Source organism: Macrotis lagotis, chromosome 1, assembly GCF_037893015.1.
Source record: "Macrotis lagotis isolate mMagLag1 chromosome 1, bilby.v1.9.chrom.fasta, whole genome shotgun sequence".
Taxonomy (NCBI): domain Eukaryota; kingdom Metazoa; phylum Chordata; class Mammalia; order Peramelemorphia; family Peramelidae; genus Macrotis; species Macrotis lagotis.
In genome coordinates, this window is record NC_133658.1 from 785,210,766 (window position 1) to 785,282,854 (window position 72,089).

A 72,089-nucleotide genomic window follows, 5' to 3' on the forward strand; every position below is an offset into this window, starting at 1 on the left:
TGTGGTATTTTAAAGGTCCAAGAAATATAGTTTCTGGGTAATTTAGCCTTTTATTAATAAGTACAGCATGCTTACTTGACTATCATTCTCTTAGACCAAAGATCTTTCATAATGGTGGAATCACCTAATATGCCTTTGGAAGAGTAGTGATCCTGAGGGTGGCAATCAACAATTAATAAGAAAACAAATATTACAATGGGAGACTGGTTTATATTACAATGGGGAGTTTGGGGTATGTGAGATGGTTCATCCAAATCTTGATCAAAAAGACATCAATTTCTGTATCACCTGTCTGACAAAAGGAAAGATCTGTGTTTTCCCAGGCCTGTCTAAGCAAAAACAATAATCAAGAATGCACGCATTAGACCAAACTTAGAATTTCTTTTACTGTCTCAACCATCTTGGTTGAAGATTTTGGAAAGATTTTTCAAAGTGGTTGATTTCTGGATGATGAAGTTGAGAAAAGGGGGAACAACCTTTATTCTAATACAATAATTAGTTATTAACACAAGGAAAATAATCATTGCTCTCAGATGCTTGAGAACAACTCCTCTCTTCATTCCTAGCAGTGCCTGGCAAGTAGTAGACCTTTAAAAATGTCTTTTGATTTATTACTTGAAACTTCAAAGCTGTGGTTTTACAGAATAATAGAATCTGAGTTGAGAAAGTCTTAGAGATCATCTTGTCCAACTCATCTGAACAAACTTCCCCTCTTCATCATTTTTGACAAACTACTATCCAGCCTTCTTTGGAAGACCTTCACAGGAGGAAACTGCTAGCTACCAAGGCAATTTGTTCCATTTTAGAGGTACACATAATTTTAGAATGTTTTTCCTTCTGTGTCATGGAGCATCCTAGAAATTTCCCTGCCCTTCATTGGTAAGCAGTTTTTTCCTTTTTTTCTTTATTTTTGCAAGGCAATGGGGTTAAGTGGCTTGCCCAAGGCCACACAGCTAGGTAATTATTACGTGTCTGAGGTCAGATTTGAACTCAGGTACTCCTGACTCCAGGGCTGGTGCTCTATCCACTGCGCCACCCAGTAAGCAGTTTTCCATGAAAAATAAAATAAAATCATTTAGCTTAGGAAGAAGGAAAATTTCAGAATTACAATAACTGAAAGATAGTACCTGGAAAGACATGACAACTAGTGGATGAGAAAAAAAAAATTGATAAATGCGAGGGGACTTAGAGAGAAGTGGGAGTCACAGAGAGGCCAAAGAAAACTTGCACAGATGGGAAGGTGATAATGGGATCAGTACCAGCAAATCAGTACTGTGGTGCTGTGAACCCAGGTAATTTCAGGAACCCAAATCTTCCTCCAGTGTTCAGATGGCATGTCAGTTTGTCTTCATATCTTATGAAATTTCAGTGAAACTCTTTCAGAGTAAATGATCATTAATCTTAATTATGGTGAGGAGCCCAGGGTATTGAACATGATACACATCAATGCCAAATTAATGCAAATGGTTATTGTTATTGCAAAGAGTAGCACAGGAATGAATAATTCAATTAATTGTCATTCAGGACATTATTAGAATACTGAAGGCATTTGTACATTCTTTTTAATTGAGGTACTTATGATGAGGATAATGGTAAAAGGGAGTTTTTCCTTCTTTTATTTTAAATGCCAAAGTGAGAGAGACTTGAATTTTGAGGATAGTTATACCCAGATAAAATCAATACAAGGGGGAAAATATGCTTTAGTGGAAAGCATAGTAGATTTAGAATCTGAAGACTTAATTATTTAAACTCTCTAGCCCTCATTTTTCCCCTATTGCAAAGTAATAGTATATAATAAATGGCACATGGAAAATGTGCCATGCAATAGGAAAAAAGATTAAGTTTGGACACAGAGGAGCAAGGTTCAAATTTCAGTTCTGTCATTTACTGCTTGTGGGGTCTTGGGAAAGTCCTTCTCTATGAATCTCAGTGTCCTCATCTATAAAATGAGGTCAAGGAATTGGGCAAGATTGCCTCTTAGATCTTTTCTAGCTCTAGATATAAGATTCTATGCATCTAGAAAAGTACCTTTTAACCTTGAATCTATGAGCCCATGAAACAGTACTTTTGCCAAAGACACTTGTTATATGGTTTTCAGCAGTTTTCATATTTTCAAAGGGAAGTAGGAAGGAAGGAAGGAAAGAAGGAAGGAAGGAAGGAAGGAAGGAAGGAAGGAAGGAAGGAAGGAAGGAAGGAAGGAAGAAGAAAGGAAACAAAGAAAGAAAGCAGAGAGGAAACAAAGAAGGAAGAAAGGAAAGAATGAAAGAAGGAAGAAAGGAAACAAAGAAAGAGAAAGGAAGGAAGGAAGGGAGGAAGAAAGGTAGAAAGGGAGGGAGAGAGGGAGGGAAAATGAAGAAAAAATAAAGAGAAATAAAGTGTTGTACAAAAATATTAGTCTATTTTGTGCATGCTTTGTTGAAGTGAAAAGTACATCTGTTATAGAATGATGATTCACCATGCCCCGAAGGACGTTCTGGTACCCCCAGCTCTCCCCACAGGAAACATTCTATAACTATACATATTTATCTGTAGCTAAAAGGGAACAAGAAACTATGATATTATCTTTTAAAAGTTTAACATTATTATTATTATTATTTGACATATATTTAGATGCATTCAATGGTAAATATTATATATTATTTAGCAATACATTGAAAACCTAAAATTAGACTGATTCTACTTGGCTCAAAATATAAAAGGGTCTTGACAAGATGATGACAGGACAAATAATGAAACCTATATTGAAATAGAATTGATTGCCAGTCTATTCAGGGAATGCAAGGTAATGATAATATTACTGATTTCTGTAAGCACCATTTTTGTTAACAATGGGCTTCTCTATCAATTAGTTATCATCTCATTTTTCAAATGAGAAAAGTAAGGTATGAAGAGGTAAATGGCTTTGGAGTCAGAGAACAGAAGTTCAAATGACAGATCTGCCACATATTATCCATGTGATCTTCTCCAGGCCTCAGTTTGCCCATATTTCAAATGAGAGAGTTTAACTATCTCAAAAGGACCTTTCCAACTCTACTTTTATACTCCTTTGATCCTTTGACACAGAAACCTGATCCAGATCCACTGAGCATATGAGTGGAGCAGCTCCAGGGGTGGGGGGTGGGGGGTGCTCATCCCACAATACACCTATTTCATTCCATTTCTCAATCCACTTTTTACCCCTAGAAAAACAATTCCTCGGGAGAGTACCCTATGACCTTTTACATTTCAAATAAGAATTGTTTACTTTAAAGTAAAAGTACAAAGCATTCTCATACTCCCCTTGTTGCTCTTAAGCTGAAAAAAACTGCTCAGTGACTCAGGACAGGTAGACATATCCAAATAGAAATCAAAGCTGATGGGTGAGGTGCCATTAAGACCTGTGACCAGTTCATGGTGTGAGTGGAATGGCAGTAATCTTGCATTCTAGAAATGTTATGTTTTAAATACACTGCACTATTTCATCCATTTTGTCTCTCTAAGGGCTCTCCAATCCTGTGGCTATTATGCAGAGATTCTGGAACAAATACATTGCTTTATTACAGAGAGCTTACCTAACATGATTAAAATAGACAATAAAATCTCCTGTGTAAGCTGATCTACAGAAAAATGGAAGCAAGTGGGAGGAAGTTCATGAAATCATATTGTTAGACAAATTGGACTAGATGTTATTAATAAAGCCATGATTGGATGAAATGCATTTTATAGTCAACCACCAGCTGGGTTTTATGAGCTTAGTACCATTTGGTTTCAGATCAGTTAAAGAGTAGCTACAGACAACTAGGTGGACCCAGAAGAGAACTAAACTTTTCTTGAGAGGAAATTTTATTTGAATGGAGAAGTGCATGGATTATGTGTTATGGATTGACATCATGCCTCCTGTCCATCCTCCCCCCTCCCCAACCCCATCCCTGCCAGATGCCCCTGCACCTTAAATCCTTTCAATGGAGAATCATTTCCTTGGTTTACATATCCAAGATTGCCATGCTCTTTAAAAATATAAACACTTTGGATTATGCTACAAATGTGAGCAAAATGTCCTTCTTCTTTGACCTAGAAATCTTTAAGGAGGTCATAGCTAAAAAGGAAATGTTCTATCTCCATAGAAATAGTCAGAGAAGCAATTTATATTGTAATAAAAAACCTAAATAAAAGTAGACACCTCTCTATTAGGGAATAAGAATACGAACAGTAAGAACAATAATTGTTACTAGGTAAATAAATTGTGATACATGAATATAATAGGATATTATTGTGCCATAAAAAGTCAAACAATGCATAAAAGTACACATGACCTGATATAAAACACAGTAAATAAAAGCAGAAAAATAATACATAGAGTCATTAAAATATAAATGGAAATAACAACAATATACTTATCTCCAAAGAAGTCATAAAAGAATGAATTTACCTCCCTTCTTTATAAACTATAGGTGCGAAACACTAAGTATAATTTTGGATTTGCATGAAATGTTGATTAGTTTTGCAGTACTGTTTTGTCTTTTTTTAAAATTCTTTGTTATAAAGGATAGTTCTCTTTTTAGGTGAGGGGGAGAGCTACATAGAGAGAGAAGGGTAAAGTAAAAAAAATAAAATAAAATATTTTTTGAATGAAATAAAACTCAAATATTGTTGAGAAAGGTAACACATTAAATCACTAAAAGTATAATAAATTAATTTATTCATTAATTTTTCTTCATGACAAGAAGAACTTAACACAATATTGAAGCATAGAAAAAAGAGAGCATTGACAGGATGTGCATTAGGAAAGGAGACAGGACACAGAAGTAAAAAGTAAGTGGAGACCAAGACAATTTTGATTTGCTCTATGATTTGACTCTAGCCTTCCCAGTATGCTACAGTAATCACATGTCTTATCTCCTATGACAGATTAGTAGCTTGTATTTGATGTTATACACTGGCAATGGGTCGCAGAATCATCGAAGGCCAGAGCTAAAAGAGAACTTTAAAGTCATCTTCTCTGACCTTTTATATTATGTATGTGCTACAGTGGAAATAATATTGGACTTCAAGTTATTGACCCTGGGTCTACTATTTACCAATTGTAAGAACTTTGGCAGTCACATAACATCTCTTGAACTCAGTTTCCTCATTTATAAAATGAGGGGATTGATTAAGATGAATGCAAAGATTGCTTCTAGCACTCACTTTATAATCTATGTATATGATCTACCATCCAAAATATGTCTAACCAGTTACGACTTTTACAAAGAAAAAAAAGAATTGGCCTGAGGCTAGTTATAGGTCAGAATTGACCAGACCAGTCAGAAATCTCAGGTTTGAAAATTGAATTCTAGTCTATCTAATTATCAAATTGAGCTTTATTTAGCTATAGTGATGGAAAGTCATTTAGGATGAACATCTAAGATATATTCAGCTGACTGATGTTTTCCTGCACCAATGGTGGTCATGCTAAAGATCAGCAGCCTGAATCTGAGCAAGAATCTCTAGCCCATCCTATGCTGGCTATCTTACTCCAAAGAAAAATACATGAACAGCCCAAGACTTAGGGTCCTCAGACAACTAAATCTTGAGCATGGTTTCAAATTTTTTTAAGGAATAAGCTATGGAACCTTACAATATTAGTCGCAACCCAAGAACACCATCTAGCAAGTGGGCTTTGTTTAAGTGACTTCAAGTGCTTGTGTCTAAACGTTACCTTGAAGCAACAAAAATCATGACAAATACAATAAAAGAAGGACAAAAGCATGTGAAAGAAAAGGAACTTTCACAAACAAGTTTCACTTTAAACTGATCAGCTTAAAAATGAATTAACAGTGCCTCAAATTCAATAAATAATAATTATGGGTTAAAAACAAAACAAAATACCCAGAAGGAAGGAAGACTACTCGACAAACAGTAACTAGAGTTCCAGAAATTAGAAAGTTCCTTGAGAGTGAATTAGAAGCTTAATAAAATATTTCATAGCAATTAGGAGGGAACCTCCTAAAGAAGACCTGAAGTGGGATTTCCAGCAAAGATGGAGGAGAGAAGATAGGCACTGGGCTCAGGTCTCATATAAAATTTGAAACAAACCCCTCAAAACAAATTTGATTGACAAAACCCAGAAAAAGAAGCTACAAGAACATGTACAAACAAGGTCTGTCTCCAGGTTTCATGGATGAGCTGGGGACAGAAAGCAGAGAGCCAACAGGGGCAGGGTGACAGCTGGACTAACCTAGGATCAGCTGGTGAAGCTTTGATTGTGGGAGCCACAGTCCAAGAGTCAACTGGGGCTTGGAGGCGTTGACTGTGGGACTCACGGTTTAGGGTACTCTGGCAGAGCTGGAGAGCCAATTCCATCCCAGAGAGTTGCAGACATTGATCCCTTGGGCTCTTCTGGTCCAGAGGACCTAAGGCTCCACACATTCATTTCAACAAAGTTCTCTTCCCAGTACAAACACAGTAATAGGCCCACCCCCACCCCCACCTTAGGTGTGGGCAGCAGAGTTCCCTCAACTGTGAATAGGAAGAGAAATTACCTTGCTCAGGGCATAGCCCACATTGTTCAAGGATAAAGGTATTCAGCAGCACCACCCACCTCCTCCAGACCAAGGGAAAGGGCCTCAAATCAAGGTCACAGACACTCCAGAGAAAGTAGCCAGCACCCTGTCCTGGCTAGATCACTTGGAGTTATTAAACTCAGTGAGTAAAGCCTCTAGCACCCCCCTACTGGCTGGTCCACTTGGATTTCTTAAACTTAGTGAGTAAAACCTCTAGGGATTTCAACACTGAACCTTTTTGAAACAATCCCTCCACCACACAGGATCTCAGGAAAATGAAGAAAGGCCAGCCAAAGGGGGGCTCCATAGAAAACTACCTAGAAAGTAAAGACCCTAATTCAGAGAGATCTAGAAACTCTGAGGAGAAGATGATTTGTTCTCCAGCCCAGAGAGACTTCCTTGAAGAAATCACAAAGGAGTTTAAAAATGAATTAGAAAATTTGGGAGAGAAAATTAAGACCTTGCAACAAGAAAACAAATCCTTGGAAAATACATTTGGACAAGTAGAAAAAGAAAATAATACTCTCAAAACTTCAATTGGTCAAGTCGAAAACTCCTTCAAAAATAGAATTGACTAACTAGAAAAGGAGTTCCAAAAGGTATATGAAAAAAATTCTTCTCTAAAATAAAGAATGGAGTCTGTGGAAACTAATGACTTCATGTGACAACAAGAATCTATTAAAGAAAACCAAAGCAATAGAAAAAATAGAAGAAGATGTAAAATACCTCATCAGCAAAATCACTGACCTCAAGAATAGATCTAGGAGAGACAACTTAAGAATCATTTGGTTCCCTGAAAGTATTGAAGAGGGGAAAAAAGCCTGGACTTACTTAATATTACAGGATTTAATGATGGAAAAGTGCCCTGATATCATGGAACCACATGTGGAGAGAAAGTATACATATATACATATATATGTATATATATATATATATATATGTATATATGTATATATGTATATATGTATGTATATATCTCCCCTCTGGAAAGGGATCCCAAAAATGAAAACACCAAGTAATATTGTGGCCAAATTTCAGAACTATCAGATAAAAGAGAAAGTTCTGCAAGCAACCAGAAAGAAACAATTAAGGAGACACAATAAGGGTTACACAGGACCTAGCTGCATCAACATTAAGGCATCAAAGGACCTGGAATGAGATATTCCAAAGAGCAAGGGAGCTTGGAATGCAGCCAAGAATCACCTATCAGACAAAACTTAGTCTTCTCTTCCAGGAGAAAATACAGACATTTAATGAAATAGGAGACTTCCATCTCTTCCTGATGAAAATACCAGAGCTAAATAGAAAATTTGGACATCAAACAGAAGACACAAGAGATAAATAAAAAGGTTAAAAAAATGGTAAAGAAAAAAAAAGCTGCTATCCAATAAGATGAAAACAGCCATACTCCCACCTGGGAGAAATACTCCCATAACTCTCAAGAACTGTAACTCTATTATTAAGAATATACTTAGGCAGAAGTGGTGGACTCACAACTTTTCTGTGACTCAAATAGAATGATTTAAAAACAATACCCCCCTTAAAAAGGACAACAGTAAAGAGACAGTAGGATGGAGGAGATTGAATGGAGTAAATCTTATTATATTAAGATAGAATGGATGGCAATAAAGAGTTAATAATTATAACTTTGAATATGAATGGGATGAACTCTCCCTTAAAAATGAAACGAGTAGCAGAGTGGATTAATAACCAAAATCCTACAATATGCTCCTTACAAGAAACTCATTTGAAGCAGAGAAATACATATAGAGTAAAGGTAAAAGGTTGAAGAAAAATATATTTTACTTCAGCTGAAATAAAAAGGCAGGGGTAACAATCCTTATCTCAGACCAAGCAGCTGTAAAAAGAAATCTTGTTAAAAGAGATAAGGAAGGAATCTATATGCTCCTAAAAGGTACCATAGAAAATGCAGTAATCTCAATACTAAATATGTATGCACCAATGGTATAGCATCCAAACGCTTAGAGGAGAAGTTGAATGAGTTACAGGAAGATATAGACAGCAAAATTCTACTGGTGGGAGACCTCAACCTCCCATTCTCAGATTTATATTAATCTAACCATAAAATAAACAAGAAGGAAGTTAAGTAGGTAAATAGATTGTTAGAAAACCTAGACATGATAGACCTAGGAAATTGAATGTGGATAGAAAAGAATATACATTTTTTTTCTGCAGTACATGATACTTACACAAAAATTGGCCATGTACTAGGGCATAAAACCATAAAAATCAATTTCAGAAAGATAGAAATAGTGAATACATCTTTCTCAGATCATAATAATGTAATAAAAATCACATGCAATAATGGGGCAGAGGGAATTATACCTAAAACTAACTGGAAACTAAATAACCTCATTTTAAAGAATGAATGGATCAAACAACAAATAATAGAAAGGATTAATAATTTCATCATAGATAATGACAATAATGAAACAACATAAAAAATTATGGAATACAGCCAAGGCAGCTCTGAGAGGATATATTATATCTTTAATACTTACAAGAAGACCTGAAGCAAAGTCAATAATTTAGAAAATAAGGTAGAAAATCTTAATAAAGCAACAGAAAACCTCAAAAGTAGAATGATAGTATTACAAAAATATAACCATATATAAAAATAAGAAGAGAGCCAAACTGGAATAATGGTGCTCTCTATAATCTAAAGAAATAAAGAAAGGACTTTGTGAGGCAATTGTAGAAAGATTGCCCCCCCCCAAATAAAATGATTCAAAGTATCTGGATAGTATACTTCAAGAAACAGCAAGAATAATTTCAGCCAGTTTCTACCAAGAAAATTCTTCATAGTTCTGATATCTTCTAGTATAACCCTGTTTCCCTTAATGAGTTTTAGATATTTTAAAAACCATGGTAAAACTGAAACTTAATCGATCCCAAGGACAGGGTCTAAGGTCAAACAACATCACCTTTGAAGCATCTTTCTGTTAGCCTCTGGCTGTAATAATATCGTCTCTTGTTCATCTAGGAGCTTCATATATCCCACCCATGTTGAATTGGCTTCATCAGATATGTCCCTAAATGGAGAGGAGAGAGCATTATCTACTGCATTTCAGAGGTCCTGTTATATCCTTGGTGACTCTCCTTGCTATTTTAGGACTAAGTAAACCTCCTTTTGCTAACTGTTCAATGGCCTTGAAGTATTTTATTTTATCAAAATGTAGAGTCTAAACTATTAGAATACTAGAATCAGACCCATTCCTCAAAAAATGTAGCTGAATCTATTGTGTCAAGAAATAACAAATAATATAATCAGAGAATCCTAGAGAAATATATATTTTAATACAGTAAATTAAGGAAAACCAGAAAATCAGCACCCACAATGATCCCATTAATGTAAACTGAATGTTCAAGCTTGGCTCTAGAGAAACTTTCTTTACTAAAAATATATGGAGATTATACATGTGTAATATCAGAGCCTGTTAATATTTTAGTTGGTTTTATTAAATGTCTTTTTACTCTTTATTTTTAAATCTTTGTTACTAGAGATGTCTTGCTGGGTAGTGGAGGAAAGAAAAATGTAACCTGAAATGAAGACAATATAAAAAAAATTCAGCAATAAAGCAGTTCACTCATGGTTAATATTCTATGCTTCTATGACTATCAAAAAATTAGATTATAAATTCCAAGAGGGCAGGAACCATGCATTTTACCTTTTACATATCTCTTCTAGGGACTACTTTCTTCTGCACATGATATTATTATAAGTGTGTGAATAGCAGTCCTTCTCTTTGAAAACATACACTGGAACTGCTTCAAAATTCAGAGCTTTAGGGGCGACGATGTGACACAGTGGATAGAGCACCAGTCTTGGAGTCAGGAGTCCCTGAGTACAAATCTGGCCTCAGACACTTAATAATTACCTAGCTGTGTTGTGTTGGGCAAGCCACTTAACCCCATTGCCTTGAAGAAACTAAAAAACAAAAATTAAAAGCTTTGCCTTCTTTCAAACTGCACCATGATTATCTTTGAAGAATGTGAAAGAACATATGAGAAAAATCTGACACAACTCCTAATAGTCAGAAAATTTCCCATCTTCCTGCTTTGTATTTTGTTTGCTTTTCTACAAATTGACCAGCTCTAAAAGTTAGGCACCAAATGGATTTCATTTGATTGCCCTCTCAAGAAAGACCATAACTCATATTCAGCTACTTCACAGAATTCTGAATAGACTCTATATATATGAGGCCAAGAGCCTATCTGGAAGGAGCAACACACAAGTAATCCCCAAGCTGTGCATATCTCCCAATTATCAGGGGAATGTCCAAAAGAATAGATGAAGTATCTCATTTGCTTTATACTTTTCATGAGTTGAGCATCTGTTATTTGACTGTATACTCTGTAAGAACACAGTAATCCTCAAACTTTGACCACAAGTAAAACTGTAGGAAGAAAACGCAAGCATGTTTATATACCAATGTACCAATAAAAGATACAAACTGAAACAAATCTACAATTTTATTTTTAAAAACCTTCCTTAGTTACCATGACAGGGTGATTAAAGGGGTGCCAGACTCATTGTCCATGTTGTTATATAAAATTCCAGAATTTTAAATCTGGTTGGATCTTAAAAATCATCTGATTGAATCCTTTCAGGTTTGTGTCACATCCATGCATTTGGCTGCCTCTGTGGTGACTTGGTTCCTCCTTAACCACTTTGACTTTGGAGATGTTTATGTTAAATAAAAGTTAGAAATTCAATCACAATCAGAATTCTCACCTAGAGGAATTCATAGTATTTAGGCAGAGAATTGACACTATCTTGATATAGATGATATAGATAGATATAGATATAGATATAGATATAGATATAGATATAGACATAGACATAGATATAGATATAGATATAGATATAGATATAGATGATATAGATACAGATATAGATATAGATACAGATATAGATGTAGATATATAGATATAGATAGATAGATAGATACAGACAGATAGATAGATAGATAGATAGATATAGATATAGATATAATATAATATATAATATATATGTATAAAATCCTCTAGCTAACTTCTAGTCTCTTTATGATTGAGTGAAAATTCAAATTTGAAAACTCATACTTCAATCAAGTTAAAAAGACTTGCAAATTAGGATGTAATATCTATAAATAGACTGGCAGCAGGAAGAGAAATTGGGGAAGAGCAGACTTTTTCAAAGAACTTCCCTCACTCCTTGAAGAGGCAGATATAACTGTTGACTCCCAGAAGATACAACTGTTTCTCCTCCAAGGTAAGGATAGGATCAGTGTCTGTCCTTGATCTTTTCTTTCTCTGTCACATCTTGGTCCTACTTCTCCTTTCTTCTTTGCCCTGTTGCCCCTATGCCACCAATTTTTTCTAACTCAACTTCTGAGTTCTCCAAACCTTTCCCTCAATCTCTCCATTCAACCTTCAGTCTTTAAATTTCTTCTCAATATCCCTCTCGGTTACTTGGTTGGAACTGCCCTCTTCTGGGTCTCCACTTGAATTCTGGGTTCTAAACTGATTTGTTCTTTCATATAAGAACCAGAGAACAGAGTCAACTCTACTTTGCAAAAGCTAATACATCCTCTGCATAACATCTTTCACTTCGTCCAATGGTCTTCTTTCCAAATCAATTAACAAAGTTGGTTAAATATAGCTCAATGCCTTTGATTGTGATTGCTTCATGTAATATGGGTATTCTCAACTGGTTAAGTTAAGATATCAAGGCTAAACTATTTCGTTCATTACTTTGATGGGATGGGGTGATTGATCCATTGATTCAACCAACATGTACCCTTAAGCCTCCCCCCATCCTAGTGTAATATTCACTGTACTCATCTACTGGAGCATATTTGGTAAAGTCCATAATCTGAAATACTAGATACCTCTCCAGTGACTCAGGAAGGTTTTGCATTTTCCTTTTTAAATGTCTTCCTGGGGACCTTGTATAAAGAATTCCAGGGGAAAGTTAATCAACAGTTTTGGTAACTGGCATTCTTTCCTTCAGAATTTTTAAAAATTTTACCTTCCTAGTCTGAACTTTCGCTGTATTTCTATCTTCTTGAGTTAGAAAGAAGTACAGTGAAGAGAGTCTTTAGAACTTTTCTTCACCTCACTCAACAAGGCATTCAGTTAAAATTTTTCTAGGATGACTTTATTCATAAATGAGTAAACTGAGACACAATCTAAGAGTGAGGTGATTTGCTAAAAGTCATAGAACAAATTAGTCAAAGAATTAGAACCTGAGAACAACTTTCAGAATTTACTACAAGACCAAAACAAAAAAACAGAACAAACAAAAAGCCCTCAAAGATTTAAGAAGTTTAAAAAAAAGAATATAGATTACTCATGTTTGAAAGTCTCATCCACTACAGTCAACAAAATATAAACTACTTCTCTTAAATACTTCCTTATAATGGAGTAACTCTAAAAATTCAATAATTAATAAATTAATTTCTAGCATTCTTTTCTTTAAATTTTGAGCTTTGAAGTCCTTCCTCCCTTTCACCTCTCCCCTACTCATTGCTAAGACAAGAAATGTGATATATCACTTGTACATGTAAAATCATGCAAAACATATTTCCATATTAGCCATGTTGTAAGAAAATTGTAATAAAAATAAAATGAAAATGTGCTTTATTTAATCTGCATTCAGATACCATCAGTTCTTTCCCTGAAGGTAGAATTTTTTTATCACAATTCCTTAGAAATACATTTGGATCATTGTATTGATCAGAATAACTAGGTCATTCTTAGTTGATTATTATTCAGTATTGTTGATAAAATGTACAATGTCCTCCTGGTTCTGCTGACTTCCCTTTGGATCAGTTGATCTAAATTATTTCAGGTTTTTCTGAATCATCCTGCTTGTCATTTCTTATAGCCTAAAAGTATTCCATTACAATCATATACCCCAACTTCTTTAGACATTCTCTAAATAATGGGCATCCCCTCAATTTCCAATTTTTTGCCACCACAAAAAAGTTTGCCATTAATATTTTATATAAAGATCTTTTTTTCCCTTTTCCTTTGATCTCTATTGGACTCAGACCAAGTAGTGGTATTTTGGGGGTCAAGGAGTTTGCAGTTTCATAACCTTTTTGACATAGTGACTGTATCACCATCAGTGTAATAGTGTCCCAACTTTCCAAAGTGCTCCAATATTTGTCATTTTCCTGTTTTCTAATATTAGTCAATCTGATTGCTGTTTTAAGTTGCTTTCATTTTATTTTTCTAATTGAATGATTTAGAGCATTTTTACATAACTATAAATAGCTTTGATTTATTCCTCTGAAAACCAGCCTTGACTATTTATCAATTAAGGAATGACCCATATTCTTATAAATTTGATTTATTTCTCCATATTGTTGAGAAATGAAGCCTTTATTAGAGAAAATTGCAGTCAAAATTTTTCCTAATTTCCTGCTTTCCTTCTAATCTTGGTTACAATGGTTTTGATTTTTTTTTGTAAAGTCTTTTTAATTTAATATGATCAAAATTATCCATTTTAAAGTGTAAATTTCCAATACTATTTATTACTATATAGTGAGTGAGTGAACAAGCACTTATTAAGCACTGCATATTTACCAGGCATTGTTCTAAGCATCACATATACAAAGAAAGGTAAAAGATAATCCCTGTTTTATAATTTACAGTCCAATGGGTAATACATCATGAAAACAATTATGTATTAACAAGCTGTAGGCACTAGAATTAAGGGAGATTGGAAAGGCTTTCTCTAATAGAATGTTGATGGGAACCTGAAGGCAGGAAAATCAAGAGATGGAAATGAAGGGGAAAATTATAGGTATGGAGAATAGTCATTGAAAATGCTCAGATTCATATGAAATATCTTGTGCAAGGAATAGCAAGGAGAGTAGTATTAGTAGAGGACAGGACATATGGGGGATATAATGAATAAGAAGGCTAAAAGGGGAAGTGGTGGGTTATAAAGGGTTTTCACTTTCAAACAGAGGGTTTTATATTTGATCCTAGAAGTAATAATTTGTGTTTATTTTGTGTTTTGTGGTGGATGGATGGATCATGACATGACTATACCTGCATTCTAGGAAGGTCATTTGAGTGGATGATAGAAGGTGGTGGAAAGAGATTTGTCACAGAGATGCCAAAATCAAATGATTGCAATTGTACAAGAATGCGATACTTATACCAGTATTGGTAATAATAATAATGTCAGAGGCAACAAGAAATGTTGCCACAATAAAAATCAACAGACCTTGGCAACAAATTGACTATGAAGGGTTAAAAGAAATAAAGGGTTGAGGATGTTATTTAGGTTACAATCCTGGGTCACTGAGAGGATGGCAGTTACCCTCAATCATATCAATAGAAAAATCAATCAATAAAAAAGAGGAGAGGATTTAGGGAAGAGAGGAGATAAAGAGTTCAGTTTTGGATAACCACAGGACTCTAGTTTTTAGTTGTCCATTACTGATGTGAGATCAACAGAGAAATTAGGGCCAGATCATTATATCTGAGAATCACCAACATAGAAATACTAATTGCCTCCTTAGGAAACTGTGAATAAAACAGCATATAGGAAAAAGAGAAGAGAACCCAGGTCAAAACCTTGTGGGACACCTATGGTTGGTTATAAAATATAACCTGGATAAAGGTCAGGTAGAGGAGACTAAGAAGGAGTGGTGAGTTTAATAGGAAAAAGAAAAGAGTGGTATCAGAAATACCTAGAAACAAAAGACTATCAAAGAGAATTGATCAGTGATTTCAAATACTGCAGAGAAGTCAAGAAGAATGGGAATTGAGAAAAGTCCATTAGATTTGGCAATTATTATAGTTTCAGATCATTCTCAGCTTAGAGGTAGGGTGATGGGGAGAGCCATGGGAAATTTGAGGAGAGAGGAAGAGGTTTAGAAACTACTGTGGTTATTAGTTGAGTGAGTCAATTAGTGAAACATAAAATTATTCCCTTGCCATAGTGATGACTCATTTGATTTTATGTAATATAAATTTGTAGTAAATCCAGTCAGCAAGATTTTAGTGACTTTCTTCAGTTTTCTGTGGCAGCAATCAAGTAGGAGTAAAGATAGCAGATGGTTGGAATAATCTAAGATTGAGACTTAGTGGAGTAAGATGGGTGATAGGACAAAGGGGAAAAGAACTTGAAAGAATAAAACAAGTGTTAAGTTGAACTGATTCACCATGAGGTAAATACAGGGAAGGAAGAAGAGTGTGGTCTATAAATGAGTGATGGCCTGAGAAAGAATTAAGGGTTTCAAGGGATTGGAGATCACAGTGTGGTTGAAGAACAAGGTTTGGGGTTGTGAGGTGGGTGAGAGGTAGAATGACAATAAATTTTTGGCAGATGAGGGAATTTCAGAGTTCATAAACATGAAACTAGAGCATCTGTGGCTGATGATAAAATGAAAAGTATGACTTTCTCTGTGTATTGCTGAAATGGAGTGAAGAGTAGATATTAAGAAACGAGCAAGTTGTAGAAATGAAAGCTATGAGTCTTAGAGAGTATCAACATATATGATGAAATACTGTAGTATGAGAACAATAGTTGGGAAAGAAAAACTGTGAGCCAAGTAATGAACTCATTAAAGAAAAATATGGAACATTCTGGAGGTCTATAGACAATAACTTCCAAAATTTTGATTAATTGTAGATATGAATGAAAAAAGGAGAGGTCACTAAGTGATGGAAGCCAAAAGAGAGCCTAGAAGTGACAATGGAGTGCAACAAGTAATACAACTGAGGAATGAGTGAAAATAAGACCAGTATTCAGCCAAAGAGGCCTTGTTATCAGGAGGAAGCCTGGTCTCAGAGAGAGCTAATAAATGAAAGAAATTGAAAAGGAAATTATTTAAGATGAAAGCAAATTCGTTACTATGATAAGGTATTCCAAAGAATACTAAGGAAGGTATGAGTAGCTTCACATTGTGAGGAAATGAATGGAGATGAGTAGGAGTGGATACTAGTAGATAATAAATAAAGTTTGTATAATTATTGTTGGGATTGGAGATCATTGGAATGCAAAAAGATATGACTAGGTAGAAGTCTGTTAAACATTGTTGAATGATTTCAATGGAATGATTAGTTAGAGGTATCCTCTTAATATGTGAGGCATCTCAAATGAGGGAACATCTAGCAGAAGCTAATGGAATCGTATTTCTCTCCTATTGTTCCAGTCAGATAAGGTCAGGAGATAGGCAGAAGAAGGTAAGAGTGTTGTCTTTTTTCTGATTCCCTGCCAACAGGAAGAGATCAGCTAGGGGATCCCCCCAAGGTTAGCTCCATCTTCTCTAAGGTTACCAGATATCTGTTGCTGTTGAATCATTTTCAGTTATGTACTGCTCTTTATGCTCCCATCAAAGATTTTCTTAGCAAAGTGGTTTTCCTTCTGTGATTCATTTTACAGAGGAGGAAACTGAAGCAAACCCTCTGAAGCAAAGAGAGTTAAGTGACTTGTCCAGGGTCGCTCACTAGTAAATGTTTGATGCCTGGTTTGAACTCAGGAAAATTAGTCTTCCTGACTCTGGACCCAGCACTTTATCCACTGTACCACACTGCCCTACCCAGCAAATACTTTGCAACAAGTAGGCACCTATGTAGAGATGTATATGTTATCTCCTCCACTAGAATACAACCTTCTTGATGGTAGGAATTGTTTCACTTCTCTTTGTGAATCTAAGACTTGGTACAATGCCCAACACAAGACTGAATTAAATAAACTCTAGTTGCTTGTTGGAGTTCATATACTTAAATAGTACTTTACAAAGCACTTTCATAAGTTTTCTCAGTTAATTTTCACAAAGATCCTATGAAGTAGGTGCTACAAATACCATACCCATTTGGTGTATAAGAAAACTAAACCTCAGAGAAGTGCAATAATTTGCTTAAGATAATAGACCTAGTAAATTTTAATACTGTGATTTGAACTAAAGTCTTCCAGGTTATCTGCCTCATAATGCTTAAACTACACCACACTATCAGCACAAAATAAAGGTAATTAAAATGTAGGAGGTAGAGCCTAAAAGAAATGATTTAAACTGGCAAAGGGGAAAGATATATTTTTAAGTATCAAATGGAATCCTGGAATTAGTTTTCAAGCTGAAAGTAACCTCAGCAGGTTTCTAGTACAAACACCTTCATTTTATAGATGAGGAAACCAGCTATAGGGGGCTTATATGATTGGACCAAAGTCACATAGGTATTAAGAAACAGAGCTGAGATTTGAACTTGGATCCTCTGATACCAAATCAGAAATGTTGTGCTCATTTTTGTATCACATTACCATTTTGTCTAATCCCATAATTTTTCAGGTAAAAAACCTAAGACTCAGAAAACTGGTACTTGGCCAAGGGCATACAAGTATTTAGCAGCAGCATATGGAACCAGTTTTTGGCTATAAAACTAGAACTATGTAAAGTCAGTTCTGGTTTACACTTACAGTGTGATGTATGTGTAATAATAAGCCTGTCCCCAAATATCTCCCTCACTGACCTGTCACAGGACCTAAAATTGCAGCCTCCTAAGTGTCTCTTTTGTGCTGTGGCTATATTTCCAGAAGGAGCTTGTTAAAGCACAAATGTTTCCTGGAAGGGTTGACACACAAATCCATTAGTGCCCAGCTGTTACCAAGGCTATAAGGGAATAGAAACCAGGGCAGACAATGTTTTACTTATGTTTTGTTTGTTCATTTGACTATTTTTTTCATTCTTTATTTTACAAGAGAAGGTTTCAAAAGAAGGAAAGATAAGCTGAAGAAGAAATGGTGGGAAGTGAGAGAGAATGCAGAGAGAAACCCTACATGGGCAGCTGATAGCATAGTAGATGGAGTGCTAGGTCTGGAATCAGAAAGATGTGAGTTCAAATTCAACCTCAGACACTGTCTAGTTGATTGACCTTGAGCAAGTCACTTGCTCTCTCTCTATCTCAGTTGTCTCAATTTTTAAAAATGGTGATAATGATACTACCCATCTCACAGAGATATTGTAAGGATAAAAATGAAATCATATTTGTAAAGCACTTAGGACAGTACCTGGGACATAGTACTAAATAAATACTAATACTAGTCATTATATGACACAGGGAGAATAAGGAGGGAAATGTTAAAAATTGAAAAGAAAATGTACCAATAATTTACATAGGTCTTAACCTATATGACCACCCAAAATAAAAAATAAGAATATTGGTTTAATATTCAAGATAATAGAAACAAGTAAGAAATATTTACTCTTAGAATTTATGAAAAGGGAAAAAAGAATAGTTTCTTAGCATGAGGGTCTTTTAAAATGAGAAACTACACAGGGCTGATAGAAAGCAGTGTGAGGATGGCTAAGAAAACTTCTGATGCTGCTTCTCAAGTGATGATTTTTTTGACTCTGCTTTGCTCTTCAGGATCCAGAGTTTTAACTTCTTTCTAAGCTGCCTCTGGCTCAACGAACTGTGCAATTTGACCATAGGGAGTCCTAGAATCAGTAAGCCCAACATTTTTATACAGTTTAAGTCAAAGTAAAAGGCTATTATTCCTATGAAAGAGGAGCGTATTAGAACTGGCCCAGACACTGTGAGAGCAAGGACACTATATCCAAACCACCACCCCCAACCTGCCCCATTTTCTGCAAACAGGGCAGCATGTTCAACCATTTGTTAGTCTCCTTTAACACCTTTCTTCCACAAGTGAGGTCATTGAAATATTAAAATGGAAAATTCAGTAAGATAGAAATGGGGGAGGGAAGATGGAGATTTTAAAGCAGAAAAGAAAAAATGACCTGAATGTTATGGACAACCCCCAGCCCTTTCTCCCAAAGACTCTCACCCATCCACCCAGTCCCAGGTAACCTGCCTGGGTTTTTCCCATCACATTTCTATCTATCTAGTTTTATTCTTCCTGGAAGAGAAATTCCAACAAGAATCCTTCCATTTTGGTTTTTTTTTTTCCAACTAAGGGAAAAAAAGGATAACCTAAGGTACTAGACCAAAGGAAGAACTGTACTGCTGAGGGGTGCAGTGAGCTAAAAAATGAAGAGGTGTACATGCTAGGAGATAATCTCATTACATAAATCAAGTTGAATAAATGGAAACAGAATAGAAACTCAACTTCTATTCCTCACTCATTGATATTCTAGTGCTAGGGATGACTAGGTGGTGCGGTGGATAGAGCACCAGCCCTGGAGTCAGGAGTACCTGAGTTCAAATCAGGCCTCAGACACTTAATAATTAATTACCTAGATATGTGGCTTTGGGCACGCCACTTAACCCCATGGCCTTGCCAGAAAAAAAACTAAAAACTAAAAAAAAAAGCCTATTACTATTAAAAAAGCTGTCTTTGACCAATATCAATCCCTCAGTTTATTCATATATAAAATGGAAAATGTCTATACCTCTCCTTCATAGAAATATATAAGAATAAATAGATAATGAAACTGACAAATAAAAAATTATCATACTCAACAGCATCCCAAACAAAAACAACTTCATTGGTAATATATTATGACCAATGATATTCATGTATAATGTCATTTATTCATTAATTTATCCAATTCAAGAGACAGCATGGTGTAGTGGATTGAGTGTTGAATGTGGAATCAGAAAGACCTGGGTTCAGATCCTGAAGACACGTATTAGTTATATGATTCTGGGCCACTCAATTAACCTCTCTAAACCTCAGTTTACTCATATATAAAAGAAGGGTGTTAGATTTTAGTACTTCTAAGATTCCTTCCAACTCTAAATCTATGATCCTAATATCATCTTTTAGTCAATTAAGTAACCAAACTTGTCTTCCCAATCATTAGTCAATCCTCTCCATCTCTAGCTAGTACTACCAAACTATGTTCATTCTAATCAGCCTCAAATTTCCACCTCTCCCTCTCTTACTCATACCTGCCATATTCTGTATTTTCTGCCACAAATCCTTCTGCATTCAAACTGGTTCAGATCCACTAATGCCCTTAGCCATTTCCTTCTTGCATTACTCCTCCACCATAAACTAGACATTCTATTTATTCCATGGATTGCTCCATCACTTTCTCACTCTGTGGTTCAGTTTCTTTCATTGTAATTGAGATTGAGTTAAATAATATCTAAGATTCCCCCTTTAAATTGCATAAACTTTGATGCATTGTTATTTTTGTTGTTCAGTCACCCTTTATTTATATCTCAGTCCTCATGATTCCATTTAAGGTTTTCTTGGTCAAGATATAGGAGTGGTTTGATATTTCTTTCTCCAAGTAATTTCACCAATGAGGAACTGAGTCAAAGACAGTTAAGTTTACTTGCCCAGGATCACACAGCTGATTAATGTCTCAGGTCAAATTTGAACTAAGGTCTTCTTAACTCCAGGCCCTATGCTCCAAGCCGCCTAGCTCTTGGTGCCCCAAAAAACTTTATTTTACCTACTTTTTATTTATAGAAGCAACTTTAACATTAGTCATAAATAACCTATAAACCTGCTGCCTAAATATAAAAACTCAGAGACAAACAGCAGCAAATAACATAGGCAGGGGGTAGAAAGCATGCTGTTTATTCCCATTCCCACTCAGTTCTCCAATATTATTTTAAGCTACACACTTCAGCATCTAGTTCAGAAGAATAACATGATTTTATAGCCTGGGAATTAATGCTGTTCTTCCTTTGTTATAACTGCTGATTCATAAGCACTTTTGATTAGACCTTTATGTTTCCGAGCAATCAAAGACTTTTTTCTCCACTACATATAATCCATCTCTGGACAAAAACCTATCAACTCTGTGTCTTAAACCTTGATCCAGAAATTCTTATCCCTTTTGTTGACACCATCTTCTTAACCATCAGTTCACTTCCTGCATCCACCTATCCCTTCTGAATGTCTGACCCTTCACAATCTTCCACAAAGCTCAAAGTTATTTTAGTGCCTTGACCAGATCTTCATAACTCCCTAAAGATGTCTGCTAGGTTTCTTCTGGAAATATTATTTCTTGGCATGCAAATATCTAGAAGAGGATATTGGTTATCAGATTTAACAAGTCTCATGAGTCTCTCTATTATGTGCTTGATTATGATGTTAGTCTTTCATTCTCAAAGAAGACCATGACATTAGGGAGGTGATATATATACCATGACAAGCAAATGAATTGTATTTGAGTGAGGGGGGTACTGTGCTAAGTCACAAGTCTCACTTTCTCCTCCAGAGTCATCTGAGTCCAGGGGGCAGACATGAATTAGGATGACTAGAGATGACTCTGGATGTGAGGAAATCAGGGTGAAATGACTTGCCCAAGGTCACACAGCTAGTAAGACTCAAGTGTCTGAGACTGGATTCGAACTCCTGTCCTCCTGACTATGAGGTCAGAGCTCTATCCACTGTGCAACCCAGCTTCCCTTTGGGCCTGCTTTGACCCAGGAAGATAATAACCTTTCTGATTTTTACATGTCAGGTCAACTTAAAAGTGCCTAAATACTCCTTGTCAAGGAAAAAGAAAACAAAATCTGTTGAGAACTGACTTTCTGACTTCATCTGAATTGCAGGAGTTAGACTGATTCCATGTAATATCCAAACTATCAATAAATGATTTGCAATGCTGTAAAAATTTAGCTGGGAAAAAGTAATATAATGAAATGTATTGATTTATACAATAAGTTTGAAACTTTCTATGTTTAACAAACTTTTAATATGAAATATGTTCTTTTGCAATAACCATCTGTTTTACATGATTTAATATTGAGTTCATAAGATTTTGACAGATAATCTTTAATTCTTCATTATTATTATACTGGATAGGAAGTAAAGCTTTCATGAATTGAAATGAAATAAAGCTTTTCATTTTTCTGAGCATAACCTTACATATAACCCATATTTTTCCTTTTTTTGTTTATTTATTTTATATTATTACAATAATCTTGTTATGAGAGTAAGCATAAACCCCCCCACCCCAATCAAAAAAGATGAGAAACTTCAAGAATAGTGAGAGACCAAAAAAAAAAGTACTTCAGTCTATGTTTAGATTCCAATGGTCTGTCACTGGAATGAGTTGCCTTCTCCATCACAGCCACCAGAGAAGTTGCTTCAATATTTTTCCCACAGTTGCTATCACTAACTGTATTTCCCTCCACTCCTCCCTACTCTCATTTGTTCCATTCTCTCTCTCCTTTCACCCTGTTCCTGTTCAGAAGTGTGCTATATCTGAGGACCCTCTCCCATGAACTTGCTTCTGTTCTATCACCTACTCCCCCCTTCCCTTCCCCCATTCCCATGTATCCTATCCCTTTCCTCTTATTTTTATCAAGGGTAAGATAGATTTCCTCACCCTATTAAGTTTGTATGTTATTTCCTCTCTGTGTCATTTCTGATGGGAATGAAGGCTTACTCATTCCCCTCTGCCTTTCCCAATTCCACTCCATTGTAAAGCTTTTTCTTGACTCTTACGTGAAATATCTTAGCCCCTTCTTCCTCTCCTTTCTCTTCCTCCTTTCCTTTATCACCCACTGACTTCATCTTATTATTGTATTATACCATTATATTCAGCTCCTTCCTGTGCTTTGTCTATATATGTTCCAACTGCTCTTATGAATGAGAAAATTCATATGAGTTATCAGTATTTTTTCCCATGCAGAAATACAAACAATTCAAAATTATTAAGTTCCTCATAATTAGTTCTTCTCATCCACCCCCTCTATGATTCACCAGAGTCCTTTACTTGGAGATCAAACTTTCTGTTCAGCTCTGGTTGTTTCAATAGGAAAATCTGAAATTCCCCAGTTTCATTGAAAGTCCATCTTTTCCCCTGAAAGAGGATGTTCAAGTTTTGCTAGGTCATTGATTCTCAATTATAAACCAAGCTCTTTTGCCTTCTCAAATATCATATTTCAAGCCCTATGAGCCCTAAATGTAGATGCTGTCAAATCCTGTGTAATCCTGACTGGAGAGCCACAATGGTTAAATTGTTTGTTTCTGGAAGTTTTTAGCATTTTCTCTTTGACTCGGGAGTTTTGTAGTTTGGCTATAATAGTTTTTCTTTTGGGATCTCTTTCAGGAGGTGATCAGTGAATTCCCTCAATTTCTATTATATCCTCTGCTTCTAGGATCTCAGGGCAATCTTTGCTGAATTATTTCTGGAAGTCTAGGCTCTTTTTTTGGTCTTGACTTTCAGATATCCCAATAATTTTTAAATCATCTCTTCTGGATCCGTTTTCAAAATCAGTTATTTTTCCAATGAGATATTTCATGTTTTCCTCCTAATCTTTGTTTTTTGGGGGTATATATTTATTTCTTCCTGAATTCTCACAAAGTCATCAGCTTCCTTTAGATCCATTCTGCATTTGAGAAATTATTTTCTTCAGAGAGCTTTTATATCTCCTTTTCCAGCTGGACAGTTTTGTTTTTTAAGGCATTCTTCTCCTCATTTGCATTTTTTTATTGTTGTTGTTGCATTTTCCATTTGGTGGCCTAAAGTGGTTTTTTGCTTTTTTTTGTTTTTTGTTTTTTGTTTCTTGCAATGAAATGGGGTTAAGTGGTTTGCCCAAGGCCACACAGCTAGGTAATTATTAAGTTTCTGAGGCCAGATTTGAACTCAGGTACTCCTGACTCCAGGGCCAGTGCTCTAACCATTGCGCAACCCAGCCACCCCTTAAACTGGTTTTTAACATATTATTTTCTTCAGCATTTTTTTATATATTTTTCATCAAGTTACTGAGTGGGTTTTCATGATTTATCTGCATCACTCTCATTTCTCCTCCCAATTTTTCCTCTACCTCCCTTAATTGCTTTTCAAAGGTTTTTTGAGCTCATCCATAGCCTGAGCCTATTTTCTATTTCTCTTGGACATTTTGGATACAGAAGCTTCAATTTTGTCATCATCTGAGTATGAATTTTGGTCTTCCATGGGACCAAAGTAATTTGCTATGGTCAGATTGTTCTTTTTCTTTTGTTTGATCATTTCCTCAACCTATGACTGATTTATGGCACTTCTAAGGCTTTGGGGGATTTGGGGGACAACACACAGGGACTAGAATTCCTCCAAATTCTTATGAAAGGCTCTGATTGCTCTCTTGCCAGTGTTTAGGCCCTCCCCTCTGCCCGGATCTGTGAGGAGGGTCCCTGCTTGGCTATGGTGTTGTGGTGGCCCAGACTGAGATCTGGATCTGAATATGGGCAAACAACAGATTCCTGCCCCAGGGAGAGCAGAGAGACCTTTGCAGTCTTCCCTGACCCCCTTACCATCTATGGTTCTGAGAGCTCTGAATGGGCTGTGTGGCTTTGCCAACTCCCACTGCAGGGTCTCACTCTGGTACAACAGAGTTTTCTCACCACCCCTTCCTGCTGCCCTTGATGATCCCTGAGCCAGGAGATCTGGAAACCACCACCTCTGCCATGGACCCAGGCACCAGATCAGTGATTTGCTGTGGCTGTGGTGGTAGCTGCAGTTGTGCTGTAGCTTTTTCCAACCCCTGGTCCGAATGGAACAGACCTTTCCGGTAGAACTTCTAAGTTGCCTTGGACTTGGAAATTGTATCACTGTCTTTCTATGGGTTCTACCCCTCTAAATTATGGCTAGAGTCATATTTTTATGACTTTTGGAGTTTTGTGGAATGAGTTTATGGGAATTCCTGCCTTCACACCACCATTTTGGCTTTGCTCCCTATAACCCATCATTTTTAATGGATTTAAAATCAGATGAGTTCCCAGATCATTAAAACAAGTTTATCTCCAAATCTTGGATAAATTACTTAATCTTTCTTAATGTGTAGAATGATTCACTATTGTATCACAGTATTCCATTTCCACGGAAGAATTTCTATAATACTGTAACAATTCTGCTACTCTGTATATTAATATATTCATCAGAGTTCATCATTTCCTCAATGCAGACAATACTTCCAAACTCTTTGTAAATATAAAAAATTCCCCAAACATTTTTGAAATCTGATGAAAATACTATTTTAAGTTCACTCAGGATTACCTAAAATATCTTTGATATTGAAAGAATAACTGAGTTTCATTAGTGAAAAAAATTAACTTTCTCCTAATTTCAATACTTTAGTCTTTATATTGTTTGCCCACAACAAGCATTTTTTTCCTACAAATTTTCATTCTCTGTTGCTATCTCACATAACAGAAAACATTCCCTGTAAGAACAAGAATTTTCTCCCTGTAACCAACCTTCTTTTGGTGATTGCCTCTTCTTCACTCCTATTTCAAGAAAACTCATCATTTGATACTTTCTAGTTATTTCAAAGACAGCATACACCTTGTCATCATATCTACAAACTCATGCATGCATAGACTATTTATATCCTTTTCTTCTTCTTTCACTCCACCTTTTTATGAAACTCGAACCATAATCAAATGAACTTTGCCATTGTTCTTCAGTGAGTATGCCAAGCTAAGACTCTCTGTTTCATTCAATATGTCTGTAGCTACCTATATGCATATTTGTATATAAATTATATCTCAAGTTGTCTATCTATCTACATATATGGAAAGAGAAACAGAATTTATTAAAAGCTTATATTAACATGGGCCAAGAACTTTAATATGGACTGGAAATACACATACAACCCAACATGATAGTCCCTACCTTCAAATTAATGAAGATAATATATAAAGAGATAGTGGAGAAAGGATAGAGTTTATTTGGGGGTAAAGAATTGGAGAAGTACAAAGAGTGAGTTGAGTCAGAAGTCCAATAAACATTATTGAAGTTATACACATATTTACACATTCATTCATATAAGAATATATATGTTTAATATCATATTTGAATCTATATATACACATATATATATATATAAACATTTATGCAACATAAGATACTTGTCAGCCATATGCATATATGTGTGTGTTTGTATGGAATAAGGACCTTATATATATTTATGTGTGTGAATATGTATATATACATTTATTTGTGTGAATGTGTATCTTGCATATATATTGCACTATGCACATATGTGTGTATCTGTTTGTGTAAGTATATATATGTGGATACATGTATGCATATAAACATATATGCATGTAAGTTACTTGAGTGTAAGGACTAGATTTGCATTTATATACACATATGTATGTGCTTAACATAGCAGTACTTACTGAGGATTTAATACATGTGTTTTAATTCATTCATTCATTCATTCCTAGCCACAGTTATTAAGTGTCTTTTTTCCCCAACAGTATTTTTATGGTTTTAACTTCTGGAAGTATATACTTTATGTCAGAGGAGACTCTTCCAGTTTTACAGATTCTTTTGAAGATTTTTGCTTGTTAACTGAGCATTAGTTAGTCTGTTTACAATAATAGTTGAGTTCTGGGAATTTTTTAAAATTTTTGACTAAATTTTCCTCTGCTCTTAATACAACTTATCCTATTTCTTTGTGGACTTGTCTTGGATAATCCTTGAAAGTCTTGGCTTTGCCAGATCAACAGCTGCAACACCATCTCTAGGAATCATTCAAGTGTGCTCTTTAAGAGGTACACCTTTTTTTGGAATGATATATGTTCCTCAAACCACATAACAAATAAGAGCAAAGAAACAAATACAGAGCATGCTATCTCAGACAGAGAATTAAGTAAAGGCAGGAAAGGAAATTCAATCTAGTGTTAGCATGTTACGGTCAGATTTTCTGAGTCATTCTAGTGTTCCCATTGAAATACAAATTTGCAACTCAAAATGAAATCATATCAAAATCACACTTATTCCAAGTGATTTTCACAGCATTGTAGCCTCATATTTTAAAATTGCTACATCCTTCTATTTATTTAACCATATTTTTGTATGATTTAATGTTGAGTTTACAAGATTTTTAAATTTCTTCCTTAAATAACCATTGTTTGATATATAATTTAAAACTTGTGAGGAGTGGTCCCCTTTCTGGACTCTTCATGAGTAGGCTCCATTCCTTGGAAGCCAATTTCATATCATCTCCTGAACCATCTCTTTGACAAACAGAGGAAGAAAGAAGAGGGTAAGGCAAAGAAAGAGGAAGAAGGGACTCAAGAAAAGAGGTTTATCAGTGCTATGCCACACTTCTTATTATGTATGTGTTGGACAAGGACATGGACAATTTAATCACAATTCAATAATAATGCAACAGTTGTCTACCTGAATCATCTTAACATCTTTCCTTTGATTGACTCATTTCTTTCCACTTGGAACTGCAATCCCTCACCAGAAATCCAGAGATCACATCTCCTGCCCCAGGTAAAGATTAATTACTATTTCATTTCCTATCCAAACATTCACACAAGTCATCTTGCTATTTGTCTTTCATTGAGTTCATATGTAACTCCTTTCCTCATCACCACCACTTTTTACCTCCTGAACAAAACAATCAAATTGATGATGCTAGTGCTCCTGGAAAAGGTGTGTCAATTGACTAGCCTGTATATAAATTTACCATCCCTGTAACTAATCAGACAAAAGTTATCTTCCCTAATTACCATTCCCCTATTTGTGTGGTCATCCTATATTGGAAAGTCAGATTTTGAGGACAGTGCTGTTTAAACAAATCTATATGCCACATATTCAAAGCTATAGTTCCTTTCATGTTGTGAATAACTGTGGCAGTAAAACATGTAGGGTAAAATTAACTTGTCACACAATGATCTAAAACCCCCTAGAAGTAAAAAGAAATAGTTTTCAGAGATAGATTTCTCCTCTATCATAACTTGTTGAAATCTTGAAATTGAATTCAGAAGGCTCATGAGTGCATGATCCCCAAAATGATTCATGCATAACTCTGGGGCATTTCTCCTACTCCTATACACATACATTTTTCTATTTGGAGAGAACATAAAGATTAAAAAACTTGACATTCATATATCATATACAAAATCTTATCCAGTGTTTTCATCATGTTCTCCAATACTAGGACCAATTTCTTATGGCAACATTATGATCCTGAACATAGACATTCCTCTATTGACAGTGGACACCACAATCTTCATATACACTGATTCTCTCAGCCTCCACACACAAGCTTTTTACAGAGATTTAGGGTTAATGGTAGTTTTGTTCCATAGCAACCATATGGTGAGGATAGAAAGAGAGAGAGAGAGAGACACTTCCTTTTTCCCACACTTTCCAATCATGGTTCTGCCTTCCTCCAGTTGTCTTGGATGTGGGACTGCAGATATATATGCAGTGATATATGCAATTCTCATATCTTTATTCATCATTCAGACTGCAGCTCAAAAAATCCAGTTCACTATTATTAATCCTTATGTCAATGTCACATTAACCAACATCCATATACAGTCACAGATACCCACTTCTCTTTTTCTCTGCTTTGATCTCTCTATTCTAATTAGCCTTTGCCCAGATTCTCTTTTCCTCATAAAAACCTTACAATCAGAAATGTTGATTCCAAGTTATCAGTGACTTAATTGTATGGAATATTTCAAATTATCTTCAGGTAGCTTTAAAATTGTTTTCCTGAAAATTCAAAATGATATAAAATGGCATAAACAAAACCAGAAAAAACCCATATACAATGACTTCAATATAATAAATAAAAAAGTCATAAATGATGTTTGATTATAATGACCAAGTTTGACTCCAGAGAAGAGAAATGAGAATGTACCTTCTAAAACTACATCTTCTTAAAAGGCACCATAGGTAATGAAGCTATGTCATTATTAAACATGTATGCACCTAGCTATAGCATCCAAATGCCTAGAGGAAAAGCTGAATGAATTGCAAGGAGATATAGACAGCAAAACTTTAATAATGGGGAGCTCAATATCCCTCTCTCAGAACTAGATATATCTAAATACAAAATAAAAAATAAGTTAAGAAGGTGCATGAAAAAGAAATAAAAATAAATAAAAAAAGAAGGTGCATGAAATCTTAGAAAACTAGATATGATAGACCAATGGAGAAAATTTAATGGGAATAGAAAAACATATACCATTTTGTCAGCAGTATATGACATCCATACCAAAATTGACCATGTACTAGGGTATAAAAATCCTATAATCAAATGCAGAAAGGCAGATATTATAAATACATATGGCTCAGACCATAAAGCAATAAAAATTACATATAGTAAGGGGTCACGGGGAAAATAAAACAAAAGCTAATTGGAAACTAAATGACTTAATTTTAAATAATGAGAGGTTCAAACAGCAAATCAGAGAACTAATCAATAATTACATACAAGAAAATGATAATAATGAGACATCATATCAAAATTTATGGGATGCAGCCAAAAGTAGTTTTGAAGAGAAACTTTATATCTCTAAATGCCTATATGAATAAAATAGCAAAAAGAGGAGATCAGTGAATTGGGAATGCAACTAAAAAAAGCTAGAAAAAGAACAAATTAAAGATCCCCAATTAAATACTAAATTAGAAAGTCTAAAAATCAAGAGAGAGAGATTATAAAATTGGAAGCAAGAAAACCATTGATCTAATAAATAAAACTAAGACTTAGTTTTATGAAAAAACCAATAAAATAGATAAACTTTTTATTAGTCTGATTTTTTAAAAAAGGAAGAAAACCAATTTACTACTTCCAAAAGTGAACCCCAAAATGAAGGCCACCAATGAGGAAGGAATTAAAGAAATTATTCAGAGCTACTTTGCCAAACTGTATGCCAACAAATTTGATAATCTGAAATGGATGAATATTTACAGAAATACAAAATACTCAGATTAAAAGAAGAGGAAATAATATACTTAAATAAGCCATTTCAGAAAAAGCAATTGAAGAAACAATCAATAAACTCCCTAAAAAAAGTCTCCAGGTCCAGATGGATTTATAGTGAATTCTACCAAGCATTTAAGAAAAAATTAATTACTTCTACATATGCTACTTTAAAAAAATAGGAGAAGAGTTCTGCCAAATTTCTTTTATGACACCAACATAGTGCTGATACCTACACTAGGAAGAACCAAACCAGAAAAAGAAAATTATAGACCAATTTCCCTAATGAACATTGATGCAAAAATCTCAAATAACATTTTAGCAATGAGATTACAGCAAGTTATTACTGTACACCATGATCAGGTAGGATTTATAACAGGTAGATAGGGATGGTTCAATATTAGGAAAATACTCAACATAACTCAACATATCAATAGCAAAATCAAAAGAAATCATATGATTATTTCAATAGATGCTGAAAAGGCCTTTAATAGCATACAACATCCATTCCTATTAAAAACTCCAGAAAGTATAGGACTAAATAGAATTATCCTTAAAATAATAAGTTATATCTATCTAAAATATCAATAAATATTATATGTAATGGGGATAAACTCCAAGCATTTCCAATAAGAACAGGGGTGAAATAAGGATGCCCATTATCACCATTACTATTCAAGATACTATTAGAAATGTTACCTTTAGCAATAAGAGAAGAAAATTGAAGAAATCATTATTGGCAATGAGGAAGTAAAGTTTTCACTCTTTGCAGATGATAGGATGGCATACTTAGAGAACCCAAGAAAAATCACCTAAAAAACCCTTTGAATCAATGAACAAATTCAGTAAAATAGCAGGATATAAAATAAACCCACATAAATCATCAGTACACGTGTGTGTGTCTGTGTGTGTGTGTGTGTGTGTGTGTGCAATAAAACTCAAGAGCAAGAAATAGAAAGAGAAATTCCATTTAAAGCAGACAACATTTGGAATCTACCTATCAAGGCAAACCCAGAAATTGTATGAACACAATTATAAAGCACTTCTCACCCAAATAAAGTCAGATCCAAATAAATGGAGAAATGTCAATTGCTCATGGTTAGGTCTAGCTAATATAATAAAAATGACAATTCTATCCATATTAAATTACTTATTCAGTGCCATACCAATAAAACTACCAAATAATTATTTTACTGAGTTAGAAAAAATAATAACAAAATTTATCTGGAAGAACAAAAGGTCAAGAATAGCAAAGGAACTGATGGAAAAAAGTAAAGAAAAATGCCCCAGCTCTACCAGATGCAAAACTATATTATAAAGTTGCAGTCTTCAAAACTGCCTGGTACTGGTAAAGAAATAAAATAATACATCAAATGGATTCACTATTTGACAAAACTTTTGAGGGAAAACTGGAAAGTAGTATGGCAAAAACTAGACATAGACTCCTGTCTCTTACTCTGTATCAAAATAATGTGAAAATGGGTACAGGATTTAGACATAAAAGGCATCACTCTAAATAAATTAATAGACCAAGAAATTATCTACCAGATCTATGGAAAAGGGAAAACCATATGACCAAACAAAAATTACAGCAACTATAAACTACAAAATGAATGATTTTGACTATATTAATTAATAAGTTTTTGTACTAATAAAATCAGTGTTGTCAAAATTAGAAGGAAAGCAGAAAGTGGAAAAACAATCTTTACATATGGGAGCTCTGATTAAGTCTTGTTTCTAAACTATATAGAGAACTGCATCAAATTTATAAGGTTGCAAATCATTCCCCAACTGATAGTCAAAGGATATGAATAGACAGTTTTCAAATGAAGAAATTAAAACTATATATAATCAGATGGAAAAAATGCTTCAAATCAGTATTTGTTAGAGAAAGGCAAATTGAAACAATAATGAGATATCATCTCACACCTTTCAGATTGGCCAAGATGGCAAAAAAGGGAAAATGATCATTGTTGGAAACGTTGTGGGAGGATTGGGACATTGATGTTCTGTTGGTGGAGTTGTAAAATGATCAACCATTCTGGAGAGCTATATGGATTTATGCCCAAAAAATAACAAAACTCTTCATTCCTTTTGACCCAGCTATTCAAAGTCTAGGCCTATATCCAGAAGAAATCATAAAAATTTGGAAAAGTCCCACATGTTCCTAAATGTTCATAGCAATTCTTTATTTAGTGGCAAAGAACTGGAAATTGAGGGTATGTCCATCAATTTGGGACTGGCTAAACAAATTGTGGTACATGAATATTATGGAATATTATTGTTCTAAAAGAAAACATAAATGTTTGGACTCTAGAGAAGCATGAAATGAATTATAGGATCTGATGCTGAGCAAAGCAAGCAGAACCAAAGAACAATATATATATTAAAAACTTTGTGAGATGATCTACCCTTTTGGAAGAAGCTCCTCTGAGCAGTTCAGAGAGCTATTTGACCAGCTCTGGACAATGCTATCCCCATCCAGAGAAAGAAAAACAAAACAAAACAAAAATCCTTCAGAATCTGATGAATACTACATTCACTTTGGTGGGGGGGTTCAAGACAATGGGGTTAAGTGACTTGCCCAAGGTCACACAACTAGCTAATTATTAAGTAAGTGTCTGAGATCAGATTTGAACTCAGGTTCTCCTGACTCCAAGACCAGTGCTCTGTCCACTGCACCACTAGCAACCCCTACATTCACTTTTTTTTCAAAAATCTTTTATGTATTCTTCTCCCTTGATCCTAATTCCTCATACCAAAAATGACTAATCTGTAAACATGTTTAACAGAAATGTGTATGTACAATAGTAATCTGACTGTTTGCCGCTGGGAGGGGAGTGAGAAGGGAGGATGAAAGGAAATTTTGTAACATAAAATATACATAGGCATATGGATGAAACTTGAAAAACTTTCATAACGTATATTTGGAAAAATTAAATATCAATAAAAAGAGAGAATGTAACTTCTAACCTTCAATACAAAGATGGCAAAATATGAATGAGGAACACTACATATATTCTCCAAATATTAATGTTTTGAATAGTCTTGCTGAATTTACTTTTTTCAATAAATTTTTCTTTCTTTTTTTGTTATAAGGAATAGCTTTCTGGATAGCAAAGAAGAGTAGTATAGAGAATGAAAATGAAATATGAATGAATGCATAAATGTATAAATGACAATTTATTAACTGGTTACAGTATGCAGACACATGGCTAAGAGAGAAAAATACCAAAAGATCAAGACAGCTCAATCTCTTAGGAACTTATGTTCTAATAGGAAAAAAGCCCCAAAAGTAGGATTAGAATTAGAAAAGGGGAAATAGTATAAACAGAGAATGAAGGCACATTGCAAGTGTCATAATTTGAAGATGGCTAGGTGGAGATGTGGTGGTTTTATTCCAAATTAGATAAAGCTCCTCTATCACAACCTAGTGCTATATATTTGGGTTCTGGTGTTCCAGTAGAAAGGGAACAAGGAGGATGAGGTAGTTGGCTGGACTGCAAATAGCATGATTTGAAAATGGCAGGGAATTGGCATAGTAGCCTAGTCCTGAGCATTATAAGGTAAAGCTCAATCATCAATAATTTCTTTCCAAAAACATTATGAAAATAGGTAATTCTTGACAATTATTGTATAATGTTTGCTTACTCTGTTTGATTTATTTCTTACTAATCCCTCTGTAATCCAACTGTAGAGACTTGAAGCATTTTGTATTTCAGCCTACTGTTTCTTTTGCATACCAGAGAAATGGCAATCCAGACTTTGCTTGAATGTCTCTAGTGTCAAGGAGACATTACCATGCAAGACAGTCAATTTCATCATTGGAAAAGTCTAATAGAGTCCTTTTTTTTCTGGGTTGTACCCACATGATAAAAATTATCATTTTAATGCTACATCAATCATATTACCAGGGGAACATTTCACATAATTTGATAAAACACTAAAATTCTTTTGGAAAAGCAAAAGATCTAGAAAACCAAGGAAAATTATAACAATTAGTAGAGATGGTGAAGGAACAGCACTACTAAACTATAATATAAAGCAGCAGTCATCAAAACCATTTGGTGGTGGTCAAAAATAGAGAGTAACAGACCAGACAAGGAAGAAGAAGAAGTAGAAGTTGAAAATACCTAGGATAGAATTCTGTAATTCATAAAAACTGCTGAGAAAAACTAGAAAGCAGTCTGGAAGAAATTAGGTTTAAACCAAAATCTTAAACCCAATTCTACAGTGTATTTTAAGTGGACACATGACCTTTAAAGATTATACAATTAAAAAGAAATACTTAGAAGGGAAACAGAACACAAGGGATAGAGACAATAACAAAAATGAAAATAACAAACTTTGTTTACATAAATTTGAAAAGCTTTTCTTTACACAAACCAAATTATTGTACCTAAGATAAGAAGGGAAATGATTGAATGGGAAAAATTCTTTGTCATATTTTTCTGTTAAAGGTTTGCTATCCAAGATATATGTTAGCCTCCCTTACCGCTAAATGTTGAGGATATGAATACAGTTTTTTCCATCCAGATGCACACATATATTTTTAAGTTACAAAATATTCTTACACCCTCCCAATCCATCCCCCCTCCCCTCAACAGCAAACAGTAAGGTTATCATTGTACATGCATACTTTTGATAAACATGTCCACAGATTAGTCACTTTCAGTATGAAGAATTAGGATTAATGGAAAGGGATACGAAAGATACAATTTTTATAAAATGTTCCTCAGATTTTGAAGGGTTTTTTTGGTTTTGCTTTGTTTTTCTTCCTCTGGAAGGGTATAACAATGTTCATAGGCAGTCTAAAATGGTTGTCCTAGCTCTCTGAACTGCTAAAAGGAGCTGCTTCCATCAAGGTTGATCATCTCACAAATGTTGTTAAGGTGTACATTGTTCTCTTGGTTCTGCTTTCTTCACTCAGCATCAGATCCCATACCTCATTCCATGCTTCTCTAGAAACCATTTATGGTTTCTTATAGTATAATAATATTCCATAGTATTCATCTACTATAACTTGTTTAACTGTTCTTCAATTCATGGGTATCCTTTCCATTTCCAATTCTTTGTCACTACAAAAAAGAGCTTCTGTGAATATTTTAGAACATGTGGGACTTTTTCCATTTTTTGTGATTTCTTCTGGATATATAGGCCTAAAATTGGAAATTCTGGGTCAAAGGGTATGAATGTTTTATTGTTTTTTGGGCATAGTTCCATATTGGTCCTCAAAATGGTTTGATCTATTCACAACTTAACCAGCAAAACATCAATGTCCCTATCCTCCCACAACCTCTCCAACACTGATCATCTTCCCTTTTTTTCTCATCTTGGCCAATCTGATAGGTGTGAGGTGATACCTCATTGTTGTTTTAATTTACATTTCTCTAATCAATAATGATTTAAAACATTTTTCTTATGATTAAATATAGTTTTAATTTCTTCATTTGAAAACTACCTCTTCATATCCTGTGAGCATTTATCAATTGGAGAATGATCAGAACTTCTAGCTATGAAGATTGTTTCCCAGCTTTCTGCTTTCCTTCTAATTTGGGCAGCATTGATTTTATTAAGTGTGAAAATTTTTTAATTTAATATAGTCAAAAATCATTCATTTTGTAGTTTATGCTGTACTCTATTTCTTGTTTCATCATAATTATCCCCTTTCCATATATTTGACTGATGAGTATTTCTAAGTCTATTAATTTATCTATGATATTGCCCTTTATGTCTAAAAACTGCACCTATTTTGACCTTATTTTGGTATAGGGTGTGAGATATGGGTCTATACCTAGTTTTTTCCACTCTATTTTCCAGTGTTCCCAACAATTTTTGTTAAATAGTGAGCTCTTATCCCAGAAGCTGATACCTTTGGGTTTGTCAAACAGTAGATTGATATAGTGATTAACTGCAGTTTCTATTGAACCTATCCTAATCCACTGATCCATTACTCTATTTCTTAACCAGTACCAGGCAGTTTTGATGACTGCTGCTTTATAGTATAGTTTTAGATCTGGTAGAGCTAGGCCACCTTCCTTTACATTTTTTTCATCAGTTCCCTTGCTATTGATCTTTTGTTGCTCCAGATGAATTTTGCTACTATTTGTTCTAGCTCAGCAAAGTAGTTATTTGGTAGTTTGATTGATATTCAAATGGAGTCTTTATGCTGAGTTCAAATCTACCTAGTAACTTCCACTGATTTGCCTGCTATGAAGGCAAATTCTTATATTTAACTTTTTTATTTGTGCAAGTCCTAAGACATTGGAAAATAAAATAGAAACATAATGTCTTCCTTGACAGAAGAATGGTAGAAGTCAGTTTGTGATTTAGAGGCACAGGGGTCTTTCAATTGCATCATATCGAAATTGAGACCTTGGAAAGATAAATGTCTGGTGCAGAGTTACATATTTTACAAGTGGAAGGGTCAGGATTTGAACCTAGGTCCTTTGATTAAAAATCTGACAATTTCTCTGCTTCTACTCAGTCTCTCCACTCTACCATTTTGATCCCTGTTTGCTTAGATTTGTTGACTGATTATAAGATTAAGTCAGTCCTACTTTCTTTTCAGCTTGAGCATGTGTGGCAGTGGGGATTTGTTGGGGGTAGGGAGGAGGGGGTTGTTTATTTGTTTGGTTTTAAGTGGATGTGCTACTTTCCTCACTTAACATGGGATTGCTATGACTTTAAACAAGTGAAGAATGGCCTCCTCCAAATTGTCGAACAGAAAGAATCCTGGACCAGGAATTCTAGTCCCAACTTTACCTAAGATTAGTAATGTGGCCTAAGTTGAGTCCCTCTTGCTATCAATTTTCTCATCTATAAAATTGGGTTTGAGTGAAATGATCTCTCTAAGGTAGCTAAAATTATAATATGATCCTATGAAAACACTTAGTGAATTTTCTATAACAAGATATTTCATAATTGTTACTTACCACTTTGAAGCATTCAATTAGCCAAAGTGCAAATTGCTATTAAATTATTGGGAGGAACACTATGTTTTAGCATTTATCTCTCTCTCTCTCTCTCTCTCTCTCTCTCTCTCTCTCTCTCTCTCTCTCTCTCTCTCTCTCTCTCTCTCCATATATATATATGCATATATATATATATATATATGTACACACATATCTATGTTTGAGTGTATTGTGTATATAAAAACAAGCATACATTTAAATATATATAAAATCAGAATTATAGTACTATAGCAAAAAGAGCTCAAATTCCTTACTCACATAGAAGTTGAAACAAAAATCTGATTAATGACAAGTCATACCTAGTCTTCAGTTTACACACACACACACACACACATACACACACACACACAAAATGATAGTGTAGAATTGATGACTTCCAAGTTCCCTTATGAATGTATGATACTTATCTCTTGTATTCTTAAGTTATTACCAGTGTAGTCAGATAAACTACCTAATTATGAGAGGCCAAAGAGAAGAATCTCCCATGATGAGAAGACATTCCAATGGAGGCTAATTCCATTCATCTTTGGTAGTTGACTAGTGCTGAAGGAGACAGTTTACTCATTTAAGCCATCTGTGAGCTAGTAAGGTTTAGATCACATGAGTTCACAGAAAATCGTGTTCTGTTACACCCTAAAAGAACATTCCATTGGTCCTTTCCCCCTCCTCAGAGAAGAGTGAGGCTACACATCTATTCCCCACTTTAAGCAGGCCTTTGATTTAAAACTAAAAGAAGGTTTCAAAATTATCTAGTCCAAATCTTCGTTCTAAAGATAGAGAAGTCCACAAAGGAATTAAGTAAATGGATCTGGATTTGAATCCAGATCCTTTGGGTCTAAACTCAAACCATTTTTCCATTATGCCATATTGTCTTTCAATGAAAGATTGATAAATTGACAGCCAGAGCAAGGCTAAAATTCCACATATGTTCAGAGTAATCATGTTTTCTATGAAATTTTAAACATATGGAGTGCAATTTTATACAATCTTATTTTAGAATTGTTGTGTTAGGAAGTTATGCTTTCTGTTGCAGCTAATTAATATAATTTACTATATGCAGTACATATGTGGATTACTGGTTTGGGGAATCTTCCTTAGGGTAGAAATTCCTTAAGATTAAAATTTCATGAAACTAAAATTCCTTGATAGGAATTTATCTCTCATCCTCGCAGCTTCTGGTAATATTTATTGTCATTCTATGGAGAAAATAAATTTTAGGGATATATGCAAGCTAGGTTCTGAACCTCTATTAACAATCATTGAAGATCTAAGTCAGTGCAAGGAGGGTCTTTACTCACATTTGTATCTCTTGTATTCTTTCTAGAAGGCCTATGGTCCTGGATCCATGGGTATTTCCTTATCAAGAAAGAAGATAAGTTGTCAAAGTAGACAGAGTTAAGATCAGAGGTCAAGAGGAGAGATATAAAAGGTAATAAACTGCTGAGTCAAGAAAGTCTTTAGTGATAAAGAATAAAAAAGATAAGAAAGAGAAATATGTCAAAAAAATTAAGGAAGAGAGTAAAAGTAGGTTTGGCATATTTGCGAGAGATAAGATTTTTGTTGTCGTTTCATCTCCCTCTCTGCTCCATGTTGCCCCCTTGTGATATTCACTATGACTCTCTTCCCTAGTGAAAAAATGGTTTTATATATTAAATATGTGAAAGCTTTCATAATGTTCAAAAGCTGATATTAATGTAACACAAAGAAACAAATCACAAATGTTAGCATTTCATGAATCATCAAAAGACTGATATAGAGTCTTCTTAGTACCACTTAAATCAATCACGGAATATTGTTATTTACAGTCCTAATGTATTAGGTCAGTCCTAGGTAAATAGACAAGAGACAGACTAAGAACAATAGACAAAAAATGTAGAAATATGTTTTTCTAGTATCACTTTCCATTATCTCCCTTAGCAAAGAGAAAGATTTGGTGATGAAATAGAGGAATTGAAAAGTTGACTGAAGATACTTAAGATACTAAAAACAATGTGATCTAATGAAAAGAGTCTTAGGTTTAGAGTAAGGAGACACCCAACCCCAAGTTTGAACCTAGAAAGTCATTTATTATCTCTGAACTTCAACTTCCTCACCTGCAAAACAGAAATAATAATAAATGATTTGTAGTGTGCTATCATAAATAGATAAGGCAGCTAGGTGGTGCAGTAGATAAAGCACTAGGCCTGAAGTCAGGAAGACTCATACTAGTTGTTGTGACACTGGCAAGTCACTTAACTCTCTTTGCCTCAGTTTCCTCATCTGTAAAGTGAGCTGGAAATGGAAATGGCAAGCCACTTTAGTATCTTTGCCAAGAATACCCCAAGTGGAGTCACAGATTCAGACACAACTGAAAATTATTTAAAAATAACAAAAAAATCATGAATAGAAGGCTGACTGAATTCATCCGACTTAGGTTTAGGATGTGACTCTCATTAGGATCTGACTAATTGCATGATGGCAACCAAGTCATTTAACATATCAGTGCCATAGGCATCTCATTATTATAAGTTACAGATGAGCAGTGAATCTGCAATGGTGGAGTAGTTCTAAGCCAACAGTTACCCTAATGATGACATAAGACTATATAAAATAATGGATAAGGATTAGAACTGGATCCACTGATATAGGAAATTCTCCCACCAAGATAAGTTAAAACCTTCTCTTCAACTTATCTCTCAAAGTCGCCTGAGAAGTAAAGTGATTTACTCAGGTTCATACAGTCAAAATGTTGTAGTGATGAGTCAAATTAAATTAAAACCCATCTCTCTCCCAGAGTTGCTTTAAGGCAAGTGATATTTAAACTGCTAGTTCCAATTTGCTAAACCTTATTCAAATTTGATATTAAAAGCAAAAAGCAAACTCATCTCAAAATTTCATAAACATTTATTGTGAATTCACAAAGATATATGCATAAATGTATCTATGCACATAGAAATAGATGATATAAAGCAAGGTGAACTTATAGTGTGTATCTATGTATGTATTACAGAAAGTTTAGCTTATATTAAAATACATATGCTACCCAGGTTATGAAATTAGAAATGTTTTAGTTATAAAAATGCTTATTTTATTAGGAAAAAAACATTAAATAGAATCAGGAGACACCCAACTTGAATCTTCACTCCAATTCTTAGGACTTGGGTGACTCTGGACAATTCTCTTAATCTCATGTTTCTTATGTGTAAAATAGTTGTAAGCATGTGTGATCTATCTACCTTGTATGAATGTTGTTAGAAAAAGGTTCTTTGAAAACTCTGAAGTATTATATCAAATTCATTCATCCAACATATTATATCAAACATAATTTCTATCTGTAGGGCTATACTTAGCCCAAACTTAGGAAGAAATCATTGCAGCCTAAAAATCAAATAATAATAATAGAATATTAAATCCAGAGTTGGAAGAGGCCTTATATGTCATCTACTCTAACTCTCTCATTATATAGCTGAAGAAATTGAGGTTCAGACATGTCAAGTGCTTTCCCGGTCATGCAGCAAAGACAGTTCTGAGCCCAGGTCCTCTGTATCCAATTCCTCCATTATACCTACAGTTGCCTTCTCACAGCTGACCAAATAGACTAGAAAAGGAGAGTTTGGGTTTTGCTTTGTTTTTCTACCATTTGGGATTTGGCTCCAAGGTTCTTGAAATTAATTTCCTTGACCCCAACCACTGGGACAGTTAGTTGGCACAGTGATTAAGAGAACAGGATTTGGAGTTGAGAAGGCCTGAGTTCAAATCCTACTTTGAATACTTAATGGCTATGTGATCCTGGGCAAGTCAATTAATCATTCTGTGCTTCAATTAATCTCCTTTATAAAACTGAGGCATAACAATATATATTTCACAGAATTTTTTTAAAGAGGAACTTTAATAATAATTGTAAAGTACCTTGCAATTCTTAAAATATTATATAAATGCTATCTTTTATTATAAATACTATTATTATTAAAACACCAAAAAGCATTTGTTATTAAGATATGGGAAATGGGAAAGCTACCAAATAGTGAGAAGGAATCAATCTAAAATGAAATGATAAATAAATAATGCAATCAAAAAAAAGTTTCTTAAAAGGACATCAATAATTATTGATCCATATGCACATTTTCTCAGCCTTACAAAACCTTTAAAAGAATGTGCTATATTTTCCTCAAGGGATACTAGATACATGGGATACTATATACATACAGTCCCATGATTGACAGGAAGAGAGAATATGAAATTGCTCAGTAGACATTATTTGTTGGTGATAAAAATCCATTTTACTAGAGTAAGCAAAATACAGTTTTAAAAGTATTTCTTCAATAAATTGTTCCCTGAGCATGCCCTAAGATTATGTTTCTTTGTTATTTGTAACCATAGAGATGACTTTTTCAGTGATCCTCTGTTTACCAGTATCAAGTGAAACTTAAAACAAAGATAAATGGTGAAGACATAGAGAAGAGTTTTAAACTTTAAGAACTGCAAATTGTAATACATACATTTAACTATCTTTTTTTTCTGCCATAGACCTCTTTTGCAGTTTGGCAATGCCTCAGGACCCCCTTCAGACTGTTTTAAACAAAATAAAATATATAGGATTACAAAGGAAACCAATAATATTAAAACGTGATTGTTATCAAAATATAAAGAAAAAAGTTCACAGAATCCAGAATAAGAGTTCCTGATAATAAGAGGCAGTTACTGCATCAAGCATTTATTGAACACCCACTCTGCTGTTATAGGCACTCTGAAAAAAGAATTCTTGGAATAAGTCTAGCATAGAGTCCCTAATAGAAAACTTCCTTATAGAGGGGAAGAATGTCTAGATGTTCCTCTATGTGGATAAACTTGGGCTGATTATATAAAACTCTAGAATATTGCAAGGCCTACTCTGTAACAATCGTTACAGGAAAAGAAATAGTATATCTATTGCTTAATGAGTCCTTTGGTAATATAACTTGCAAAGGCAGTGAAGTTGAACAAGAAACTAAACTCAGAATTTAATAAGAGGAAAAGTTCAGAGGGACCTAGGGTCAGGAAGATCTGAGTTTAAACTAAGTCACAGATATTAACTAGCTGATTGACCTTGAGCAAGTCACTTATCCTCTATCTTCCTCAGTTCCCTCAGCTATAAAATGGAGATGATAATAATGCCTACATTCCAAGATTAAGGAAGATAAACTGATAATATTTGTAAAAATTGTTAAGCACAGTTCCGAGCATATAGTGTTACATAAATGGTTGCTAGCTATTATTATTTTTTGTTAATTATATGTTAAAAGACCTAGAAAATGTCCTCCAGTACATTGAGAGGACTCATTCAAGATTTGTAGGAAGAGACAGACAAGTCTCATAGAATAGTTTGTGATCTATCCCATTGGAGGAAATTTCCACTCAACAGATCAATCAATCAACAATCATATTTAAAGCATCCACTATATGTTAGACACTATTCCAAGGACTAAAAGATGCAAAATCAAAATGAAAGCATCCTGGCCTCAAGGAGTTTATACATTCTTGTAGGGTAGATCACTTGTACAGGTGTAAATATAAAAAGAATAGATAAAAATAATTGACATTAATTGTATCATGAAGACTATGAAGTGATTAGGGGGAGAGAGTCAATTTTAGACCCAAAGGATATTGAATACAAAGAAATAATCAAACAGTATTTATTTTATGCCTTATTTGTGGCAGTCACTGTTCTGAGTAGTTAAGTGTTCTAAGGAACAGAGACAAGCAATAAAATAGTGTATAAGGAACATCAATAAACCTGTTTGATTGAATTGTGGAGTGCCTAAGGGGCATAAGGTGTGATAAACTGGGAAAGGTACATAGAGAAGAAATTGTGAAGGGTTTTAAATGTCAAACACAGAAGTATATATTTGATGCCAAAGGTCATAGAGAGTTTCTGAAATTTACTTAGAAGAGGAATAATATGTTCACACCTGTACTTTAAAAAAAACTATTTTGGCAAATGTGAACAAATTAGATTTAAGCAGGGAATGACTGGAGGTAGGGAAACTAATTAGAAGACTATGGCAATAGGCCAAGCATGAGGATGGTCTAGAGTATGGTATCTCCATTCAGACATTTAAAAGACTTGTTCGTGAGTTCAAAAATTCAACTTTACAAGTAAAGAAATGAAGAAGCAGTGTTGTTGTTTTGGTGGCTATAGTATACAGCAACTAATTAAAGTTCAGAGTGCAATATTTCAGCCATAAAATAGGTTGGAATAAATGTCTCAAACAACAGATGTAATACCCTCATTAAGCTCTGAAGAGATCACATTTGGTCTGAAGTATATATAAATCATTAATGTAATCTGGAAGACAAAAGGTGCTAATTTGATTTCTGGTTTGCTTCCAAAAGATAACAGTGTCCAGGACTTGGGAAAGGATAATCTCTCATACATTGTTCTGGTCTGACTACACCTGAAATATTGTTTTCAAGTTGGCAGACCATGTCTTAAGAAAGTTGTTGATAATTTAAAGAATATATAAAGGACAACTAGGATGGGGAAGGGGAAGTATATGATGTCATATGATAATCAGTTAAGGGTGATGTTTAACCTGGAGAAGATAGATCTAGAGCTTGAGATACCTGACTGATATCTGTGAAGTAGAAAGTCTTGGGGGTGATGATCAACCTTAATGGACTTGTTCATTCCATCAACACAACAATCAGGAACAATTTTGGGGTATCTGTGATGGAGAATACCATCTGTATCCAGAGAAAGAACTGTGGACTTTGAACAAAGACCAAAAACTATTACCTTTAATTTTAAAAAATTATCTTGTTATGCAATTTTTCTATCTCTTATACTTTATTTTTTCCTTAAGGATATGATTTCTCTCTCATCACATTCAACTTAGATCAATGTATACCATGGAAATAATGTAAAGACTACCAGACTGCCTTCTTTTTGGGGGGGGAAGCAAGATTAAGGGGAAAGTTGTAAAATTCAACTAAATAAAATCTTTCAAAAAGAAAAAAAAAAGAATTTCTTGGATATGGCCAATACAGAAAAAAAAGAAAATCTATTGTTATGTGGAAGAGGGATTGACCTTGTTCTGTTTCGTTCCAGAGGGAAGGACCAAGAATTGATGGTGAAAGTTGTAGAGAAAAAATTAGACAATACAAAAAAAATTTCTTAAACACTTAGAATCATTCAAAGTGTCATGGGATGAGTTCTGCTATCGCTGAGACCTTCAAGTAAAGACTGGATGAACACTTGGTAGTTTTATTGTGTGGGGGATTTTTCCAGTATGGGCACTTCTGAAGCTCTTTCTAATGCTAGATTCCATGATTCTGTGAGCAATTGAAATGAAAAAAAAAACCTATTAAATAAACTCCACTCCATAAAACTAATATGTTTGGTAACTGAGTGATGTAATTGGTAAGAATGCTGAACTTGGAGTTGGAAAGACCTGAATTAAAATCCTGTCTCAGACACTGAATAGCTCTCTGATCTTGGGCAATTAATTTTTAACCTCTCAGTCTCAGGTTTCTGCTCTGTAAAATTGGGATAATACCTCAAAGAGATATAATGATCTGATGTGATAACACATTCACAGTTCTTGGCAACATTATATAAGAGATAGCTATTATTATTAAAACAATGCATTTAAAAGATTACAATGGAATATTACTGTGCTATAAGAAATGGCAAGCAAGATGTTTCAAATAAAAATGTGGAATTACATGAACTGATGCAAAAGGAAGTGAACAGAACCAGAAAAGTAGTGCACACAGTTACAGCAGGATTGTATGATGAAGAATTGTGACTTGATTATTTAGTCTCAGCAAGACAGTAGATACAGGGCAATCCCAAAGAACTAATGAAGCATACTATCCACTTCCAGAGAAAGAACTGATATTATTTGATTACAACTGAGACATGATATTTTTCATTTCTTTCATTTGTTTTCTTTTATTCCAGTCTTCTTGTAAAAAATGACCAATATGAAAATGTTTTTCATAATTGTATATTTATAACCTGTCTCTGAAAGGGCTGTGGGGAAACAGTAATCTAACAAATTTGTTGTGGTAAATGTAGAATGGTGCAAATATTTGGAAAGCATTATGTCATTATACAATGAGAATAACAATGATGATCATATCTTTACATTACTGATATTTTACTGTAAAAAGATAAAAGGAGAAAAGAATTTGTCCGTATAAAAGAATTCATAGCTACATTATTTGTAGTAACAGAAGCCTATAAACAACTCATCTACTTTAAATAAAAAACTGAAAAAAAGATCACATATTAGTGAAAGGGGATATTACTATCATAAAGTATTAAAAATTAAAAATATAAGGAATATGCAGAATACTTATACATTTGTCTAGCAATATTGCCAAAGAGTACATAAGATGTTAGGCAAAGGAAAAAAAAACCTGAGTATATAATAGTAGACTTTATTCCTCAGAAGTAATCAAAGGGTTCAGAAAAGGGTGACATATGTTCCTATGACCTAAAATTCTCTAAGCAAAGTCAGACCAAGAGGCATGGGAATTTCTCTAGAATGAGATTCTGAAGCTATTAACAGAAAGAATTCCAAAGAGAGGAATTTTTGAAAGTTAGAAAATAGAGAAAATAACTTTGAATTTGTAGTTAGGGTGGCTAGGTGCTGCAGTGGATAAAGAACCAGCCCTGGAGTCAGGAGTACCTGAGTTCAAATCTGGGCTCAGACACTTAATAATTACCTAGTTATGTGGCCTTGGGCAAGCCACTTAACCCCGTTGCCTAGCAAAAACCTAAAAAAAAATTTGTAATTATGGGATATTGGTTCAATCCTAAGATCTGTTATTTTATTCCATGACTTCAGGTAAATTATCTTTTCTGTATTTTGTTTGGACTAGCTCATACCAAAAAGGCAGCAATCAGGCACAATTTTGGGGTGTCTGTGACAGAAAATGCCATCTGTATACTGAGAAAGAATTGTGGAGTTTGAACAAAGACCAAGGATTATTAACTTTAATTTTTAAAAAATGTTGTCTTATTATGTAATTCTGCTATATCTCATACTATGTTTCTCCCTTAAGGATATGATTTCTCTCTCACATTTCTCTCACATTCAACTTAGATCAATCCATACTATGGGAATGATGTAAAGACTAGCAAACTGCCTTCTGTGGGGGTTGGGGGGGGGAGAACCAATATGGGGGGAATTGTAAAACCCAAAATAAATAAAACCTTTCTAAAATATAAAAAAAATAACATCTTGTAAAAATGGGGAAAAACTTTCATTTTTGAAAAATTTTGAGTTCTACATTTTTTATCTTCTCCATTTTCCTCTCCACTTCTCAATACAGTAAATAATCTGTTATAGGCTATACATGTACAATCATGCTAAATATATTTCCATATTAGTCATTTTGTTAAACAAGAATTAGAAAAAATGGGGCAAAACCTGAGAAAAGAAAAGCAAAAAGACATTTTTATAAATGAAGTAAGTTTTGATATGCATTCAGACTACATAGTTCTTTCTCTGGAAGTAGAAGGTATTATCCATCACATCTTTTGGAATTATCTTTGATCACTGTATTGTTGAAAAGAGTTGCCTATCATAGTTGATCATTACACAATTTACTTCTAATGCATATAATGTTCTCTTGCTTTTGCTTACTTCATTTAGTACTCATTCATATAAATCTTTCAAGGTTTATATAAAATCTGCCTACTCATGATTTCTTACAGAACAATAGTATTCCATCATATTCATATACCACAACTCATTCAACCATTCTCTAATTGATGGGCATTCACTCAATTTCCAGTTCTTTGCCTGGTAAATCATTTAATTCCTCTAGGTCTCAGTTACCTCATCTGTAAAAAAGAAAGAGTTGAAATAACTTACTACTGAAGTCCCTTCCATCTTGAATCTTATCATTCAAGTGATGTGATGAAAGTGATGAAAATGATTTAATAGCACCACAATATCGATTACAATTACAAAATTTCATTACTATGATTATCCCTTCCAACAACACACATCACACTCCATTCCTGGTTGTCCATTCTTTGTGGTTCTTATCTACATTCTTCCATAAGTCACATGGATTCGACTTTTGATATCCAAGAAGCTAGGAGCTTTCATTGTATTCTCTTAATACTTCATGCATATAAATAAAGGCTATGAACTGTACATCATCTGTATCTTGTTCTCACTACATCATCTAGATCTCATCATACATTTCTCTGATCAATATATTTTACAAGTTTGCTCTCTGACATTCATTATTTGTAAAGTGATATAGCCTACTGACATCCACAATGTGTTTTTTGTTGGCTTTTGGGTGATTCTCAACTTTAATACTCCAGAAGATTAGTATGCTGTGACTTACAAGCTATATGTTACCAGAAGAATATTGGTTTTGAAAAGATGGATGGGCTTTTTATGTCAAATTTCTGTGCTACAATATTAAATACTAAAGTATAAGAATGGTAGCATACCTATATTCAAGTTTGGACTCTGATATACAGCAAATTTTGCCTCAGATTACACTCTAAGACCAAAAATTACAATTGAGTTGACAACATTCACTGATAAAGGGAACTTACAGATTGAAAGTTACCTGTTTGGATGAAATATCAGATATGAATCCCTTCATCTTCAAAAAACAGAAGGGGAAGTAAATGTAAGATTTTCCTTTTTTCTGTTTTTAATTAGTTGGTTTTTTGATGATCATTACTTTTTTACTAAAAGGTTTTTAAAGTAGTCAGTCTCATTACTTTAAGTTTTCCTTTCAATGATTGTTTTATACATGCTTTAAAAGAAATATCTATAAAATTCCTATGCCCTGATAAAATACTTCAAATGGTTGTGACAGAAAGAAGAATGTACAACAGGAAATGTACACTCATGTCTCAGTGCCTAGGGCCCTGAGAAGAAATAATCATCAGCTCTAAGCTGACAAGCTCATTGGAGGTGCTTCAACACATGCTTACGCATGAGGCATGTCTGCTGTTAGCAGTCCATTGCTCTGCAGTTGGGTGACCAGACTTGAAAAGTGAAACAAGGGAACAGATTGCCACATTTTTAGGGACATCAGCCAAATGTAAAAAAAAAAATGCAGCACTAGATGATTTTACACATTTCAGATTTCTGCGTACCCTAGTAACATAATGATAGATGCCACCACTGTGCTAAAGTGCCTTACAACCTACAGACTACAGAAACTACAAAGATGACATATTTTTCATAAAAAATAATCAAGAGTGTTGAGAGGGAGAAAGGAAGCTTTTCAATTTCTTTTTTCATTTTTTTTCCACATCCAGTTTGCTTAGCTACCAAACTTAAAAAAGGAAAAGAAAACATGAAGAGGAAGTAGCTTGCAGCAATGTTAGATAAAAATAGCAATACAAAACCTTTGGTCAAGGTCACACATTGGAATGAGGAGGGTGTATGTGTGTATAATATAAACATACACCTACATATGTATGTACATATATACATGGAACTCTCACATTACCATCTATCTGACATGGGCCAATCCTTACTTTCAAAATGCCTTCTTTGCTATGGTGTTGGTTTTATCTTCTCAGCTTGATTGTAGTCAACTGGAGGAGTCATGACTTTTGACTGTCCATCTGTCACCCCATTAGAATCTAAGCTCCTTAAGAATAGGATACATTTACTGTATACAAAGTTAACAGCAATGTTGTAGGATGATCAGCTGTGAATGACTTAACCTTTTCTCAGCAATGCTGTGTCCCAGGAAAACTCTGACAGACTTATGATAATGAATACTATCCATCCCAAAAGCAGAGCTGATGGTGTCTGAATACAGATTGAAGCAAACTTTTTTTACCTTCATTTTTCCTTTTATTTTCTTTCTTTTAAGGATGAGGCTATAATTACTTTCAAAACATAATTATTGTGGTAACATTTTTAATGACTACACGATTTTATTTATACCAAACAACTTGCATTCTCAATAAGGGGAATTGGGGTGGGAGGAAGGAAGAGAATTCAGAAGTCAAGGTTTTAAAAATGAGCATGGGAATTTGGTTTTGTATGTAACTTGGAGAAATAAAATGAAATAAAATAATCTTTTTAGGACACATTTTCCAAAATGAATTTAAAACTACTCTTCCTTGACCTCATTCAGCTCTTGGTCAAGCTGATTGTTCATCTGCAATATCTCCCCAGAAAATAGATCAAATTAAAGAATTAGATATCAAGATATAGATAATAAACCAACATTCAATTTTAAACTATGTATTTTGCCTTTCCTTGCATCCATAGTGCTCAGCACACTACCTGATACATATATTTATGGTGAATTCTGGAACCAGAACCAAGATAGAGGAGGAGATAAAGCACACAGTCAACCTCTCCCAATATTGCTCTCCAAACAAATTAAAAATAGCACCTCAGGAATGGCAGAGAAAACAAAGGGTCAGGGTAAGATATTCTTCCAGCCCAAAATAAGTAGAAGGTTGAAATGAGAGATCTTAGATATAGAGCTAGAGACTTGGATGCAAGACTATTTGAGGGAACTAGGTAGGGGCAACAAACAACAGCAGACACAGGAAGTCTCAAGCCAGAGATAGTAAAGGGACCTGGTAATAGGTCATAATAGAGTATAGGGGACCCTTGTGATAGCACAGGATGCAGTACCGGATGTTATTTTGCAACTCCATTGTCTATACTCAATCTTGGTTCTCAGTTAAATCACTTTTGGTGACATGATATCAGAGACTCTGAGAAGCAACATTGTGATTTCAAGGGAGTAGGGACCCTGAGGAGCAATAGCAATTGCAATGCCAAGAGATCAGGGAACTTCTTTGGTTAAAGATCAGAGCACAAACCAGAAGAGCAGTGACCATACCTCTCTCCAGATCATATCACCTTGGAAGGATCAAAAAGTTCCAAACCCCTAAGCTCTGAAAACAGCAGAGTGGAAAAATTCTGAAGCTTTAGACCACCTCCCTACCTCCTCATCTACATACCAAGAACAAACTCCAATATTAACATAAATTCCAAGCAAGAAATAGTCTGGAAAATGAGTAAAAAGAAAACCCTGTTCCCATAAAAATCTACCATGGTGATAGCCAAGATAAGATGTCTACTCAGAAGAAGAAAATGAAATCAAAACAACTACAAACAAAGGCTCAAAGAAAAAATTAATTAGAGACAAGATCAACAAGAATTCCAAGGAGTTATTTTGTTTTTCTCAAAATCAGAATGGTAGAGAAAAAATTAGATAAAGAAATTAAAGTAAATGAAGAAAATTATAAGAAGACATTTGTTGCTAATCTTTTGATTTCAAAGAGCAATGATATCACAATGTTGGAGTCGGTGTCTTCAACTATGGTTGATAAGTTCAATATGAGTTTAGAAGGTACTACCACATATTGGACAGAAATAATTCATTGGGACATTTAAAGTAGAAAAGGCTCTGGATTGGACAATTATTTTTTTTAGGTTTTTTTTTTTTTTTTTTTTTTGCAAGGCAGTGGGGTTAAGTGGCTTGCCCAAGGCCACACAGCTAGGTAATTATTAAGTGTCTGAAGCCAGAATTGAACTCAGATCCTCCTGACTCCAGAGCCAGTGCTCTATCCATTGTGACACCTAGCTGCCCCCGACAGTTATTTTTCCTTTCTGCTTCTACATTTCTGCTTTGCTTATGGAGCATACTGTCTTATTTGATGTGGATATCAATGTGCCAATATCTGTGCCAATATTTCCCATTTCTCACAGTCGTTATTAAATACCTTCAGAGATCCTTTGAGAATGTTCTTCTGACCATATGTGAGTGCTTACCTTGTATGAAATCTGTATTTAGTTTAATTTGGGGGTAAATATGCATTTGACATTCAGCAATAGAGTTAGAATGCTTAGAAGTTCTAGTGTAGAGAGACATCTCTCAGGTCTTCAGGATTTCATGTTGTCATGAGCACATATACATACATACATACATACATATATATATATATGCCATGTTCTAATGGCAAATTGAATTACTTTAGCTATATTATGTGTTGTGTGTGTGTGTGTGTGTGTGTGTGTGTGTGTGTATGTATTTCATCCACAAAGTAGACTCTCTACCTGACCTGGTAAACAGGACAGATTAGATAAAAGCAAATAATTTGGGGGGGGGGGTGTTTTTTTTTCCTAGTCTTTCCTCCAGGAGTGAGAAGAGCACCCCTTAAACAAATTGCTCATTTACAAAAGGAGCTGCCAAATCTTACTGTGCTTCTTTGGTCCAGTGCAAAGACAAACTAGTGCCCTGGGGTAGCACTTATCTACAGCTGCAACTTCATCACTTACCAATTGCCACAAGATTTCGAAGTGGAAAAAAACAATTAAAAGTTTATTAAAGGGGCGGCTAGGTAGCGTACTGGATAAAGCACCGGCCCTGGAGTCAGGAGTACCTGGGTTCAAATACGGTCTCAGACACTTAATAATTACCTAGCTGTGTGGTCTTGGGCAAGCCACTTAACCCTGTTTGCCTTGCAAAAACCTTAAAAAAAAGCTTATTAAAGAGGCACAAAAAATTCTAAAGGAAAAAAAAAAAACAACCTTAAAAAACAATCAGGCATAAGGAAAAAGAGGTACAAAACTTCACTAATGAAAAGAATTCTTTAAAAATCAGAAATGTACAAATGGAAAAATAAGTACAGTGGTTCACTGAAGAAAAAAGTCCATAAAAATTAGAATTGGACAAGTGAAAGCTAATAATGACCATATATCATAAAACAATGTTGAAAGAATGAAAAATATGAAGAAAATGTGAACCATCTCAATGGGAATAAACTTCCTCTCTCAGACCTAGGTAACTATAAAATAAATAATAAAGAAGTTAAGGAAATAAATAGAATCTTAGGAAAGTTAAATAAGATAGAATTCTTGAAAACTGAATGAGAATAAAAAGTAAAATAATTCTTTTTCATATGTACATGTGACCTTCACAAAAACTGACCATAAATCAGGACATAAAAGTGTAACAACAAAATGTAAAAAGGCAGAAACATTAAAGGTGCCATTTTCAAACTATATTGAAAAAGAAATTATATCAATAAAGGATTACCCTTTTGTTGGTTCTGCCACTTCAGAATTCATTTTCAGTTATTATATTCAGTTATTATTATTATTATTGTTTGGTGGGGAATTTGGGAAAGCTCATGAGTCTCTGCCTTTTCCTTCATCTTGACTTCATCCCTGAAAATCTTATTTTGAGAACTACTTGTTTATAACTTTTGACCAGTTATTTATTGAAGAATGGCTATTAGTCATATTCTCTCTCTCTCTCTCATATATTTGTGTGTTTTTTTTAATATATCTTAGATGCTAAACTCTTAGCCTCAGAAATTTATACAAGAATTGTTTTTCCCATTCATCCACTTCCTTTCATATCTTAGTTGCAGTAATGTTTTCTGTGAAGAAGCTTGTAATTGCTTTTATCTCTTGGTTTTTTAAGAATCTATCTCTTTGGACTTCTGCCCAAGATGGTAGAAAGAAGCTAGGAATTTTCTTAGGCCCTCCTGGATTTTCCTCAGAAATGACAATAATTAAGCCTCTTAACAGAATCTGGAGTGACAGAAAAGAGTGGAACATCTTCTAGCAAGGTCTGTTAAGGTGGGGGTGGGGGAAGGGAAAAGAATTGGGAGAGGAAAAGGAAAGGGAGGGGGAAGAGGGAATAGCATGAATGTACCCAAGGTAGAGAACAGAAATCCAGCAAACCACAGCAGGATGTGGCAGGGACTAACCTGGGATCCTTGGCTGTGAGTTAGATCTCCAGCAGAAGCTTTCATAATTCAGACTCTAGTTGGCAGCAGCCAAGGTGGAGGAACTCCAGTGTGGGTGCCCAGGACTCTCATTCAATTGCGTGGCTGGTCTGGATAGCCTGACTCAGAACGTGAGCTTCTGTCATTCCCAGACAGGAGTCCCTGGTTTGGACACAGACAATGCAGAGACAGCCCCAGGTGTTCCCAACTTTTCCAAAGACACAGGGAATGGTAGGTTGACATACCCAGCACTGATGGTCTAGAGAGAGAGAGAGAGACAGAGAGACAGCGAGACAGAGAGACTCCAGGTTCTTACCATTGATGGACCCAGGCCAATAAGCAAACTTCTAGGGTTCATAACATTAAAGATTAGTGTGAGCCACAAACTTTGGCATAGGACCCAATAACAACTCCCAAAATGAATTTAAAAAGTCAAAAAAAGCAGGTTCTATAGAAAATTACCTTGGAGATTAGGATAGGCAAACACTAACTCAGAAAAGGAGGTTGGAAAGAGTGCTATATGTGAAACTTCAGAGGAGCATATGAATTGGTCTCAATCACAGAAAAACTTCTTGGAAAAGCTCAGAAAGGATTTTAAAAATCAAATGGAAAAATTAGGAAAAGAAATACAAGAAAAAATTAATATCTTCCAAGAAAAAAGTGGCAGAAGAAAACAAATCCTTTAAAAATACAATTGAGCAATGAAAAAAAAAAATTCCATCAAAAATACAATTGGGCAAATGGAAAAAAAAGGTAACAGTTCCCTTAAAAATAGAATTGACCAAATGGAAAAGGAGATGTGAAAACTAACTGGAGCAAAATAACTTCTTTAAGAATAGACTGGGGGCAGCTAGGTGGTGCAGTGGAAAGAGAACCAGCTCTGGAGTCAGGAGTAGCTGAGTTCTGATCCCGCCTCAGACACTTAATAATTACCTAGCTGTGTGGCCTTGGGCAAGTCACTTAACCCCATTTGCCTTAAAAAAAACTAAAAAAAAAAGAATAGACTGGGATTAGTGGAAGTTAATTACTCCATGAGTCAGCAAGAATCAATTTTAAAAAAATTTAAAAAAATAAAAAATATAAGAAAATGCAAAATATGTTACTGGCCAAACAACTGACCTAGGAAATAGAGAACAAAGGGAAAAAATGGAATGTTTCTTAAAAGAATTAGCACTATCTATCTAAAGTCATCAATAAGCATTATATGTAATTGGGAGAAGCTAGAAGCATTCCCAATAAGATCAAGGATGTATTATATTAGAAATGTTAGCTTTACATTCTTTTTTTTTCACTATGTTTTTCTTAAGATGTTTCTTTTGGTGGGGTATGGTTTTTTTCTTTTACAACAAGATTGTTGTATTAATGTTTTTCATGACTACACATTTTTAACCTATACCAAGTAATTTGCTTTTTCAATGAGGGGGAGTAGGAGGAAGGGAAAGAATTTGGAACTCAAGGTTTTAAAAGTGAATACTGAAACTTGTTTCTGCATGTAACTGAAGGGAAAATAATATAAAATTAAATTAAAAACAAAAACAAAACAACAAAAAAGAAATGTTAGCTTTAGCAATAGGAACAGAAAAAAATCGAAGGAATTAGGTAATAAATAGGTAATAAAAAACAAAAGTCATTTTTTGCAGATATGATGGTATACTTAGAGAACCCTAAAAAATCATCTAAAAAACAAATTGAAACAATTAGCAACTTAAGCAAAGATTCAGGACCTAAAATAAACTCACATAAATCAACAGCATTTCTATATATTATTAACAAGACATAGCAGTAAGAGATAGAAAAATTCCGTTTAAAGTAACTGTAAACAACATACAATATTGAGAAGTCTCCCTACCAAGGCAATCTCAGAAACTAAAATCTATAGACTTTTCACACAAATAAAATCATACAAATGGTAATTGCTCATGGGTAGGCTGAGCTAATATAATAAAAATGACAATTATACCTAAAATAAATTACTTATTCAAAGTCATACCAATTAAACTTCCCAAAAATTACTTGAGTGAGCTAGAAAAAATAGCTAAACTTATATGGAAGAACAAAAGGTCAAGTATATGAAGAGAATTAATGAAAACTATGCATATCTGAAAGATTTAAACATTTTATAAAGCATCAGTCATCAAAACTGTTTGATGGGGGGGCAGAGCCAAGATGGCAGCATGAGGACAGCGTTTCCCAAGAGTACTCTTCCAAAATATTCCAAAAATCTTAAAATTATAACTCTTAACTAACTTTTTGAGAGACAGAACCCACTGAAAGATCCAGTTAGGCAATTCTCTAGTGCACAGTAACCTAGAAGATCATAGGAAGGCTTTCTTCCATGGAATTGGAGGGGGCAGCAGCAAAGCCAGGATCATACACTGGAGCAAAGGAGCTCCAGCCTTCTGTGAACAACCTACAGCGTGCCTGGTTATCTGGGAACACCCCCTCATGGCAGCAGAACCAGTTTCCTGACTTGCCAAACCAAGAAATACCAAGTGGAGCAGGACCCTTTTCACAGCTCCAGGGTAGAGGGGAGTGCTTGTTGTCATTCACAGACCAAAGCACAGACCAGGAGAGAAGTCAGAATTTCTCATAAGACCTGGAAGAAACTGAAGGGGTTGAAGGAACCCCTTGCAGGGGTATTCCAATAACTCAAAAGCTAAGAAAGTACCCCCAAAACCAGGGCACAGGCTGGGGAAAGGGGTAAACAGAAAAAAGGAACCTGACTATAGACAACTACTTTGGTCACATGGAAGATCAAAACACAGACTCAGATTATGACAAAATCCAAACTTCTGCATCCAAAGACTCCACGAAAAATAAGAACTGGTCTCAGGCTATGGCAGAGCTCAAAAAATGATTTTGAGAATCAAGTAAGGGAGGTAGAGGAAAAATTGGAAGAGAAATGAAAGCAATACAGGAAAAACATGAAAACCAAGTCAGCAGTTTAGTCAAGGATATCCAAAAAATGCTGAAGAAAACAACATGTTAAAAACTAGTTTAGGTCAAATGGAAAAAAGTAGTCCAAAAAGTTAATAAGGAGAAGAATACCTTAAAAAAGTAGAATTGACCAGATGGAAAAGAAAATAAGAAAGCTCTTCAAAGGTAGAATGGAGCTAAAGGAAGCTGATGACTTTGTGAGGAATTGAAAAATAATAATAAGACAGTTCCAAAAGAATGAAAAGCTAGAAGAAAATGTGAAATACCTCATGGGAAAAATAGCTGACCTAGAGAACAGATCCAGAAGAAACAATTTAAAAATTATTTGGCTATCTGAAAGTCATGTTCAAGAAAAGAGTCTTGGCTTCATTTTTAAAGAGATTCTACAGAAAATTTGCCCTGATATCCTAGAAGCAGAGGGCAAAATAGAAATTGAAAGAATCCATGGATCTACTGAAAGAGATCCAAAATAAATAAATAAATAGCCCAAGAATATTATAGCCAAATTCCAGAACTCCCAAATTAAAGAGAAAATGTTACAAGCTGCCAGAATGAACCAATTTAAATATAATGGAGTTACATTCAGGATTACACAGGATTTAGCAGCATCCACATTAAGGGCTCATAAAGCTTGGTATATAATATTCTGGAAGGCAAAATTGTCTGGAATGCAAACAAGAATCAACTACCCAGGAAAACTGAACATCCTCTTCCAGGGGAAAAGATGGACATTCAATGAAATAAGGGAATTTCAAATGTTCCTATTAAAATGGCCAGAGTAGAACAGAAAGTTTGATCTTCAAGTACAGGACTCAGGTGAAGCACAGAGAGGATGGACAAGAAGGGTAAGTTATGAGGGATTTAATGATGTTGAATTGCATGTATTCCTGCATGGAAAGAAGAAACTGATAATACTCATAAGTCTTCTCATTTATTAGAGCAGTTAGATCAAATTTAAAAAAGACACAGGAGAGAGCTAAATTTGAAGGCAGAATATATTGTAAAAATGAAGTTAATCAGTGAAAAGGGAATATACTAGGAGAATGGGAAAGGAGAGGTAGAATAGGTTAAGATATTTCATGTAAAAGATTCAAGACAAAGCTTTTGCAATGGAGTGCAATGGGGGAAAGGTGAGGGGGAATAAGGAAACCTTCTTTCTTATCAGAAATGACTCAGAAATGAAACAATATACATACTTAATAGGGTATAGAAATCTAGAGGAAAAAGTGGAGGAAGGAGATGGAATAAAGGGGATAGGAGAAAGGAAGGGGGAATGTAGATGATAGAGGAGAGGATAGTTAGATACAGCACATTATTTTTTTACTCTTTGCAAATTTGTGGGATTGGGTGGCCTGTCTGGGACCACATGGCTAGATGGTTGCTGGGTGTCTGAGGTGGGATGTAGGCTTGGGGCCTCCTAGTCCCAGGGCCAGTGCTCTGTCCACTGGACTACTCAGCTGCCCCATAGCACACTTTTGAAAAGGAAGAGAGTGAAAGGAGAGAGAAAATATAATAAATGGTGGTAGGGAGGAATGGATAGAGGGAATTACAATCAGCAACTGTGGAAAAATATGGAAGTAACTTCTTTGATGGATTTATGATAAAGAATGCAATCCACCCCTTAAAATTAAAAAAAAATAAAATAGTGCTGTGTTCTAAAAATAAGAACTTTAATACTAAGAAATAGAATGGTGAATCAGTGGAAAAGATGAGTTGCCAAAGAAACAATAGTAAATGACTATATCAATCTGTTGTTTTATAAACCCAAAGATTCCAGCTTCTGGGAATAAGAGCTTACTTTTCAATATACCACTGGGACAACTACAAAATAGTAAAGCAGAAACTAGGCATAGACCAACATCTCACATTCTATTCTAAAATAAAGTTGAAATGGGTACAGGATTTAAACATAAAAAGTGATATCACAAACCAATTAATAGCACAAGGAATAGTTTATCTGGCAGATCTATGGAAAGGGGAGCAGCTTATGACCAAAGAAGAAAAGAGATCATTATAAAATGCATAATGGATCATTTTGATTACTTTAAATTGAAAAGGTTTTGTACAAATAAAAACAAAGTAATCAATATTAAATAGAAGGCAGTAAATTGGGAAACATATTTTACAACTAGCATTTCTGACAAAGGACTCATTTCTTAAATGTATAGAGAACTGAGTTGAATTTATAAGACTACAAGTCATTCCCCAATTGATAATGGTCAAAAGAAATGAAAAGACAATTTTCAGATGAATAAATTAAAGCTATTTATAGTCATATGAAAAAATTCTCTAAATCATTATTGATTAGAGAAATGAAAATTTAAACAATTCTGAAGTACCATCTCACACCTATTAGATTAACCACTGTGACTGAAAAGGAAAATAATCAATGTTGGAGGGCATATGGGAAAAATGGAATACTAATGCCTTGCTGATGGAGCTGTGAACTGATCCAACCTTTCTGGAGACCAGTTTGGAATTACTCCCAAAAGGCAATAAAACTGTACATGCCCTTTGATTTAGCACTATCACTAATAGTTCTGAATACCAGAGGTTTTTGAAAAGAGTAAAACAGCCCACATATACAAAAAATATTAGCAGCAGCTCTTTTCATAGAGGCAAAGAATTAGAAATTGAAGGTATGTTCATCAATTGGGGAATGGCTGTACAAATTATAGTATATGAATGTGATGAAACACTATTGTTCTTTAAGAAATCATGATGGACAGGACTTCAGATTAGCTTGGGAAGATTTGTATGAGCAGAACCAGAAGAACACTGTACATATTAACAGCAATATGGGGTGATGATCAACTATGATGGAATTGTTCATTTTAGTAACACAATAATCAAAGAAAATTCTAAAATATTTATGATAGAACAAACATTAATATCTAGAGAAGGAAAAATGGAATTTAAATGCAGACCAAAGTTAACTATCTTCAATTTTTAAAAGTTGTCTTATGTATTATGTTTATTTTTTCCTGTTTTGATTTGATTCTTTTTTCACAGAATGATTTATATGGAGTATAGCCTCTATTGCCTGTTTTCAGTTAGGGGGAGGTGGGGAGGGAGGAAAGAAAAAAATGTGAAAATGAAAATCTTGAAAAACACTGATTGTTGAAAGCTACTTGCATGTAGTTGGAAAAATAAATAAGTATTTTTTTAAAAAGAATTTATCTCTTACTTGTTACTGTAAGAGGTATATGAGGGCAATTAGTTGGTACAGTAAAAAGAGCACTGACTTAGAGTCAGGAGCACAGGAGTTTAAATCTCATGATTTGAACTCAACAATGCCTGATGTCATGGTCTTCAAGAATGAAGGACAAGGGGGGCGGCTAGGTGGTATAATGGATAAAGCACCAGCCTTGGAGTCAGGAGTACCTGGGTTTAAATTTGGTATCAGACACTTAATTATTACCTAGCTGTGTGGCCTTAGGCAAGCCACTTAACCCCCATTTGCCTTGCAAAAAAAAAACTAAAAAAAAAAAGAATGAAGGACAAACATCATTAAAGAAGTATATTATCCTTCTGTGGGGATTCGGTATCCAAGTGTCCTTCAATAATGAAGGACAAAATATTGGGGATTACCACAAGATATCTGAGAAAGAATTCATGAGATGGGGTCTTTCTTCCAGGCAAATTTGCATATTATTGGGCACTGTGATAGCATAGAGTTGACAGTTGACCAAAGAGGGATCTGATATATTCTTGCTTCTATATATAGAGAGGGAGAGAAGAAAGAAGAAAAAATGATTTCAAATAAATAATTGTCTATTTGAAGTGGGTCTAGATAGTACCAAGGGATAATTATAATTGTTATAAATGTGTTTATTAAGGAAGACTTTGGATATCAAAAAGGACTCCCAGATGCTGATAATAAGTGATTTAAGTCTCTAGGCAGACTAGACCCTGATCTTCACATAAAAGGTCAAGGTTAAGGATGACCTCAAGTAGATTCAGAACAGTAGGCATTGATAACTGTCAACCAGAAGACAAAAAGAACTTGGTAAAAATAAAGGCAATAGAGCCAAAAATTTAGTCATAGCTAGAATTCCTGACTCTAAGGACCAAGGAAGGAAATTCAGAGCAGATCTAAATGTTGGGTTTCTCTTTTTTTCCAAATTTTCTGTAGCCAAGTCTTTCTTTAAAACAACTCTCATTTTCTTTTTCCAGATTTTCCATAGAATTTCTCTAACCTCTGGAATCACAGAATTTCATGAGGTAAATATAACTGTTTGTTGTCTTTGTTTAGCAGTTTCATGATGGACATAATGGTGGATTGCCTCATATTGCTAGTAATGAAAACTGGAATACAAGGCATGATCAAGGATATAGAAAATGCAAATAATCAGGAAGGGAATTAGGTTGGCTATTCATGTTGTTTGGCTGGTTGGTTAGTTGATTGCTTTTTGTCCTTCATTATCAAAAAAGACCAAAATGATTTAACTATGTTTGAGGCAAATCCCCCACAGAAGGATAATACCCCTAAACTTTTTTTTAAATGAATTTTGTTATTATTTTGTCAAGTTCTATAAAGTATCCTCTTGAATAGGATAGCATTAAATGTGCAAATTAATTTTGGTATTATTGTCCTTTTTCAATGATATGACCTAACCATAAGTGCTATTTTTCTCAAATTTAGATTGTTCATTTTGTTATTTTTTTTTAAATATGTCCTAGTATTCCACTTATTAACAAAGTAAATCTTACTAATGGAGAGAGCTATATTCATCCAAAACTGGTCCTGCAGTCTTTATGCTATGCAAATCTATGGAGGAGTAGGGTGGGGGGAGGGTGGAAGAATGGGAGGGGGTTGGGACAGCTAGGTGGTACAGTGGATAGAGCACTGGCCCTAGAGTAAGTTGGACCTGAGTTCAAATACAGCTTCAGATGCTTAATAATTATCTAAATGTGTGACCTTGGACAAGTCATTTAACCCCATTGCCTTAAACAAATGAAATTTAAAAAAAAAGAAGGAATGGGAAGGGAAGGGTTGCAAAGCAGACTGGGGAGGTGGCAGTGTTTGTCACCTAATAAACTTTGCCTACTTGTCTGCTGTCTATGGGGGAGCTGAACCTGATAGGGACTTACGGAACTCGGCATGGAATTCTTTATTTCTTTTATAAACACTTTGAAATTAAATCTAGACAAGTCTTTTGTGGACTTTGGTAGGTCAATTTTCAGATATTTTATGCTTTTTTAGTTAGTTAGAAGGGGATTTTCCTTTCAATTATTCTTGATTTCTGAGATTTTTATTATTACTTCTTAATTTTATTTTGTAGCTTGCGACATCCTTGAGGCTATTATCTCATTTAATATCTTTGATTATTTCCTAAGATTTTTCAATTTAATAATCATATTATCAACAAATAGAGACCTATATCATAGCCTTTTTTTATTTATAACTTTAATTTCTTCCTCTTCTATTGCTGTTGCTAGTATCCAGAACTACATCAAGCAATAGTAGAAAGAGTGGGAATTCTTGCTTCATTCCTGTATATATTGGAAGAAAGTTAACATAGCCCCATTGCATATGATGTTTACTTTTGGTTTTAGAATGATAGTTTTGATGATTTTTTAAAAACTCTCTCTCTACTTATGTACTTTGTATAAAAGAATATTGTACTTTGCCACCAGTTTTTTTGAATCTATTGAAATCATCATGTTGTTTTGAAAGTTCTAGTTTTTAACATTATCTTGGTATTCTGAACCATTCTTGGGCCTCTGGTATAAATCCCACTTGGTCATAAAAATGGTTTCCTGGATTAATTTCAGTATTCTGACAGGATTTTCTTCAAATTTTTGAGTCAATATTCATTGATTATGTTGACCAATGGTTTTCTGTTTCATCTTTCCCTAGTTTAGGTGGTAGGGCTATGTTTATTTCATGAAAGGATTTTGGTAGGCTACTTTCTCAGTTTTTGAGAATAATTTGAAGCATGAGGATTAATTGTTCTTTAAAAGTCTGAAAGAATTCTCCTATGATTCCATGAGGAATGAGAAATTTTTCTTTGGTTTTCCTTTCAAAACTAGATCTCATTCATATTCTGAAACAAGATTATTGAAGATATCTGTTTGGTGTTCTAATACTTTGGGCATTTCATATGTTTAGAGTTATTCCTCTTTTTTTCTTTTGTGTTCCCAGTTTTTAGCATATAACTATGCATAATATGCTCTGATTCACTTACACAAAAATTGACCATGTACTAGGACATAAAAACCTAATGATCACTTGCAGAAAGGCAGAAATAGTGAATACATCTTTCGCAGATCATAATGCAATAAAAATCATATGCAATACTGGGCCAGGGAGATATAGACCCAGAACTAAATGGAAACTAAATAACCTCATTTTAAAGAATGAGTGGATCAAGCAACAAATTATAGAAAGAATTAATTATTTCATCCTAGATAATGACAATAATGATACAACATGCCAAAACCCAAGGGATACAATCCAGACGGCTGTCAGGGGATATATTATATCTTTAAATGCTTACATGAATAAATTAGAGAAAGAAGAATTCAATGAACTAAATAGGCAACTAAAAAAATTAGAGAAAGAACAAATTTAAAACCCCCAATTAAATACCAAATTAGAAATTCTAAAAATTAAAGGAGAAATTAATAAAATTGAAAGCAAGAAAACTATTAAACTAATAAATAAAACCAAGAGCTGGTTTTATGAAAAAACCAATAAAATTGATAGACCTCTGGTCAATTTGATTTAAAAAAATAAAGAAGAAAACCAAATTGCTAGTATCATAAATGAAAAAGGTGAACTCACCACCAATGAGGAAGAAATTAAAATAATACTTCAGAATTATTTTGCCCAGCACTATGCCAATAAATTTGACAATCTAAGTGAAATGAATGAATATTTACAAAAATAGAAGTTGCCCAGATTGAATACAGCAGAAATTAAAAACTTAAATAGCCCTATCTCAGAAAAAGAAATTCAACAAGCCATTATTGAACTCTAAGAAAAAAATCTCCAGGGCCAGATGGATTCACAAGTGAATTCTATCAAACATTTAAGGAACAATTGGTTCCAATTCTATATAAACTCTTTGGAAAAATAGGTGAAGATGGAACTCTACCTAACTCTTTCTATGATACCAATATGGTGCTAATACCTAAACCAGGAAGAGTTAAAACAGAGAAAGAAAATTATAGACCTATCTCCCTGATGAATATAGATGCAAAAAATCTTAAATAAAATTAGCAAAATGATTCCAAGTTATCACTAGGATAATACATGATGATCAAGTAGGATTTATCCCAGGAATGCAGAATTGGTTCAATATTATGAACACTGTTAGTATAATTAATTATAGCAATAACATACCTTTCAGAAATCATATGATCATATCAATAGATGCTGGAAAAGCTTTTGACAAAATACAGCACCCATTCCTAATAAAAACACTAGAGAGAATAGAAATAAATAGTTTGTTAATTAGAATAATAAGAAGTATCTATCTGAAACCATCAACAAGCATTATATGCAACTGGGATAGGCTAGAGGCATTCTCAATAAGATTAGGGGTGAGGAGCCCCTAGGTGGCGTAGTAGATAAAGCACTGGCCCTGGAGTCAGGAGTACCTGGGTTCAAATCCGGTCTCAGACACTTACTAATTACCTAGCTGTGTGGCCTTGGGAAAGCCACTTAACCCCATTTGCCTTGCAAAAAAACCCTAAAAAATATAAATAAGATTGGGGTGAAACAAGAATGTCCATTATCACCACTAATATTCAATATTGTATTAGAAATGTTAGCCTCAGAACTAAGAGAAGAAAAAGAAATGGAAGGAATTAGAATAGGGAAGGTGGAGACAAAACTCTCACTCTTTGCAGTTGACATGATAGTATTCTTAGAGAATCCCAAAAAGTCATCTAAAAATCTACTAGGAATAATTAGCAACTTTAGCAATGTAGAAGGATACAATATCATATAAAGCCTCATAAATCCTCAACATTTCTATACATGTCTAGAAAGATACAGCAGAAAGACCTAGAAAGAGAAATCCCATTCAAAGTAACCTCAGACAAAATAAAATACCTGGGAGTCTACTTACCAAGGCAGACTCAAAAACTTTTTGAAAACTATTAAAAAACTCTTCTCACACAAATAAAATCAGATTTAAATACCTGGGCAAACATCAACTGTTCATGGATAGGTTGAGCTAATATAATAAAAATGACAATTCTACCAAAATTGAACTACTTGTTTAGCACCCTACCAATCAAAATTCCAAAAAATTACTTCAATGAGTTAGAAAAAGTTGTAAGTAAATTTATATGGAGAAATAAAAAGTCAAGAATTTCCAGGAATTCAAAAAAGTGCAAAAGAAAGTGGCTTAACCTTACCAGATCTAAAATTATGTTATAAAGCACCAGTCCTCAAAACTGTCCAGTATTGGCTAAGAAATAGAGTTGTGGATCAGTGGAATAGACTAGGTGCAATAGCAGGAAATTATTATAGTAATCTGCTGTTTGATCAACACAAATAATCCCGCTATTAGTATAAAAACTCTCTTAATAAAAACTGCTGGAATATTGGAATTTAGTATAGAAGAAACTTAGATTAGACCAAGATCTCACGCCCTATACCAAGATAAGATCAAAATGGATACAGGATTTAGACATAAAAAAATATTATAAGCAAACTAGAAGATCAAGGAGTAGTTTACCTGTCAAATCTATGGAAAGGGAAACAGTTCATGACCAAGGAAGAGAATGAGAACAACATTTAAAACAGATCATTTTGACTACATTAAATTAAAAAGCTTTTGCACAGACAAAACCACTGTAACTAAGATCAAAAGAAATATAGTAAATTGGGAAACAATTTTTGCAACTAGTATTTCTGACAAAGGACTCATTTCTAAAATATGCAGAGAACTGAGTCAGATTTTCAAAAAAAACAAGCCATTCCCCAATTGACAAATGGTCAAAGGATATGCAAAGGAAATTTACAGCTGAGCAAATCAAAGCAATCCATAGTCATATGAAAAATTACTCTAAATCATTACTTATTAGAGAAATGCAAATTAAAGCAGCTCTGAGGTACCACCTTACACCTCTCAGGCTGGCCAATATGACCAGAAAGGACAATGATCAATGTTTGAAGTGATGTGGGAAATCTGGGACACTAATACGTTGTTGATGGAGCTGTGAACTCCTTTCTGGAGAGAAATTTAGGATTATGCCCAAAGGGCAACAAAAATGTGCATACCCTTTGACTCAGAAATACCACCACTGGATCTATACCCTGAAGAGATGATTTAAAAAAGGGTAAAAACATCACTTGTACAAAAATATTTATAGCAACCTCATTTGTGGTGGCAAAAAATTGGAAAATAAATGAATGTCCTTCATTTGGGGAATGGCTTAACAAACTGTGGTATATGTATGTCATGGAACACTATTGTTTTATTAGAAACCAGGAAGGATGGGAATTCAGGGAAGCCTGGAAAGATTTGCATGAACTGATGCTGAGTGAGATGAGCAGAACCAGAAAAACATTGTACACCCTAACAACAATATGGGGGTGATGATCAGCCCTGATGGACTCGCTCATCCCTTCAGAGCAACAACCAGGGACAATTTTGAGCTATCTGCAATGGAGAATACCATGTGTATACAGAGAACGAATTATGGACTTTGAACAAAGACCGAAGACTTACCATCAAATTAGAAAAAAATAAAGCATTATATTATTATGTTATTTTACTAATCTTATACTTTATTTTTCTTCCTTAAGGATATGATTTCTTTGGCATCACATTCAACTGAGATCAATGTATAACATGAAACCTATGTAAACACTAACAGAATACCTTCTGTGGGAGGTGAGAGGAGGGAAGCAAGAATGGGGAAAAATTGTAAAACTCAAAATAAATAAAATCTTTCTTTAAAAAAATGCTCTGATTATTCTTTTTATTTTTTCCAATTTGTTGCAATTTTACTAGTTCATTTGTTCTTTAATTGATTTGAGTTTCTAAATTGTTCTTAATTAGACTGCATTTGTAAATTTTACTAATATTTTCAAAGAATTATCTTTTAATTTTATTTATAATTTCAATAGTATTTCAATGTACTCTGTTTTCCTTTATTTCTACTATCTCCTCATGTGCACTTACTTTAGATTTACTTGTTTTCTTTGTAATTTTTAAATGAATTTTCTATTCATTAATCCTCTCTTTTCTATTTTGTTAATATACAAGATACAATTTTTGCCTGGAGAATGCTTTAGCTACATCCTAGAAATTACAGCATTTGTTTTATCCTGATCATTTTCTTTTATTTGCTTATAAGTATTTTTATTTGACCTTTTCATAATTTAGGATTTCATTTTTAAGTCTCCATTTGGGTCTGCAATTTTTTTGGTGCCTGTGCTATGATCTTTTTATTATGCTATGATCTATAAAATATGTTTAAACTCTTTCTATCCGTTTACATCTCTTTCAAATATCTCTGTCCTCTAATAGATGGTCAAGTTTTGTAAAAGTTCCATGAGAATGCTGAGAAATATGTAAATTATTTTGCCAACCCATTTAGGAGATACCAAAAGTCTTTTGACTAGTTTCTTGAGCAATGTCTAGACTTCCCATTTATTTACTTATTTATTTTAGGGTTTTGTTTTTGGTTTTTTTTTGGGGGGGGGTTGCAAAGCAATGGGATTAAGTGGCTTGCCCAAGGCCACACAGCTAGTTAATTATTAGGTGTCTGAGGCCGGATTTGAACTCAGGTATTCCTGACTCCAGGGCTGGTGCTCTATCCATTATACCACCTAACCTCCCATGACTTCCCATTTATTTAAACTCCTGTTTGACTAATACAAAATTGAGAGGGGTCATTAGAATTTCTTACCACTCTTGTATTACTGTCTATGACTTCACATTTCTCAGATAATGCTTACTTTATGAATTTGGATTTTAAGGTATTTGAAGCATATAAATTTATGCCTGACATTAGTTTGTTGCCTATAGTTCCTTGAAGCATAAAGCTCTAACATTGTTAATCCTATTTTATTTTTGAATCTTTGCTTTTCTTTGGCAGATAGCATGATGGTAATTACTGTTTTTTTTAAATTTACTGAATTCTAGTAATTTATTTCCACTCCCTTAGTTTTACTTTGTGTCTTTGTTTTTAAAAGTATTACTTATTAGCAGATGGTAGAGGTTTGTTTTCAGGTCCAATTTGTCATTTTTCTATTTGATTTGATTGTTTAAATAAAAAAAATTGGTTCACCTGTAAATAGGCTGTCATCCTGTCCACAATACTTCAGGTCTGCCTCTTTTCTTCTACTGCTTTTACTTTTATCAACTTCTGCATATGTAGAAAGAAGTCTATGTCTGATCTCTGCTGTCACTCTTGCTGTCAGTTCTTGTTGCAAGAGAAATCAGCAGGTATCATATCCAACTAGTAGCCCTGAGTGAAACAAGTCTGGCAAATGAAGGCCAGCTTACTGAAGTCAGAGCTGGATATGTTTTTCTGCAGTGTCTGCTGTGAAGGGGAATGCTTTGAAGCCAGGGTAGGTTTTGCAATCAAAACTAATCTAGTCAACATTCTTAAATGCCTACCAAAAGGAGCAAATAACAGGCTCATGGCAATGAGATTGTCACTTCCAGGAAAACGCCATGCCACCATCATCAGTGCCTATACTCCCACCATGACAAACAGCAATTAAGTTAAAGAAAAATTATATGAAGACCTGGAGAACATACCAAAAGCAGATAAGCTTAAAATTCTGGGTGACTTTAATGCTAGAGGCTCAGATTACCAGACATGGCAGAAAGTCCTTGGGAGGAATGGAGTTAGAAACAGCAACAGCAATGGTCACCTACTAGTGAAAACGTGTGCATCTCATGACTGTCTCATCACAAACACTGTCTTCTGTTTACCTAAATGCAATAAAACTTCCTGGATGCACCCCAGAAGCAAACATTGGCATCTATTGGACTATGTGATAATGGGAAGAGACAGAGAGGATGTGAGAGTGACAAAGGCAATGTGTGGTACAGGGTGCTGAACTGATCACAGACTTATCCTCTCTAAGTTAAATTTTCACTTTCAACCAAAGTGTCACACCCAAGGCAAAATTGCTACTTGCAGAATTAATGTCAAGAGATTAAAGGGTCTCTCTGAGTGGAAACAGTATGTTGCTACCTTGGAAGGAAAACTGAACCAACATACAGCAGGCAACAATGGAACAGAAAAAGAGTGGGCAGCTTTCAGAAATCTAGTGTAAAGCACTGTTTTTGCTCATCTGAGTCAGAACACTCACATACATCAAGACTGGTTTGATTAAAATAATGGGGAAATACAGAAGTTGCTAAATGAAAAATGAGAACCCTACAGGGTTTCCCAGTGGGATGGTTCATCCATTTCTAACAAAGCAGCATTTAAAAGTAAAGTACAGGTGAAGTTTAAAGAGATGAAGGACTCTTGACTCAGTGAGAAGGCAGATGAAAATCAATTTTATGCAGACAAAAACAAACCAAAATGCTTTTATGATGCCCTGAAGACTATTTATGGACCAAAGACACATGGTGCATCTCAACTACTCAATGCTGATGGAGCCACATTGATTAATGATAGGGACATGATCCTAGAGATGGACTTAACAGTTCCATAGTGTTCTTAACAGACCATCATCAATCAATGCAGAAGCCATTGACTTATTACCTCAAATTGAAGTCAATCAGTCTCTAGCTGAAGTCCTAACTGAAGAAGAGGTTTTTAGTGCCACTAGCCTCCTTTCAAGTGGCAAATCACCTGGGGCTGATTCTATTCCAACTGAAACCTACAAGGTGGGTGGTCCATTACTCATCCAAAAACTGACTGAAATTTTCCAGGTTATATGGCATGAAGAGGTTATACCCCCCCAAGAATTCAAGGATTGCTACATCATACATATCTATAAAGGTAAAGGGAATAGATTGTCCTGTGACAATCACAGGGGTGTTTCTCTTTTAGTCATTGCTGATAAGATTCTCGCCAGAGTTCTTCTCAATAGACTAATCCTCCAGCTGGAGGATGATCACTTCCCTGAGAACCAGTGTGGCTTCAGAAAAGGTCAAGTACCAGTCAATATGGTGTTTGCTACCTGACTTGAGGAAAAATTCCAGGAACAGAACAGAAGTCTGTACACAACAATTGATCTGACCAAGGACTTTGATACTGTCATTCAAGAGTGTTTAAGGAAAACTATGTCAAAATTTGGTGACCCAGAGAAGTTCATCAGTTCCATGACAGTGTGCATGCCCAGGTTCTGGATAGTAGAAGATGCTCTCAAGATTTTCCCGTCACCAATGGAGTGAAATAAGGATGTGTCCTTGTTCCAGTACTTTTTAGCATGATATTTTCAGTTATGTTATCAAGGTCCTTCACTGATAATGAACAACACATCAGAGTCAGCTACTGCACTGATGGCAAATTCTTCTACCTGAAATGGCTATATCCAAGATCAAAGGGGAGGGATTGTTTGCAGATGATTGTGCACTCAATGTAGCTCCTGAAACTGAGATGCAAAAAAGTATGGATTGATTCTCTGCTGCCTTTCTAATTTTGGTCTAACGATTAACACCAAGAAAACTCAGGTGCTCCATCAGCCAGAACCACACCATCCTTAGATGAAACTATCAATTACAGCAAATGAGGAAGTTTTGAGTTTTGAGTATTGTGGACAAGTTTACTTACCTTGGCAGTGTCCTTTCCAAGGAGGTTCACATTGACAATGAGGTTGACACTAGCAATGCCAAAGCTAGCTCAGTATTTGGGAGGCTCAGAAAGTGTGGGAGAGAAAAGGTATTAGACTGATTACCAGAAAGAAGATCTACTGATTTCATTGCTTAAAAGCCTGTGAAACCTGGACAGACTACCAGCACCAAGTTAGGAAACTGAATCAATTCCATTTAAATGTCTTTGGAAGATTCTGAAGATCACCTGGCAGGAGAAGATACCAGATACTGACGTCCTTTCTCAAGGTAAACTGCCTAGCATTCCAACATTACTACAGAGAGCGCAACTATGATGGGTAGGATGTATGCTCACCAAAAAACTATTTTATGGAGAACTCACACAAGGCAAGCACTCACAAGGGGCTCAGAAGAAGTGATGCTGAGTCACTCTGAAGGTCTTATTGAAAACCTTTAGAATTGATTACACAGTATGGGAGACACTGGCACAGGACTGCCCAGCTTGGCATGTCCTTATCAGTGAGGGTGCTACATTCTATGAGGAAGGCATAATTGAAGCAGTTCAAAGGAAGCATGTAAGTTTAGAGTACCCCCACCCCAGGTATTCACATGGACTATTTGTGCCCAACCTGCAGTAGAGCATTGTAAGCTTGTACTGGTCTGATCAGCCACTGTCTGACACACTGTAATCCAACTCAAACATAGCGATGTTTTAGTCTTCTTAGATAACAAAGGCCAAGAACAAACCAACCTCACTTGGTTCATTTATTCGTTCCTACACTTCTGTTGTTTAGGGTATTCAAAAAGCAAATAATCTATTCAGTCATGATTTATTTTCTGAGTGGTTCAAATGCTTCTTTATTATTAACATCCATCATTTTTTATCTATGATTAATCTCAGATTTGCAGAATAAATTGCCTTGAGCTGCATCCTTAGCTTTATTGCTATTTGAAACCCATTATTCCATTCCCTCCTATATTTTCTTTTGGTTGCAGAATAAATAGTATTGTGTTATTTGAATTTCCTTTCATTCAAAGATCTTTCTCCTGATTGTTTACAGAATTTGTTGTTTCCAAATTGAATTATTGAACATAACTATTAAGTGTGTTGGAGATTGCAAGTATATTTTTGTTTTTCTTTTTGTTTTTTCTTGAGGTGACCTATGAATTCTTTTCATTGGTATTATATATTCTATTTTTGACAATTCTGAGCAGTTCTGTTTTTGATTTCTTTATGTTTTGTTGTTTCCTTCTTTATTTTGGTCATGTTCTTCTAAGAGAATTTATATTTTCCCTAAGCATGCTGTCTTTAAGGTTAGAGTATAACTTTTGCATAGTGACCAAATTTTCTTTGAATGTTACTGTTTTTGCTTCTTTTCTCTATATATTTGTATTCCCAATCTACTGTTCTCTTATTTGCTTCTTTGATAAAACTTGCCACCAAAGATTCTAGTTTTTTTTTCTATTTTTCCCACTATTTTTACTGTATGTCACAAATTCTGGTCTTATAATTCTCATTTCTCTTTTGAACCACTTAGGAATAGTGTGTTGTCATTCCATGTTCTCACATTTCCCTAAAGTCCTATAAGTCCTCTACAAGGAGGTACAGTGGATAGAGCATTGGTCTTGGGGGAGATCAGGAATTCAAATCCTGCCTTAGATACGTGACATTTACTAGCTGTATGACCTTGGGCAAGTCATTTAATTCTGATTGTCTCACATCCAGGACTATCTCCAGTCATCCTGATTCATATCTGACCACTAGACTCAGATGACTGTGAAGGAGAAAGTGAGACTGGTGACTTAGCACAACATCCCCCTCACTCAAATCCAATTCATGTTCTTGTCATGGTATCTTCTCCCCTGATGTCTTGGTCTTCTTTGAGAACAAAGGACAAACATCATCATTATCAGGAGCCCCCTGAAGGTCATATTTCCTTCTATTGATGATGTTTTCCTTGATGATTTATCTGTTTTATGCTCAAAGTTTTGGGATTTTCATCTTCCCAAGATCTTTGGTAATTTCAGTCTCTTCTCTCTCCATTGTCCCCTGTTATTCACTTTTTGGTTCTGATAGTCATTTCTTTGGGGGCTGGAAGGCAAAGTGTCTCACCTTCCAACACTGGGCAATTCATGGTTCACTAACCTAGGTCTCTGCTACTTTTGGTGGAACAAAATTGATCCCAACTGGATGCTGAGGTACCAAACATAAACCGAGACAGAGAGAGAGAGAGAGAGAGAGAGACAGAGAGACAGAGAGACAGAGAGACAGAGAGACAGAGAGACAGAGAGACAGAGAGACAGAGAGAGACAGAGAGAGACAGAGAGAGACAGATAGAGAGAGGCCTGCCCCACTCCCTCTGTTCCAAATTTCTCTAGCTTACAACCAGAGATCCAAAAAGTTGCCATGCTGGAGCTATCCCTCAGTACTGTCAGTTGACAACTTTGTACTATGAGATTTTACTTTGCTATGTGCTATGTACAAATATACATAGTACTATCCACTATGATTTGAATTATGCTATGAGAATGTCTGTTGCTGCCCAAGCTATCTGTCATGGCCCACAGCAAGTTTTCCCCTAAACAGTTTGCTCCACACTGACTGACTCAA